Source organism: Neomonachus schauinslandi, chromosome 13 (genome assembly GCF_002201575.2).
Source record: "Neomonachus schauinslandi chromosome 13, ASM220157v2, whole genome shotgun sequence".
Taxonomy (NCBI): Eukaryota; Metazoa; Chordata; class Mammalia; order Carnivora; family Phocidae; genus Neomonachus; species Neomonachus schauinslandi.
The window spans coordinates 74,750,487-74,822,575 of NC_058415.1; the positions used below are offsets into that span (position 1 = coordinate 74,750,487).

At 43.5% G+C, this 72,089-nt stretch overlaps 1 protein-coding gene across 1 annotated transcript; it reads right to left on the reverse strand.

Moving 5' to 3' along the window:
- Positions 1–24,916: 24,916 nt before the first annotated feature.
- TNFSF8 (TNF superfamily member 8) lies at positions 24,917–49,087 on the reverse strand. The gene is made up of 4 exons (XM_021691660.1): positions 48,893–49,087; positions 39,099–39,141; positions 26,860–26,931; positions 24,917–25,401 (listed from the first exon to the last, which is right to left on the reverse strand). The coding sequence occupies exons 1-4, from the start codon at positions 49,085–49,087 to the stop codon at positions 25,007–25,009; spliced, it is 705 nt and encodes a 234-aa protein (XP_021547335.1). The 3' UTR covers positions 24,917–25,006.
- Positions 49,088–72,089: the final 23,002 nt, after the last annotated feature.

Consider the following 72,089-nt stretch of genomic DNA (forward strand, 5'->3'; position numbering starts at 1 on the left):
CATATGACTCCATAATGGTGCCTCACTTAATTGATTTTTTTAGGGTGAGGCTCTTTTAAATGTGAATTCAACCTTACAATTGCTACTACAAACAAATCTTTAAAAGTTACGCTAAATTATGGGGAAGGAGGTTAACCACAGAAATTTACTTTTCTTGTTCTTTTTAAGAAAATTTAAAAGATAGTTAATAACCAATAGTTGCTGACAATTTGCTATTTGTCATGCACTATTCTGAGCACTCTACATGTATTAATTTATTTAATCCTCCTAACACTTCTGAGAGATAGTACCATGATCATTTTCATCTTAGATGGGGGGAAACTGAGGCAAGATAGCTTAAGGAATTTGCTTTAATTCACACAGCTAGTAAGTGGAGAAACCAGGATTTAAATCCAGGCAGTTAGATTTCTGAACTTGCATTCTGTGGTGAGCTCTAAGCTATGTTTTTACTGACTACCAAGGAGACAAGTAGTCAGTTCGAGGCCATTCAATATAAATTACTTTTTCAACAATCTTAGGCTGCAAGGGACAGGAGGACAAAAAGGAGAAGAGCTAGATGGTGAAAACTTTGGGCTCCATCTATAGTTATGGGAATTAAAATTATATTCATTTACCATTTTATGCCATACTTGGTTTCCTTGCTAGAACACCTGTTGATTTGGGAGCCCCAGGAAAAGATGCAGAAAGATGATAAGGTATAAATTAGAAGGGCCATTATAGAATCTGTGGTTTCATGCTGCTGCTATGAATATTCTGTTTCATGAAGATAAGCTTTTTGTGAATTTCACCGTCAATGGTATTTTTGTCGTTTAATGAGAATGTGCATTTGAATCTCTCTGCTATGACATGCTCGTGTATAAGGATTTATCCTAGTGGGATAAACAGATCCTTTGATTAATTTTCCCGCCTGTGTGTAGAACTTGTATTATGAAATGTGTGGAGCAGTGGTTCTCAAAGTATGCTCTAGGGATCCCTGAGGGTCCCTAAGACCCTATCAGAGAGTCCACGAGGCCCAGACTATTTCCATAATGATGTTAAGATGTCATTTTCCTTTGTCACTCTCATATTCTCACGAGTGCACAGTGAAGTTTTCCAGAGGCAACAGGTTGAATGCAGAAACAGACCTGAAAATCCAGTTGACTTCCATTACATGGAACATTAAAGAGATTTGCAAAATGTAAAACAGTGCCACTCTTCTCATTAAATTATTTTTGTTTTGGAAAAATAGCTATCTTTTCATAAAAATATATTATTTGTGTTAATCCATTAACATGTAATGGGTTTATTACTGTTATTTTAAAAGAAATAAATATTCTTAAATGATCGGTTTTAATTTTTAATACAGTCCATATCAACAAGTATAACCCACATAAACAAAAGCTCTTTAAGATCCTCCATAATTTTCATTCTAAACAATGAAACTCTTAAAAAGAGGTTCTGAGACTAAAGAGTGTGAGGAACGCTGGTATAGAGAGACTAGAACAAACACAAGTCATGAGTTGTATCTAGGTTAGCTTCTGAGATCTTAATTTCAACTCTGTATGTGCTGAAGTATTTATAGCTTGAAATATATTCATTTATTTACTCACATATTCAAAGGGCATTTATTGAAGAGTTGTTGTGCACCAGGTGCTGGATGAAGCACTGGGGGGGTAAAATGGGGAGCAAGAGAGCCTTGCCCTCCCAGAGCCTAACCTTGGCATTCATTCCTGCAGATTTCCTTTAGCAGCTATATTCAGGGTCTACTTTAGTCTTTGCACAGTCCGCAAGGAGCTTATAATCCAGGGAGGCAAGACAGCTGTATGGAATCTTTAAGCAAATCAGAGTGAATGGAGTTAAGATGTCACCATTAGCCATTCTCATGAGTAGGAGCTCAGAGAAGGGATCAGTCGTGTAGGATGGTAGGATAAGGGGTTCTGGGACTTGAGTTAAACCCAGAAATACAGGCACTTAAGACAGCAAGTGGAGTGGAAGGGGGCAGGTTGAGTGGGGGAAGAGATGAACAGGCTTGTGGAGTTAAGTCATTCATTGCTCACTGCATAGGATGTAGGGAAGGGCAAGGGCCTGCCTCCATGGAAAAGATGCTTATGGTGGGGTACTCCTGGTCCAAGACTGGGTTTTTTCCTGTACTGATGGAAAGCCCCTATGTCTTCTAAACTATTGGTCAGTGAGTGTCTCTCTTGGGTGTGATTAAAAGTCCATGCCATCATTCTGTGTTTCCCAAACTTGCCAGATCCTAAACTTTCCCAAATAACAAGAATTATCTGGAAATACTTGTTAAGGACACAGATTCCAGGGCTCCATCCAAGGTATACTGATCTGGGGAGGGGCATGAGGTTCTGTAACTTTAAGTCATGTCAGGTGATTTTCTTTTCTTTTTTTGTTATAGGTAAGTTCGGGAATTATAACTCAACCCATTACCGATGGTTTCAATCCTAAAGCTGCATAATGGGAAACTCAAACAAATAAACAAACAAACAAAACAACAACAACAACAACAAAAACCCACTGCTCAAGCTTACTCACAGTGACCTAATTTAATTTAAAAAACGATAAAAATGAAGATAACTAACAATAATCAGAATGAAATTATGAGCGATTTTGGTCCGTAATTGTTCCTTCAATTGTACCATATTCTCCATAGCCCCAGAATCACCTAAGAAAATAATCTCTAGCTCCTTTAACAGTGTTTTTCTTGTTCGAAGATGCTGAGAATATGGCATTGCAAGCTAAGGGTGTGATTGTTGATGGTGGTATAGGTGGGGAGTGATATGACTCGCTTTGGAGAAAAAGAAAAGAACGCTTATGGTTACTCTGGGCTCTCACTACCTGTTCAGGTCACAGAAAATGTTAAGAGCAGCCCACTGGGACCACGTGGGAAATAATCCTCTTGGTTCCACTTAGCTGGAACCTATGGGAGGAAGCAAAGAAACAAAAATCACACTAGAATTCTCATTGTTACTGAGAACTTTCTGAGTAAATGCAAAGCATGTGCGGTTTTTTTTTTTTAATTTTTTTTTTTTTTAAAGATTTTATTTATTTGCGAGAGAGAGAATGAGAGAGAGCATGAGAGGGAGGAGGGTCAGAGGGAGAAGCAGACTCCCTGCTGAGCAGGGAGCCTGACGTGGGACTCGATCCCGGGACTCCGGGATCATGACCTGAGCCGAAGGCAGTCGCTTAACCAACTGAGCCACCCAGGCGCTCCAAGCATGTGCGGTTTTATCCCACAGGAAAATCAATTCTGTTTTTACTGGGGAAAGTGTTTGTGTTTTTCCATTTATGAAATCATGGACTCCAAGTTTTGGGAAGTTGCAGAGCCAGAAGACGTTTCAGAGGCCACTTGGCTCTACTGCTTACATACTCTCTGTCTTTCCTCATGTAGGCTGGACTGGGTACCAGGAGATGTGAACTTTGAGCTGCCTCTGGCACTGGCTTGCTGTGTGATTTTGGGCAAGCCCCTTGCCCTCTCTGGGCCTCAGCTTCCCCATCTGGTCAAAGAAAGATGTGCTTTAGTTTGTTGAGCTCTTCTAGCTGGAACCTTGCAAAAATATAAGACTCTATCATGCCATTGTTTTGGCACCTTCCTAGACAAAGGACACCTAGTTTATAGAGGTTCTACCGCATCTAGAAAGAACTATGTTTGTTATGTGGGCCAAATTGAACAGGATCTGATCAGGGACCTAGAAAGCACTCTTAGCATTCAGGAAACCTTGTTTGATACTCTGAATAAAGAAAGTGTCTGAATCTTGGCCTTCTTGATTCAACACTCTGTTGGGTTGTATTGTCTTGGGCTTGTGAATTATTTTCATGGAATCCATCTTCTTCATGAAATGGGGATAAAGATAATAATAATACCTCTCATGAAGTTGTTCTGACAAGTAGATAACATAATATACTTAAGGTTTCAATAAAAATTAGATATCATTATTTTCCCCTTATAATTTTGGTCCCCATGTGTATTTTCTCCTTTCCTTGGTGTATCCCTTGGTACTGTTCTAGCTTCATTTTGTTAATGCATCTTTATTGCCTTTCTATTTTGTTATTATTTAGGCTTGGTTCATCTAAGGGAAAGAAGAAAGGAAATGTTTTTTAAGGAGTCAATTTTTAAAGAAAAATAACATACCTGATGGTAAGAGTGAAAGCAGGTGACAAACCACCAGTATTTTATTCTGTCAAACAAAGACAGGGGTAGAATCCAAGGTTTGTGCAGGGGAGCAGGTTTCTGGATGACGTGTTACCCCGCCCCCCAGCACTGTACTTTATGACCATCATTTCCTGAGTAGGAACTTCCTGTTTAAACCATTGGCATGAGTTAAAGGACATTCGGGTTTTCTTAGAGGCAGCTTCCTAGAATGAGGCAACATTCAAGGCTTTCCATTCTCTTCCCTCCACCTCTCGCCTGCCCAGCACAGTCCTTTGGAGAGGAGCAGTGGTGGTGAGGAGTCCACAGCTAAAACACAGCTGTAACACAGCTGCCAGGTGTCAGGTCTGGAAGTCCAGACTTGGGATCTAATCCTAGTTCTTCAGCTTCTTATTTGCCATGGGTCCTTGAAGAGGTCTCTTGCCCTATCAGCCTCACTCAGGATCTGCATCTATGAATGGGCAGGTTAGACTGGATGCACAAAAGTACCCAAGGGCATTTTGTTAAAAATATACAGGTCCAGACCTCACTCTCAGAGGTTCTGGTTCAGAAAAGCCAAAGATGAGTTGTTCTTGTGAATCACTGCTTCTGACCCAAGGCACCTGCACATAAAATCCTAGATGTCTTTCATTTGTGGTATGTGGTGTGACTCACCCACCTATTGGAATATGAGAGAACTCAAGCAAGTTTTCTTTTTCATGGGATTGTCACCCAGGCTGTGGCTCTGGAAGTGTGGTCTATAGGTCTCCAGCGAGCCACAAGGATCTGTCTGAAGGTCTCAGACAGAAACAAATGTGAGTCCTTTCTTTACATTTAAGAAGTTAATGACGTACATTTGCATAGGTTGATATCTTTGTACATGATCAAGGGCTACTTGCCAAGAATCTACTATTTGAGTTTGGGCTCCCGCTGAAAGCAAAGCCTAAAGCAAAGACAGGTGAGTTTATCTGGTACTACCATTCCTTCCTTTGGTTTCGTGATGTGTGGGTGGAGAACAAAGATGACAGAACTTGGAGACATGAATTTTAGTTCCAGGCTGAGCTTTGTCATTCATTGGCTGTGGATTTGGAAAACCACTTTTCTTCTCAATTTTCACATTTATAAAGTGAGTATAACCAAGTCCTGACTCACTGTGTTGCTATGAAAATTATATGAAATGGTATAAGCGAAAGTGATGTAGGAAGTGTTAAGTGTGCCAACAGTTTATTATTTTACTTGAATGTCCAGTGTTCTCAACTCCATCTGGGACTGTGGAGCTTTAAAACATACAGATTTCTGGGCTTTAGCCCTATGACTGCTGAGTGTACCTGGAGGGGGACCAAGGGAAGCTGTAATAAAATTCTTGCTAGTCAATTGTGATACTTCACCAAATTTGAGAACCACTAAACTACACTGTGAATGCCATGGAACAGGGATTATGTCTTATTCAACTTTGTATTCTGACTGCTTGACCTAGTTCCTAGTATACAGTGTAGTCAATAAATGCTTTTTGAATGAATAAAAGGCCAAACCTTTATACTTAACAAAAAAAGAGCAAAGGTACAGCTCTCGAGGAGGCACCCTGTTCCCCTGATGTGCAAGTCTGCCTGACCTACTTTCCTCCACTGAATTAGTCTGTTTGTCCCAGTAATACCTGGGCTAATTTATACCCATTACTATAATACTTGAGCAGCTTGCACTACCTGATGCTTAAAGTCACCATGGGTGACAATATCTTCTTTTACTATTTCAAAGGTCATTGTGAAGTATAAGGGGATCATAAATAAAAAGTGATTTTCAGGTTGCAGTGTGCTATAAATATATAGGGAATTAATGTTATTAAGAAGAATATGCTAATTAACTTCATGGCTCTTCAAAGCTCAATAGATAATGTGGCTCTAGAAGAGAAGATTCTTTAATCAGAGTCTCTAGGCCCACAGATTCACTACTGAGCTCACTTTAAAGTGGTTCAGAGAACAAATTTAAAATAAGGAAACATGGAGAATTGAAATTTTGAGACTGAGCAGAGGTATACAGGCTAAGGCAACCCAAAAGAATACAGAAGGATCTCAGTATTAATATCAAGAAAGTGGAATTCAAGGCAAAAGATGTTGAATAGGTCAAAAAAGAACCCTTTATAATGATGGAGTATGTGGTCCATAGGGAATATACTGTAATGAACAGTTATGTACCAAAGAACATAATACTAAAATGTAGGAAGCAAAATCTTCAGAAAATACAAGGAAGAAGAAGAAGAGGAAGAAGGAGGAGGAGGAGGAGAAAAGGAGAAGAAGGGGGAAAGAAGAAGGAGGGGGAAAGGAGAAGGAGGAGGAAAGGGGAAGGAGGGGGAAAGGAGAATGAGAAAGAGTGGGAGATGGAGAAGGAGAGGCAGAAGAAGTTGAAGAAGAAGGAAGGAAGGAAGGAAGGAAGGGAGGGAGGGAAGAAGGAGGGAACCTGACAGAATAAAATTTGTAGTGGGAAAATTGTTACACCTCTTTGGAATTTGGGCAGATCCAGCAGATACAAATGTAAAGATAATGAGAGTGTGAACATAATTTACAAGCTATTTTTAGTACAAATATATTGAACCCTACAAACGAAGAACAAATCTTCATGAAAGCATCTATGGAACAAAACCTCACCATATTTTAAACCTAAAAAGACCTTACTAATTTCTTCAAAGAAAAAGAGTATTGACCTGGGCTGTCCAATATAGTAGCTATGATTCATATCTGGCTATTGAGCACTTATATTGTAGAAAATAAAGAAATGAGAAAAATAAAAAACTATGCTGTCCTCAAGGTCTACAGTCAAGCTGGAGAAACACATTTACCACTGCACAGTGAGTATTTAATCACTCTTAGTATTGAGCACTTACTGTGGGCCCAGCAGCAGGACCTCCCCTACATCACCTGTAACCCTTTCAAACACGCTACAAGGTTGGCATAATTATAACCACTTCTCAGATGACCAAACAAACTCAGCCAGGTTAAGCGGCTTTGTTTAAGGCCTCAAAGCAAAATAGTAAATGTGTGATTGGAGTTCTGGTTCAAATGCCCATGCCGCTTCCAGGTCATCACACTGATCCCATAAAACGTGCAGCTACGTGATTGAAAGTCCACAGGTTATAGGATAGACATTTGGAGGTGAGAGAATTGAAAAGCCCAAATCATTACATTTGCCTTGATTTGGTTGGCATGTCTTGATTGAGTTTTAGGAACTTCAGTCTCCTCCTTTAGAAGACAACAACAATAGGTAATTGTTTAAGGCCTCTTTCAGAAGGTAGCAATGAGAGGCACTTTGGGCAGGTCAGCTTTTCTAGTATGTGATGGGTATCATGGGTTCCTGCTAGAAGAGTCCTCTTGTCATGGTACAGCATGCAGTCGCATGTAGGGGGTAGTCCTGACTATGTGTCCCATTAAGAGTTTCCTGGAGTTTGGGTTGTCCGTCCAAGGAAGACTCTACTAGTGACTTCACATTTGGATACATTGCAGTTAAAGCTTCATTAACTATAAAATAAACTTGGCCAGAATTTATTCCCTCTTTTATTTTAAGAGAAAGGAGAAAATCATGCAAAAATCCAGAATTAATCAATTCCTTGGAGCTTTCTGGTCAGTTGAATTCATTTCAACATATGCTTTCCAGGCTCCTGCTGTGTGTTGGCCCCAGGGACAGAGTTATGAACAAGACAGAACAGTCACTCTGGAAGGGACCATATAGACTCTATCAGTGTGTTATTTTTCCAGTTGTAAGAACAGAGACATTCCCAGGTCAACTCAGGAGATACTCAATATTAGAGTATACTTGGATAGATAACCCAAATTCAGGAAACTCAGGAGATCCCTCAGCCTGCTGTAGGGACATGCATAGGAATCATGAAGAACAGAATCTCAGTTACACAGCTGACTCCTAAAAGATTGGCTCATCACGAAAGTACTGGAAAGGTCAGGACCTTCCCAGAACAGCACTTGCCACTGCTGCTGTTTCAGCTACCATATACAAATTTTTCTTTAATCATAATCATGCCTGTTAAGGGTCAGGCACTATGCCAAACACTTTCTAATTCTATTTTTCATATTGTTTACTACTTCTTGGCTGTGATTTTACCTTCCTTTACATGTGCGCTTTGGTTTCTGGTTCTGTTATAAATTTCTCAGCTCACTGTGCCTGGATTTCAGATGATCACAGAATTCCTTGATAGCTCCACTTCGTTGATTCATCTAACCAGTATTTAAAGTCCTCCTGTTAAGTGCCAGTATTGAGCTAAGTTCTGGAGTTTCCAAATTTAATGAGCTAGTGGTGGGTCCTAAAGTGTGTGTGTGTGTGTGTGTGTGTGAGAGAGAGAGAGAGAGAGAGAGAGAGGGAGAGAGAAAGAGAGAGAGAGAAAGAGACCAATAAGCCAACATGATCCAATTTTTATTTTATTATTATTATTATTATTATTTTTTTTTTAGAGAGGGAAGTGGGGAGGGGTAAAGGGAGAGGGGGAGAGAGAACCTTAAGCAGGCTTCATGCCTAGCATGGAGCCAGAAGCAGGCCTCCATCTCACAACTGAGATCAAAATCAAGAGTTGGATGCTTAACTGACAGCCACTCAGGCATCCCAGATCCAATTTTTATCTTAAAAAGATCCTTTCTCATGGGTGGAGGATGCATCAGAGGTGGGAAGGAGGCAGCAAGGAAGAGGTGAGAACTGGCAGGAGCCTATTCTAGTAATCCAGGTGAGAATGATGGCTTGTATTACAGTGCTGACAGTAGAGATGAAGAAAAACATAAGCACTCACTAGGGGATTAGTGGGTAGCACAAGCCACTTATTGGTTGCTTGGATGTTAGATATTAGTGAAAGGGTGATTTTTTGTTTGAGCAATTGAGTTGATGGGATAACTCTGAAGAAGTCTAGAGAATGGGAGGTGGGTTGCGAAATAGAAGATGTGAAGGAGTTTGGTACATTTTATATTTGAAATATCAGGGAGAATCAGTTAACTAGTCAGTTGAATTTGTAAGAGTGGATCTCAGAGGAGTTACCTGGAGTGGAGATATAAATTTAGTAGTCATAGCATATAGAAGGCACTTCTAGCCATGTCATAGAAGACATAACGGAGGGAAGGACTATAGAAGGAGATGAGAAAGATCTTCTGAAGAATGGTTAAGTTCAGGAAGGTGAGGAGAATCCAACCAGGTGACTGAATAAAATGCTCCAGTGAAGTGGGAGAAAAAACCTAGGTAATTGGTGGTATTATGGAAGCTGAGAGAGGAGCCATAGGATGGACTTCAGAGCCCAAGAGGAGGGCTGGCCTTTAGTAGGCTTGAGAACACCTCCTCCATCATGGTAGGCTAAAAGAAGGAGAAAATGATCATGAATACTGTAGGATTGAGCATGGGTGTGAGAAGTTGAGGGAGTTTGCTTCTGGTAATTTGTATTTTTCTCAACTAAGTATGAGGCAAGGTCATCAGAGGAAACTGTGGATGGAGGAGGAGGTGTGGGAGGCATGAAGAGAGAGAAATTATTCACCTCGGTGAGTGGGAAAGTTAGCATGTGAGAGAAAGATGGTCAGCCCTCTGGGCCATTGTGAAAGCCCACTGATACTGGGACTGTTACATTAATGTGAACCCTGTCAGCTCGGTTTTGTGATTGTTTTCTCTGGCAACATACAGCTGCTTGGGGACACCACAGAGAGAGGGATGGCATGTTTCATTAATACAGTAATATTTCTAGAGTTTAGTTCGTATTAGCATAGATATATCACTAAGCTATTTTTAAATGCCAAATAAAATGTCAGTGAAAGGTCATATAATCCCTCTTAGATTAGCAAAAATAATACAGATTGGTTGTATTCATGGCTTGGTGTGAGGGAGGTCGGCACCACTCTATACTATTGGGTGGAGGTGAATTGGTTTAAAATTTGTGAATGATAATTTATGACATCTTAAAATCTTAAATGCCCATATCCATTGACATTAAATTCCACTTTCAGGAATCTAATCTATATGGGGCGCCTGGGTGGCTCAGTCAGTTAAGCGTCTGCCTTTGGCTCAGGTCATGATCCTGGAGTCCAGGATCAAGCCCCATGGCTGGCTCCCTGCTCAGTGGGGAGTCTGCTTTTCCCTCTGCCCCTTCCCCCACTCATGCTCTCTCTCTCTCTCAAATAACTAACTAAATAAATAAAATCTTCAAAAAATTCTCACTGTATTTTAAGTACATAGTGATGTATTTTTCAGGGATGTTGATGGCAGGTCTGTTGAAACAGCGAAAGCCACAAACAAGGTATTCATCAATGGAGAAACGGTTTGGAAAACTACCTTTTTACAAAGAAATACTAGATGGTCATTTAAAAGAATAGAGAACAATGACAGCAAGAACAGATCTGCAAGCACTTCTGTGAAGGGATGTCTTTGCTATATTCTTAAGCAAAAGAAGTAAATTGCAGACCAATATGTTTGGCATGATTGCATTTTTGTCAAAGAAAATGCGTATGTGTTAGATATATATAAATGTGTTTCTGTATCTATGTGGATATGTATGTTTACATGTATATCACCAATTCGAAGACTTAAATTTTCATATTTTTCATGTCTCTGAAATCAAGAGATTTGAGTGTGATGAAATATGGCAGGTAAATAGATGAGTAGAGAGAAAGAAAGATAAGAATGTATAAGCATAGGAAGAAGAATACACACCAAATAATTACTCGAGTTATCTTTAGGGATGGGGTTGAAATGACAGTAGGTGGGGTTTTTTTCTTTTCCTCTTTTTACAAATATTTCTAAATTTAATTAAAATTTTCCCTTGCGGTAAAATGCCTAAATTTTAATTGAACACTTTGATGAGTTTTCATAGATATATATGACCTGTCTAACCATCACTCAGAACAGATTTAGAATATTTTCATGTCCCCAGAAGTTTCTTTCATACCCAATCAATTAATACTCACCCCTCCTCCCCACAAACTCTATTTTGTCTTCTATCCACACAGATTAGTTCACCAAATCTGAACATTATGTAAATGCAATCATACATGAATGCATTCCATTCATCAAATGCAATCAAATGAAATGTACTCTTTTGTGCCTGGCTTCTTTTTGCTTAATGTAATGTCTTTGAGGTTCATTCATATTATTTGTGTGGCAGTAGCTTTTCTTTCCTTCGTTGATGCCTAGGATCACATTGTATAAGTATACCACTATTTAATTATCCATCAGTCTGTTGAAGGAAATTTGAGTTATTTTTGCTTTGGGACTATTACAAATAAAGCTGATGCACTCATATACCTGTCTTTTTCTGGACATACTATACGACCTTAATTCTCTTAGGACTGACTATGCCTAGGAATAGAATGGTTGGATCATAGGACAAACATATGTTTAGCTTTCATAGATATTGCCCAATAATTTTCCAAAGTGATTTTACCACTTTCACTCCCCCTCTAGAATCAGATTTCCAGTTGCTTCACATCATCACCAATACTTGATATTGTCCATCATCCTAATTTTAGCAATTCTGGTACATGTGTAGTGGTATCTCATGGTGGTTTTAATTTCCATTTCTCTGACTATTAATGATATCAAACACCTTTCATGTCCTTATTGGCCATACAGATATTCTCCTTTCTGAAGTCCTGTTCCATTCTTTTGCCCATTTAAAAAGTAGATTGATTTGTTTTTTTAGTTGACTTATGGAAGTTTTTAGATATTGTGGATGTGAATCCTTTGTCATATATATATAGCAAACATCTTCCCAAATATTTGTGGCTTTTCTATTCAATTTCATAATGGTTTCTTTTCAATAGCAGAAGTTCTTGACTTAGATGAATGCCAATTTATCATTCTTTTATGGTTGTGTCTTTCATATACTATCAAAACATTTTAATAATAACATTTAAAGACATTAAAAAATTTTTTTTCTTCCCTTATTTTATTCTTCCCTTATTGCTCTGGCTAGGACTCCAGTTCAGTTATTGCGGTAGAAGTGGCAGTAATGGGCCTCTTTGCCTTGTTAACAACCAGTGGACAAATGTTCACCATTTCACCACTGAGTATGCACCACTGACTTGTCCTCTTATTGCCCATGGGTGAGGCTCTGCAAAGCCAAATCACAGTTATCACAGGTGTTCCATCCCTTAGTTGGACATTCCAGGACAGGACTTAAGTAAATGAACCTCTCAGGGCTTCGTTTCCATATCTTTAAGTGGGAGCTAGTAATAGGACCACCCTCATTGGATACCCGTGAAGATGAAAGGGGTTATTTGAACGTAAAACGCTAACACTAATGCCTGGTTCAGAGTAAGCTCTTATTATATGTTAGCTCTTATTATTATTAGCTGGTTTTATTGCATTTGTTGGGCTTCTCAATATATCATTTTATACTTTAATCAGGATGTTTTGGGTACATACAGCGTATTTTCCAAATTAGTTTTTAAGCTCTATAAAAGCAAATCTGAGTCTTGTACTTTTCTCGAATTTCCTTTGTGCTAATCAAATTTACTGTCTGCAATAGCACAGCAAAATCATAGTACTGGGTTTTTTTTTTTTTTTTTTTTTTTTTTTTTTTAAATTTTTTTTATTTTATTTTAATTTAAAATTATTTTTTTTTTTTTTTTTTTTTTTTTTTTTTGCTGTATTTCTGAACTATTCTGAAATTGGCCTGATCTTTGTTGAAGTGGTGATATTTTGGGTATCATGGTTGTGTCTCCAATATGCAGAGATTTTACTTTCTTTAAGTATTCAGAGAAAGAGCTGAAGAAAGCTTTCAAGAAATAGAATAAAAACTAATTTGTTTGCTGAAAATCTGGATTGGAGTCCTGGTTTTTCCATTTATTTATTAGCCAGGTGATTTTCATCTCTGAGTCTCAATTTCTCTATATCAGTAAGATGGGCCTAGTAATACTCCTTTTTAGTGCAACATTGAGCTTTCTTCCATATTTCAATATTTAGATTAAAATGCCAAAATAACCATTTTTCTTCAACAAAATATTACTTAAAAGGAGCTGAACCACTAGAATACTATAAATCTGTACTGTAATCGTGTGTGTGTGTGGGGGGGGGGGTATCTGGCATTGTTGAATTAATTGCAGAAAGGGGTATAGACCAATGTTTATCAAATAAGTTTCTCTGGAGATGCTAATAGATGCTCCTGGGTGGGGGAGAGGGTTACAAATAGATGAAAAACTTGCAAAAGTGGTCAATATCCACAGAATCATAATCAGTTACAGTGCATGGGACACAATTTGCATCTTTATGGACAAGAATTATTTGTATTACTATCAATTTTCTACAATTTTAGGGTGGTAAAATATCTCAGAGACAATGAAAGCTTAAAATAATCTGAATTCATGAACTCTCTCTGAAGAGTCAGTACTCTCTCTAAATTTCAGTCTTTTGCAATTTTTCCCTATACCATGTCTTCTCAAACAGAATGTTATTCTTGTTAATCTTTTATTTAAAAGGAGCCTGGAGTTAATTATTTTAAAAATATATGCACATAGAGCTCATTTAATGAGTATTTGGATAGAACACCTTCAGTTGGAAAGATATTGAACTGAAAGGGAAAAATTCAATATAGCAAGTTTTTTTAAAGGTGATTTTAGTTTCTATTCAAATCAACAAATTTTTCGTAAGTACCTGCTTTGTGATTCAAAGAAGAAAAATAATGGTACCTTGTCTTTTGGGGAACTTAACAGTGTTCGGCCATCCACGGTATTAGGTTTCACTCATGTTTGCATAGGATCCCATGCCTGATAGTATACTTCTGGAAGTCTAGATTATTCAGGCTAGAAAATAGCCATAAAGAGGATTCCATAATTCAAGGAGAGTTCACTTAAGTCCCCATTACTAATGTAAATGGAAGACCCTTCAGTTATCATCTTGCCTCTGCTTCCAAGTTCCCCTGGGGGGCTGATGGAAGAAAAACAGACAAATCTAAGAGCAGACAATTGTCTTGGAGCAGTACATTCTGAATCCATAACTTAGAAAGATACATCTTCATTAAAAATATTTTCATTATTATAAAGAAGCTCAGCTCCTCACATCTCAAACCACTTTTATTTAAAACATGATCTTTGTTTTGTGTAAGTGAAAAGTCAATTAATGTTTTCTTTTCATTTATATTCAATTAGCCAACATATCGTACATCATTAGTTTCTGATATAGTGTTCGGTGATTCATCAGTTGTGTATAACACCCAGTGCTCATCACATCATGTGCCCTCCTTAATGCCCATCACCCTGTTACCTCATCTCCCTACCCACCTCCCCTTCTGCAACCCTCAGTTTGTTTCCCAGAGTCAAGAGTCTCTCATGGTTTTTTTTTTCCCTAGAAACAAAACAAAACAAAACAAAACAAAACAAAAACCCTTTTGTTCTCAAAGGTTAATTTAAGCTTCTAATATTAGAAAGCTCCTGGCAGCTTTAATCATCAAGATATAATAATAATAATAATAATAATAATAATAATAATATAATAGTACAAGAACCCTGTTTCAGTGTCAGCTACTGTATTATGTACAACTAGACTGCATTGGGTCATTATAATGGTGTGCAGGAATTTCCTGGAGGTCCAAGTTATGATTTTAAAATTATTCTGTTTTTCATGGTTCTTCTGTCCCTACTTATTGGAAGTGATCCCTTCTCATTGCTTTTGGTGGACTTGACTCTAAGACCTTCTTTTAGCATGTCACTTCTTCATATTGTTAAGATGGATACTACCATGGTCAAAGCCCATGCATTTGTCCATAGAACCTCTTACTTGGCACTTACAGACATGGTCTCTACATGATTCCAAAGCACTTCACATTCCCCTCTCCCCTCTTGAGAGGTTCAGGTAAAGGCAGTGGCCAAATGGTTCTCTTTGTGGGTGAGTTTAAGATGTATGGTATGTAAGTGTATATATCTGAACATATATGGAGCCATCAGTAATATATAGCAGAGTCCACAAACATTTTGTATAAAGGACCAAATAGTAAACATTTTAGGCTTTGCAAGCTATGGGGCTGTCCTGCTTTCTGGCACAATTACTTGTAGTCGTCATAGCACAAAAGCAGCCCTAGACTGTAAGTACATGAATGGACACAGTTGTGTTCCAATAAAACCTTATTTACACAAACATGCAGACGCCCCAGAGGTTATAGTTTGCTGACTCCAAAACATAGTATAGTCTGGACAAGAAGTCATAATGCCAGGGGACCCCAGCTTTGCCCCTTACCAGCTGAGTGCATAGCTTAGTTCTCTCATGTCACTTGAAATAATTGTTTTGTAAACTCTCAAATACTATGCCAACACCTAAGATGGTATTCATTCAATCATTCATTTATTCAACAAATATATATCAAATGCCCGCTGTGTGTCAAGAACTGTCCTAGAACAACAAGGTGGTAGTAGGTAAGAATGAGTCACATAAATTTTGGGAAGGGCACCAGTATCAGGCTGTTGGGTGATTGTCAGGTTGGGGTCATAGGGTAAGATGACAGCCTGGTGGGAGTGGGGGTTCCCCTGAAAGGAATTGATGTTCACACAGTCACTCATTTTGGGAAGTGGTTAATTCTGGGCAGGAAATGAGTTGGCACTTTGGGTTGGGGGTGCTCATACTTCTTTCTCTCTCTGGGGCCAAGAAGAGTTGGGCCAAGATTCTAAGTCACGGAAAGGCTTAAATGAATCTCACTGGGGAGTGAGATGTTTCTTAGCTATGTGGAGTTAGGCCTCTAGTGATTGGTATCATCAAGTTCATGATTTTCTAACTAGTGGGGCCAGTGACCAAGAGGACAAGCAACCAGTATTTCTGGAGCAGCCGGTGTGAAGACTCAGGGTTGGAGAGTCGCTGGCCTCCAAAAAGTAAGATCCTGTCCAGTATCCAGAGTAGGGTGTGAATGGTGCAGGATCAAACTAAAATAATTTGGAAGCAAGAATCACTTTATTTTGTAGATACTGGCAGAAAATGAACTACGTGTAAACACTGTTCTTACAATCAAACAATTTTGGTACAGGGCGGTAAGTGTTTAGATAGGAGAGAGGATGTCAAGGCAGAAATTGGATGCCTAACTTAGTCAGGGAATGATGCTTGGGAAATAAGGTCTGAGTTGAGATTTTATGAATGGGGTCAGGTTAACCAAACAGAGAAGGGAGGGCAAGGACCAGGCAGACAGAGGGATCAGCATGTGCAAAGTCAAGTGGCTTCGGAGGGAGCAGTGCAATGTCGTTAGGGATGTGACTCTGAAGTCAGACCATGGGCATTTACATCCTGGCCTCTGAGCTACTTAGACATGCTTATGCATTTCTCTGAGCCTCTGTTTCCTCATCTAGCATGGGAATGGCAATCTTGATCTCAGAAGACAGTGTTGAGGATGAAATAGACAACAGTATTGAAGGCTTCCAGTATGATGCCTGGAACCCGGTAAGGAAGCCCTCAGTCAGAGTCAGCAATGATATATATTTATGTAATATAAAGCTATTTAAGTAAACACACCAGAATTGATGAAGGAGCAATAATGAAAGGTCAGATTCAGTTGAGGGCTGTGTATTTGAGTGTATGAAAGTAATTTTGGCAGTAGGAATTAAGTTTCCTTAAGCATTTTCTTGCTTTTTCCTCATTTTGATGTGTCAATCCCATGACGGGACATGGCCTTTCTTCCCTTGACTACTTCTGCGCCTGATGCTGAGTGCACCAGGCTAGCTGTTAAAATGAAACTAGTTGCGAGAGCGGAAGGCAAACTCAGAAAGGTCACAGCAGTTATGTTCTCTGTGCCCCCAGCAGTGGGAATGGAATGATGAAATACTTCAGCTGGTTTTCCCTCGGAGCTTTTTGTTGATGAAGGTGGATCAGACTCCAATTCAGCATGTTCTTAACTAGTTTAACAGATACCCTCAGCTGGTAATTCCCTGCCTCGCTGCAAGGGAATCCACACATTTCCTGAATGCTGACTCTGTGCCAGACTCTGATCTGGGTGCTGGGGCTCAGACAGGATTCTTGTTTCCAGACACTCCACTCTAAGTGGAAAAAAAGACACCCAACCCCCAACACTCCAATGCATCAATAGTGTTGCTGTGAGGGAGACGCAGGGAGGAGACCCCCAGTACTCCATTTCTCCCAAATATTTAGTAGGCTTATCCAGGCTAATTTTCCCTAAAGTATGAAAGCATTCATTGGGCATTTGTCTCATGAACACCTTTGTTTGTCCAATGGCTGGTTTTTCCAGATGCAGATGGTGCTGGCTTCAGTGAGTTTGAGGAAACATCATTCTTCTCGTATTTGCCCTTGAGCTTTTCCCTGCTCCTTTCCCACAGTGAAAAGCCTTTGGAGAGACGGAACGTAGTAAAAGCCTTCACATTTGTATACTTTTCAAGCTTATTGTATATACTTCCCACAGCTTTGGAAAGGATTATGCTTATTTTACAGTTGAGGAAATTTAGAGAGTGTCTGTGACTCATCAAGATCCTCATGTTAATCAGTGCCTGAGCTAGGATTCAAACTCAAGTTTTCAAACCATCCGTTTCCATCCGCCGCCCCCAGACTTGATTCTCTCTTTCCTTGGCCATGGGGAAAGTACATCCCCTACTCTGGACTACATCTCAAGCTTTCAACATACTGGTTACAGTCTTGCTCCAGCTCTTGCCCAAGATACCCAAGGGAAAGAACTGGACCAAAAGCAATTTTTAAAAATGCAGCGATAATTACAAAAGAATACCATCATGGTGACTTAATGACGCTTTTGGTAGTGTCTAGACCCTTATATTTGCATAAAAAGCAGAAAGGGAGGGAGAATCCATTTCCCAAAGCTAGCTGGGAGGAAACAGGGAAGCATAATGGATTCAGAGAAATCTACACTTACCAGGGAAAATCATCTGAACCAGCAGCCCTCAAACTGTTAGGTGTCCATGAATCTCCATCTTGTCGATCTTATCAAAATGCCGATTTTGTTTCAGTAGGTCTGGGTAGATGTGAGATTCTGCATTTTTAGCAAGCTCTCTGGTGATGCCAGGGCTGCTGGGTTCAGGACACAGTACAGATAATGAGGACATAAGCCACTGACTCTTGAACTTAAAGTTGGGGAGCTTAAAATAATTCTGATGCCTGGGCTCTATCCCCAGAGATTCTAATTTAATTGGTCTGGGTGGTGCGCTGAGGACCAGGCATTAAAAAGTCTTTCAGTTGATTCTAAGGTGTATCAAAATTGAATTTAAACTCTAGGGAGAGTATACCCACCTACAAAATGATTAGAACTGCAAAGAGCTGTCTCAGAGGGACAAGAGGGAGATGGATTATATAGTAAATATACTACACCGAGCTCATAGAGGGGGTTCAATAACCAAGTGAGGGTTTGGGTTTTTTTCCCTTCCAAATTCTCAGATGGCACAGATGGGTTCTGGCATCTGGAAATTTCTCCTTTCTTTAATAGCTCTCTTATTCTCCTGAATGCTGAAAAACATTTCTAAGAAAAAAGGTGGCTATCAATTCACATTTCCATACTTTTTAAAGATTTCATAGTCCTTTTTTTTCTCTTTTGGATGGCTTATTTGGTATCTTTGCTCTAGAGTGTGGCCTGTGTTTAAAGAGATTTTTTTTTATTATTCATTTAGGAAATAGTTATTGAACAGCTATTATGTCCCAGGAGCTGTGTTGGGCTGTGAGGACCCAGTGCTGAGTAAGATTGATAGGATTCCTGCCTTCCAGGAGTTTGAATGCTGGTGAGGAAGTATAGAGAGAGCCAGAGTGAAGAGCATCATGCACTAAAGGATGGGACAAATGGGGAAGAAGACAGCAGGGAATTAGGTGAGGCCAGAAGAGTCAGGAAGACTTCTTTAAGGAAATCAAAGCAATGACAGGAGGTAGCCAGGCAAAGAGAGTGAAATGAATATTCCAGGCAGAAGGAAGAACACCTTCAAACACCAGGTGGCAAGGCTGAGCATGGAAGGTTTGAGGAACTGGGAGGAGTTCAATGTTATTTGAGTATCAAGCACAAGGTGGGAAGTGGCATGAAGCGAGAGAAGAAGGAAAGATCTTGATGGGGAGGGAGAGAGCTTAGATTTTAGGGAGGCTGGGTCAATAGTGGTTGGAGAGGGCGCCTGAGTGGCTCAGTTGGTTAAGCAACTGCCTTTGGCTCAGGTCATGATCCTGGAGTCCCGGGATCGAGTCCCGCATCGGGCTTCCTGCTCAGCAGGGAGTCTGCTTCTCCTTCTGACCCTCATGATCTCTCTATCTCATTCTCTCTCAAATAAATAAAAATAAAATCTTTAAAAAAAATAGTGGTTGGAGAATGGAATGCTGGAGTGGGGATGTTCACATACCGAGGGCTTGAATTCCAGCTCTACTACCCACGGGCTGTGTGATGTTGGCCCTGCTACTCAATGTCTAGGAGTCGCAATGGCACGGTCTGCAATGTGGGGAGTACAATACTTGCCTCCCAGGGCTGTTTAAGTTTAAATGACTGAGTAAGTACATGAGAAGTGCAGAACATGTAAGAGCTTGATAAGTGGCCATTATTGTTATCAGTACCCAGAATAATGGTGCCATCTAGGGATGGGATTTGTAAGGGGTAAGACAGGAGCCAGGATGTGAGTTAGGAGGTGACAAGGGTAATGCAGGTGACATGGTGCTGGTGGGCACAAGAGAATTGGATGAACTGGACAGATGATGACTGGATGGGAATTAAGAAATAAGGGTCATGAAGACTCAGATTGTCCTTGAGATTTAGAACATAGGAATAGTGACAAGTTTGGGATGAGTCCTGTGAAGTCAGTTTTACATGTTAAGATTGTATTCATCAGGGATCATTTGCAGAGAACAGATGTCACTCAAGCTTGTTAGCAGGAAGGCACTTATCACAGTATTTTAGGTGGCTTATGAACTTGCCTAGAGGGCTGAGAAAACAGAATCCAGGTTGCGCTTTCAGGAGCAACCTCTAATGCTACCCCTCACAATGGGGGTACTAGAGTAGCTGCTCTCTCTTCAATGATCTTGCAATCAGGAAGCTGCTCTTTTAGAGCCCACGACACCACTGTTTCAAACAGGAAACCATCATAATCAGGAAGCTGAAACTGCTGTCAGATCTAGAACCATTGTGAATCTGCAACAGATCATGTCAGCAGAATGGATGCCCCCGTCCTTAACCAGACTCACCGCACCTACCAACCTAGTATCTGAACACTGAAGCTTCTGCAAATGCACCTGCAGAAAAATCAAACACCTCCATAGCTGGGCTTGCCAGCAGAGTGGACAACAGGGTAAAATCTTGTCCATCTTGGACTACACGCTTCTAGAACTCAAGCTGCCAGAGAATTAGGAAAGTATATTTTGAGCCTTCCAACTTCTGGAGCAGGGAAAGTCAAGCTAGAACAGTACTTTGCAGACTGTGGGTTGTGACTCATGACAACATCATAAAAATCAATTCAGGTGGTCACGACAAGATTTTTTTCTTAGTCATAAATAGTAAGTATTACTTAATGTAACCTTTGTCTTAGGGTTTTTGTGTGTGTGTTTGTGTGTGTGTGTGTATACATGTCTTTGTTTGCAAAGTAAAGCATTTCTTCCTCTGAGCCATGGTAAAAAAACAAAAACAAAAACAACAAACTTGAAAATCACTACCTTAGGTGTGGAGTGCCAATCTTCCATTGCAAGATCTCAGAAAGAACTCGTGTGTAGAGCCCAGTGGCTACTGAAAATATGGGGTTGAATTTCAGAAGCAATCAAAGCTGGAGATAAAGATTATGTAGTCATTGGCAAGAAGATGCCATTGAAGCCAAGAGGAAGTTGAGTAAGCCATCCAGGGAGACAGCATGGATTGTGAAGAGAAGGGTGGGGGATAGACACCAAGAAATACAGACATTTGATCTTCGGGGAAAATTTTCTGTCTGGGGTTGTGCTCATCCTTCCTGCACTCTGGTATTTTCCATTTGCTCTCCAGGGAGAGAACTGGATCCAGGGAAGCCCCAGAGTGCTTTGGAAAAACCAGTGCTTTGGCATGGGGGCCTGGCACCGCACTGGCCCTCAGGACTTGTGTGTGGAATGGATGTACAGAGCACAGAAGTTCTAGGAAAGATGGAAGGAGCTTTTTAGATTCCAAAGCTCCAGCTCATGAGCTGTGACCACAGAGGGGTCTAGCCTCACCTGCAGAGGATGACTCAGTAGAGTTAGAGTACTAGTTATAATTTTCAAAGAGTATTTATGCTACATAGAAAAATGGCAATAAGGAGTGGGAGCAGTATAGGAAGATATGCTCATTGCAGCAAAATCAGGAGACAAGCTAAATATTCATCCATAGGAGCCTGGCCAATCCAATGTATTCAAACAATGGAATAGGATATCGCAGTTAAACGAGTGAGCTAGATATATACAGGTGTAGTCTGTATAAATCTCAAAAAATTTACGTTACCTGAAAAATTTCAAGTCACAAAATGTGATATGAAGTATGATATCATTTATTGAAAAAAAATTCATTTACTGAAATTGTTAAAGCCACACAAAATTGTACTATATATTCTTATGGGAAAACAAGTATAAAATTATGTAAATGAAGGGGCTGGGCACACTTCCAGGCAGTGGCTATCTCTGGGGAGGGTGGAGGGAAATGGATGGAGGAGTGAAGCTTTGTTCCATCTGCAGTGTTTTATTTTTAAAAAGAAGCAGAAGCAAACATGGCAAAATATTAATAGTTATTAAATAAGCAGTGAGGCATGGGAGAAATACTATTTTCTGTTGTTCTCATAATTAAAAATAAATACAATTGTACATATATTTTGCAATGCCCAGAGCAAGAATAAAGCTTCCTCCCCTAACTGCAGGTTAAGCAGATGACCTGAAAACAATTACTAGGGGAAAGCGGGGACACACACACACACACACCCACACGTACATATATGTGTATACACATAGTACACATATGTATATATATAACACACATGTATGTACATACATATACAGATATATACATACACAGATATTCATACATATACACATATATGTATAAATTCAGATTAAAACAATAAGCTTTTAATTTTTAAGTTATTTCTTCAGTTTCTGAGAGATTGAACTTTTATATATGGCATGCTGGCCTCTTCTGTGATTTGACTGTGTACTGAATCTAGAGACTATCTGTGTGTCACATTTGAATGATAATCCTGGAGGATCTGATTCGGGACAAAGAAGAACAGAGGAAGTCCCTGAATGCTGGGGACCACCCCAGTGCAGGGCTGGAAAGATGTGACCCGAGGAATTCCAGAAAGGCTACAGGATGAGACCAGTAGAACCTGGTGGGAAATAGTGGAGAGGGGAGTCAGCGGGCTGGGCTCCACTGCTAGCTCAAATCCCAGCCCTGCTACTAACCACACGTGAGGACTTGACAAGGCTCTGCCTGCTCTTGGGCATACAACCAACCACTGGCTTAGCTCATCAATCAGCTTCTTTCCAGAGACGACACCGACTGAATTCTCAAGCCTCTTAATGTAAGTGCCAGAATAATCAGTGGTATTCCAGGGATTCCAGAAGGCTCTCCTGTTTGGTAGATTCTGCCCAACTTCCTTCAGCCTTTCCTCCCTTTAGAGCCTGTTCCTATCCACCCTCCTGGGGGTGCAAGGACCTCCTCTGAGCCAACCTTTGTGTGACAGGGGAATTCTGAGGGGGAATAGGGTAGGTTAAGGAGGCAGCAGTGGGTGATAGACAGATGCGATGAACAAAAAGTTACTAAATGTGGAGAAAGAATGTCTTATGAATTCCCCAAGGGCAGGAACACACTTAGTCTACACTGACTTGTTTCTTATCAACTTACGCATTGCCCTTCTCTACACTTTCTGCAAGTATACTGTGGTGTGTGTGTGTGTGTGTGTGTGTGTGTGTGTGTGTGTGTGTGTGAGCTCTGGGTCTTTCCTCAGGGGGCATATGTTTCGAGTAGCCTGAGTTTCCAGTTAGAAAAATTATTTATTTTATTTACATAGATGCTATCACATTCCCGGGGAGGAGGGGCTGGTTAAACCTCAAGGAGTAACAGAATCTGGTTTTAAACTTTCCAGCTTATCCACACCCTATTATTTTCAGTTGAGTTACTAACGATTATTCTCTTTTACTTTTTTGTCTTGCTACAGGACTCCTTCAGATGCTGAGCTCCCTGTGTCTTCAGCTGTTGGCTCTCAGAGTATTGCTTGACAGAGACTGAGAGTAGGAACCACTCAAGTATAAAAGTCAGGTGTCTCTGCTCAGAGAGATGGAATCTTTCTCAACTTTGAGTATGAGACAGTAGAAAATTTGCTTAGTGTACACAAGCTTAGATTGCAGATACCTTCTCAAGAATGCATGAGTTGGCTTAAGCAAGGTTCATTTGTCCTCCAGGGTTTGGGTATAACTCAAATGCCAGGTGCTGTCTTACTTGCTAGTTTTGGGTCCCCAAAACCTGTCTCTTTGTTTACTATATACTTGGCTTGCTGAATTCAACAACTCTTCCAATGCCTGCTCCTCCCAAAGAATCTACTCATAGAAAGTGTTAGGAGAAATGTAGACTTTACTGAATATTTCATAGAGGAGGCCTAGGAGGAGGTTGACATAGCACGCTGCTCAGCAAATGATTTCAATTTTTCCCTTAGCTATTTTGTGTTCCCAAGTCCTTCTCATCCATACCAACACTGCAGGCTTTATTTTTTTTCTTTTCTTCTTTTAAATTTTTTCTAGTCTTTCTCTGACAAACTTCCCTGATTTCCTACATTTTTGTTTTCCTTCCACCTTTTTTGAGAAAATGCAAATTTTGCTCCATTCTTTTGCATGGCAGTGAAGAGTCCCTTTTGCTTCTGAAGCATAAAATCTGGGTCTTTATACTTCAAGCTCAGTGGTCCTTTTCAACAGATAAGGTGCTCCTTCGGAAATGATGGACGGATGTAAAGGTAAGTTGGTGTAGCTAGAGGAATCTCACAGTTACCCCAATCAGGAGAGGAGGTTGCCATTGCTCAGAAGTCCTCACCATGTGCACGGTCATCATCATTATCAACAACATTTGGGGGCCTTAATGGCCCTCCACAGAAATGGCTTCCTGAGAGGCGTTTGAAGCAGGGAGCAGAGAGAGATCATGTGAGAAATGGCAGCACCTGGTCCCTGACCAAATGGCCACATCACCATGACCACTGCATGCTGATGGAGTGCCTGCTGAACACAAAGCCCTTCCCTACAGGAAACGAAAGCGGTCTGTTGTTGATGTGTTGTCAATCTTAACTCGAATGGAGTCAAGCCCAGCCAGATGGCTTTCCAAATACCAGGAGGCCTTTTAGATTTGGGATGGTCAGTTGGGCAGTCCTTTCTTTTACACATTTTAGATCCCCCAGTTCACATCATTTGTCAAGGGACCCTGAACCTCATCCCCAAATTCTGACTCTGTTGAGGGACATGCGGCCAGATCCTATATACGTACCATCAGATTTATACTGGTGTGAGGTGAGGGCCTTCCCTTTGGTTGGGGGCTTCTAGAACACTGCCTGGAATCTTAGTTCACAGGTCTGGGATGAGACATCCTGGTCTTTTGAGATGGAAGAGATTTTGGAGAGATTCAAGTCCAGCCCCTTCATTTTTCAGACATGGATCCAGAGTTCCAGGGAGGGGAAAGGAATAGCTCCACGTCATACAGTGAGTGAGTTAGTGGTTGGGCCAGGGCATAAATTCATCCCTTCTGATACCCATGTGGGGCTTTTCCCACCATACTGTCTTGCTTCCCTGCCTTCTATTTGAAAGACACTTCACTCAAAACTGTTTTTTTTTTTTTTAACCCTGGAGCTGTATCTTCCCAAGAGACAGAAGGAGAAGCATATTATTTAATACACTTTATGGTTTCAGTCTTGATCTAGAGTTTTCTTTTTGCCCAAGTGTTTGGATGGATGAAGTACTGTATGGTAGAGAGTGGCTTTCTTCCTGAAGACCAGAAGAAATGGTTCAGTCTGAACTACTATATAAGAAGATAGACAACACATTCTCAAGAGGAAAGGTGTTTGTATCCACATACTGGAATTTATCCACCTTGACTGATATGGTGGTGTTGACCTGGAGGTGCTCCAGCAAGAATTGAGAGAGATTTTGGTATATGTTTTTGGTTTGTGCTCCAGACTCACACACTGTCACCAGCGTCTGCTTTTTGACGTCTTTGTTGATGAGAAGCTCCAACTTCAGGTCAACAGAATGTTCTGGGCATCTCACGAGAAATTGCAGTTGGCAAATGATGACATACCAACCTGGGAACTGGATTACCAGATTCCCGTCCTGATATCTGACTCCATGGACAATGCCATCTTTGTTCCAAGACAACTTGGATTTGTTTATATGCTTTGACACTGGAAAGGGAAGGACAAAAAAGAATTACCGAGCATATTTCAGATGCAGATCGGAAAATGTGAAGTTTTTACTCAAGGTTTCCCATTCGAGACCTGTGTTTTCTATAGCGTTGCCTGCTGTTCTGACCATCTGGAATATCTTTCATGTTACTCATTCCAGGTGCTGCTTAATATTCAAGGCACAGGTGCAAAACCACCCCTCCTCCTTTTCTCTAATGCTTCAAGCTGGAGGGTCAGAAGACACATGGTAATGGACTACTGTAACCTCCTATAGAATCACTCTCCGCTTATTTATTATATTATTCTGTTATTATTATAATTAATAACTTTCCCTTTTCAGATCGTGAGTTCCTGGACTATATTCCCCACAAGTTCTGGACTATCATGTTCAATCAATCAATCAATCAATGCTCCATCACTAAGGGACTACTATTTGGTAGGCATTGCATCAAGTATCCGAGATAGGAGATCCAGTTTTGTTCAGTTAGTAACCAATTTAAGCATCAAGATGTCCAGGAGAATCTCAGTCTGTTGATTGCATCCTTTAACAATTCATTGTCTCAATTTTTTTATATGTCTTCCTCTCTTTGAAAGGGCAGCCAAACATAATTGTGTAGACCCCGCCAGTGTACAGTCAGGGGCTCTTCCCAGCTGGGATTTTTAGAGAAGCAGAGGATTGGCAGACCCTGTGAGCCAACATGTTCATGTGGAAAGCCAAGTCTCTCTGAGTCCTGACAAGTGAAAATTAGCACTGATTAGTCAGGGTGCCTTTCAAAATTGGAAGGCTGGCCTTCGTTCTAATTGCCTCCATGCCTTCCCTTTCAACCTCGTTGCAATTCAGCTGAAGAGTGAGAACTAATCTAACTGCAAAATGGAATTTTTAAAATGGGCAGAATGGCTATTGAGCGGATCTCGGCCATCCCCTCCATATCTCGGCTTTCCCAGCCTAAGTGCCTCGCATTGTGTCCTTTAGAGGGGCCTCTGAGCTGGGGCACACTGCAGTATGCAAATAGGCTGGGCTCCTGCAAGTTCATTAAGTTGTCAATCAGGGGACAAGGCAAGTTTGTGGTTCCCTTGTGAGTAACCCGACAGAGGCAGAGACTAAGAGCCTGCTTCTGTTTCGTGAGGAAAAGTACTGTGCACTTGGCCCCAGACTTGGCCCCCCCCAATCTGAATAGAGAGGGGCCCTTAGGGTCAGACACAAATGCCTTCGGAGGCCAGGTTGGCAGCACAGAAAGGTGAAGGGGGCTGGGGAAGGAGGAGTCTTGTGGCTCTCTCCCCTTCGCCCCTAAGGTCTTTAAACTCAAATTACAAAAAATAGCATGCAGGCTAGATGCCACATCTGCAGGTCGTACTTGGCCATGGCCTTCTCCTTGTGCCCTCTCTGGTTTAGAGGTTTCAGAAAGGCCACAGGAAGTGGCCCTCAGGTAGCTAGAGTTCCTGGATTCAGTTACTGACCTTGCAGGTAGGCCCATGACTTCTTGAATGGAGCCTTTTCCAGTATACATGAGATGTCCTCTGAGCAATTTCCTAAAAATAAGGTGATCACACATTAAATGTCTTTCTCTGCTCTGGGGACTGGAGACACCAGATCCTTTTCCATGACCCTTGGATGGAGACAATTAGTATTCTGTTTCCATTTGGGGACCTAAAAGGAAACCTGTTTATTTCTCATTTTGCCATCAGGTACTTTAGGATTCTTTGGAATTAGTTGATTCCACAAAGACTGGAAGTAGGGGGAAGGAAAGCAAAGAGGACCTGAGCTCCCCTAGGTACCAGGTACCATTCCTGTCCCTTTACCTACTTCACTTCACCCTTGCAGCAACTCAATGAGAGTGGTATTATTAAGTCCCTTTTACAGATGGGAAAAAGCCTGGGCACCAGACAGACTACGTATACTCTCCCACGTCACTCAGCCTGGCAGTGATGGTCAGAACCATAGTTCCAATAGTAATTACTGCTATCCTCCCTTTGAGAGCGCACCAGATACTAATCTGTGCACTTTTACATATATCTGCTGATCGAATTCTCCGAATAACTCTGCCAAGTGGATGTCCTGATGCCTAGACAGAGTCAATGACACGAGGTCAAGCAAGTTGGTGGTAATGTTGAGACTCATCCCCATGTCTATCCGATTCTAGAGGCCAGTTTTCCTCCTCCAAGCCATTTGCTGGACAGTGGAGATAAACACATTCTTGTGCTCGATTTTAAGAGGATATAAGATTAAAGAGATCTAAGCAGGAAGCCTGCTACCAGGAAATTCCTTGGCAGGGGAAAAAGACAGTGTTTATGTCATTATGGTATTTAAGAAACAAAAATATTTTTAATATATTCACCGGTGATGCTGGCTTAGCAGCTTCTTATTATAGAAACTATTTTATATGCAAAGAGCCAAGTTATACATTTCCTGCGGTGACTCATGAATTCAACTTACTGTGGGTAGATTCCTTCTTCTCTTTGGATGTTGGTTTCCTGTCTATAAAACTGGGAGATCTAAGACCTGACATTGACATCTTTTTGATGATGTCATCAGGGTGACCATTCATTCCATCTACCAGAGATGAGGCAGCCATGGGCCTGTTTGGTTGAAGCAGCCACGCCCTGATGAGTTTGCTCGCTGGATCTCTGAGTGGTATCTGTTGGGCTCACAATATTCCCCATTTGCCTCTCTGCCCCAGGCTTGAGGAAACCTCTCCTGGCCTTCCTCACTTCCCCATGGAGCCTTGGAGAGGTTGGAAGTTAAGCGAACAGTTCCCTCTGCTGTCTGAACAAGCTCATTGCTAGCAGCCACCCCGGCAGAAGCAGGGGGCAGCTTTGATCCTTGTCTGCCCTCAACCCATAGGTGCTCTGGCCCAAAGGTCTCCTTGGTGATGAGCGCTGGTAGACCAGCTGCCATTTTTTTTTTTTTTTGGATCCCATCTCTTTACCTGGCATTCTTGTCCTGCCTGTTTCAGCCACAGCCACTCTTGAGGTTTTAGAATCAGAGTTACAACATGAGGGCCGCTCATTTTCTAATGCACTGTGAGCGCTGTTAAGAGAGTCCCCCTGGCCAGCCTTCCCTTTTTGGGAGTGTGGAATATCGAGTCAGAAAACACTGCAGCGAGGTATATCTGGCCATGTCTCTTCTCTGCTGGGAGTCCCTTTCGGACTTTGCTGTGCCTGCTGGATCAGGGCCCTGATCCTCCACAGGCGTTCATGGTCCCTAGTGATCTGTCCCTCCTGCATTCTCTAGTCTCACCCCCACCTTCCCTCCTTCCCTTGTACTCTCGATCCTGAGAGTAGTAGCAATAGGGCAGACTATAATAATAGCTAATATAGTGATGGCGATTTTCCGGGTCCTCTGCTGAGCATGCTACATTCGGTCTTCCACTTAATTCTTACAACCACCCCATGAGAAGGCTACTACAGTGATTTCTGTCTTGTACATAAGGAAACTGAGGCTTTAAAAGGTTAATGACTTGTTCACATTTGCACAGCGCATCAGTGGGAGAGTGAGGTTCAAACCCAGGCTGTCTGACTCGAATGCCTTGGGTTGCTTGCTGACCACGATACCGCTCAGCCCCCAAACATGCATGTTAATTTGCCTCTCCACCTGGAAACCTCCCTTCACCGGGGAAGTTATTACTTATTTAAAGCATGGCCTGGAAGTCATCTCTGACCTTCCCTCTGTTTGCCTATTTGCCTCCTCCATTAGACTGTGAACCCTCAGGGCAGAGACAACTATTTATATATCCCCACTGTTCAGCCCAGAAGATACTCTGTAAATGTTTGTTGAATTGAATCATCTTGTCTCTCCCTCTTACTTCCCACCGTGGATGTCAGCTGAGTTCTGGCATGAGTGAGGTGAATGGGGGTGCTTGGCTTGTCTTTCCCCTTAAGGCTGGTAGAACACCGAGCCTCATTCCCACATAGTTCTTCAGGTTAGCATAGATTAAATGGGAGGAGAGGACTCATGCCCTAGGCTGAGGCCAACACAGCATGCCAAGAACAGGTTCTGCTCATTGGCTGGAGGCCCCCTCACAGCGTATCACTTGTGGCATCTGTCAGGTGAGCTTCCGTAAACAGGTAGGTGGCTGGACAAGTACAAGCCTGGGCTTGCCTCTCACACATGCACGTTTTGTTGTTCCTTTCCCCTTTGGTCTTCGTATGTTTGCTTGGTTGACCTCAGCTGTAATTCTGAGAAACCCAAGGATGGAAAAAACAACACACAAAAAACCAAAAAAAACCAACCCTCATTCGGAAGCATTTGCATTTCCTGAAGTCAAATGGCAAGGTGTATTTTAGTTTTTCTTTAAGAACCTTTTAGATGGTTTCAAGCAAAAGGAAAAACACGGGCAACCATCTCCAAGAATGGCATTGCTGGAGCTGCCTGAGGGAAGGGGGCTGGGAATGGGACACTGGAGAAGCTATTGGCGGAAGGGGGCAGTTGAATGTGGAGAGGAGCCCAGAGGAGGACACGATTGTTAGCCTTTCACATCTGACAGGCTGTCAGCAGGAAGGTGGAGCAGCCTGCTCCGTGGGGCCCAGACACCAAGGCTTTACGTGGAGGTTTGAAGAGATGACGCGCTCAGCTCATAACTAACATTGCCCTTGTCCCTATTTTTCAGATGAGGTGATGGGAAGACCTTCTCTAAGGATACACATCACACTGTAAATCACAGGGCTGGCAGCTCAAATATTTGACCAGTTAGTGCTATTCAAAGATGTGTTGGGCTGTCATGAGGCTCTTGCCAAGAGGCAGTGGGGCATTTCGCCAGCCATGTGTCACCCTGTGAGTCCACGATACGACTTTCTTTTTTGGTTATGAAGACAGGAAGGGGTGATTTACAAATAGGTGGTGTGACCTGCAGCTGGAAGCCTGTGATGTCTCTGGAATTTTGGATGCTGGGAGCATGGGGAGAAAAACACCCCTGTTTCATTAATTTCCCAGCTGAATATGATGTCTGGAGGGGTTCAGTTTGAAAAACTGACCATTCGGGTGGGGGAAATGAGAACTGTTTGCAAGTCATGACTGAGTTGATGTCCTGGGAGTTAGAATGTAGGAATTTCCCCTCTCTGGGCCCTAGTGTCCTTAGCTAGATGAAGAGCAGTGTGGCCCTTCTAGTTTATTCTAGCAGGCTGTGTAGACTCAGCTATATACAGCCAGGCTTGCTGCAGCAGGGGGAAAGTCAGTCCCAGTTCCAACTGTCTGTCTTTGTGGGCATGTTGCTCTACCCCATCTAGGAGACTCTCTTCACACATTTAGATTTCCAGACACCTGCAGTGGTAGAATAGAACATTTTAGGTATGGGGTCATCTAAGTTATGAACAGCCTGATTCTGTAAGGATTTGCATGGTTTGTAGAAATGGAAGTTCCTGGAGAGGTTACCTGGTCCAGGCTTTGGCAAATATATAACAAAACACATATGCTCCACAATGTTACCCCCATGGCAGACTTGTCCTAGGTCACCCCATGAATTAGTGACAGAGGTAGGACCAGAGCCTGGACACCTTACCCCTTCTATGGGGCATTCCATCTTTCAAACAACTTAAGCACTCTGTGAATTTTTCTGAAGACCAAGGTCTTTAGATGGGCAAGATTTATAAGCCCAAACTTGGCCTCCTCTAGGATCATGGAACTTTTCTGGGCATTGTTTGGAAGCCTGGAGAGAAGTATGTGCCAATGAAACCTTCTTGGCCAGTTTCACAGAAGAGAGAGCTAGGGAGAGAGAGGTGTTGCTTAAGGTGTTTAAAAAGACCATGTTCTAGGGGTGCCTGGGTGGCTCAGTCTGTTAAGCAGCTGCCTTCACCTCAGGTCATGATCCCAGGGTCCTGAGACGGAGCCCTGCATTGGGCTCCCTGCTCAGTGGGGAGTCTGCTTCTCCCTCTGCAACCCCCACCCCCTGCTCGTGCTCTCTCTCTCAAATAAATAAAATCCTAAAAAAGAAAAGAACATGTTCTAGAAACCAGCATAATGACAACCTGAAGACTGGACCCTGCCTTGGGATCTCAAAATGTTAGACTTGAAAGGGCCATTTGATGCCCACTTAACCAAGACCCTGTTCTATGAGTGGGGAAGGACATTGAGCCCAGAGGAACTGAGGGTCTGGCCCAAGATGTCACTGTAGATAGTGGCAGAGCTGGGTCCAGAGAACATGTCTCCTGACTCCTAGTCCAGGGCTCTGTCCTCTGTTAGTCTTTCCATGGAGGAGGAAGTGTTAAATGTAGGAAGAAGTGGGTTTGCAGCCACCATGCACACTGGGCTGAAAACTGATGAGACAGCTGGAGGTGCTGGGAAAAGGGCACTAATGAGCCTTCTGGACTCCCTCTCACAGAAGAATGCCAGCAGGTGACTTCAGGACCATGTGCTGAACCTGCCAAGTCATAAGTCATAAGCCTTGATTGGGCTTCCATCAAGATGCAGCAATGCCCAAGCTGGCAAAACAAACCACGCCAATCATTCTGGCCAGATGGTATGTGGTCAGAGTGCCAGGCACCTTCCAGGCTGATATTCGGACAAGAGAGACACAGTGCATCTGGGCTCTGGTCAAGGCTTTTAGTTGTCACTTCCCCTTACGGACCCTCAGTTACTGTATCTGTAAGGTCGGTTGATAATAATAAACCCAAATGAATGGTTGTTGCAAAGACCCAATGGATGTAAAGTGGCCAGTGTAGCATTTGGCTTAGAGGAGACATTCAGAAAACGGTAGTCCCTTCCTCCCCTACTCCTCTTGTCCTTGTTACAGTAAACAGCTTAGCCATGCAACTCAACAGAGTGAGCTGGCTGATGAAATGCTCATTAAAGCAAAGCTCATGGCATTATCTGATGGATTGAAGTTTCTCAATTATGTGCATAAATGTTTGAGGCCATCTGATGGCTTCCAGAAGAATGTGTAGAATGCTCCTTCCATCTGTTGCCAATATTTTGAGCCTTCTAAGAAGGAAAGGAATTATCTTAATGACGGCATCTACCGAGGTTCTGGCAGTCCCTTCCTCTGGTGGAATATCCAGGAGAGTCCCAACAGTGACATCTAGGGGAGAGTCTCTCCATTATCAGTAGAATCTGGAATCAAAGTGAATCCTTAACCTAAGGGTCATTTCAGTTGGCTTCAACTTGACCATTTCCTTGATGCCACAAAGCCAACTAGTGGTGAAAGGACTCCAAGATGGGTTATTTGTTAAGCAAAAGACAATGAGGTGACTCTGGATTTACAAACAGCACTTGGGGAGTACTCATCCCACATGCTCAGTGTTAAGCACATAGAAAGTGACCAGTAGATACAAATTGTGGTCAAGCTGGAATTCATTTGAATTTCTTGACAGTTTTTTAGAATTTTCGAGTCTTTTTGATCCTGAGCTGTTATAGTATGTAAGATCAACCTATCTGACTTAATCTAAATGCAGGTGGAATTAATATTATTGGGGGCAGTTAAGAAGCATACAAAGTGTATAATTCAAAAGGCAAAGTGAAACTGAAGTCGCATGGTGAAATCTGGTAACATTTAAATAATTTTTTAAAAACATCTCCTAGCTATTCTAGATGCAGAGGTATAACAGCATACTTGGGAAATTAGGCTTAGGATCAAACAAACTTAGGTTCACATTCCACCTCTGCCATTTTACTAAGTTGTGTGGCTTTGCATAAGTCACTCAGCCTCTTTGAATCCTCCCCCAAAGGGAGGATAGTAACAATCTCCCTTGAAGAATTGCTGGAAGGTCAGATGAGATCATGCATAGCAATGAGCCTGGTGTCCACCACCCAAAGGATGCTAGCTGATGAATTATACCAATTCACTAGGTATAATGAAGAGCCAACCTATTCCCTGGTCCAGGGCTTGTGCGGCTGGGCTGGTAGAGACTCAAGCCAACATAGGTGGCGACCAGAGAGCTTGAGTGAAATACATCATCCAAGTCCTGCTTTCCCTCTATCCTTCCTTTTCTCTCTTTCCATCCCTCCTTCTTTCCCCTACCTCTTTTTCTTTCCTTTTTCCTTCCCCGAAGTATTGGAAAGATGGGGATTTCTTCAGATTTAGAGACTTGTAATTTGTATGTGCTAAATTCAAGTATAAATTTTAATATGTTTCCCAGTGATCTGAATATTTTTTCCTCTCCTCTCCTCTCGTCTGGACCCCTCTCCTCTTCTCCCTCATCTCTCCTCTCTCTTTCCCCCCCTCTCTTTCCTTGGCAGCAGGGGCTGGGGATTACATATAGGTTGCTTTAGCACTCTGGATGGCCTCTGCAGGACTCCATTCCACTTTATTCTGAGCAGCCTATTTTCTAGTTTATTTCTTGTGGAGAGATTCCCAACTCCTGTTAGCTCTGCCTTAAGAAAAAGTCAGTGTAAGAGTGGGCTTTGCGTGTGTTTAAAGTAAATGGAGAAGCAAATAGGCTCTTTAAGCCCTGTGACTATCTGAAAAGCAATTTGCCCCCTGAGCAGAAGTACCCCCTCTTGCTGTGAAAAGTTACCAAAAAAAAGGCCCACCACAACGGGTGAATTGGGCAATCGGGAACCAGATCAATCTATCTGATAGAAGTGAGGTCTCTGCTGTTTTCAGTATTTCCAGGGGGTGGGGGAGGCTGCTTCTTCTCTACCTGCTGCTTCTGCTGCCCGTGAGGCGTCCTGGTGGGGCTGTGACCACCTGGATCGTAGATAGCCATATGACAGCTGGGATAGCTGGGGATCCCTGAGTAGCTCGCCTCCATGGTTTAGTTTCATTGCCTTCGAAGGGCAGTTTTTATTATGTCTGCAGGTGGGTTCACTAGGTATAATGAAGAGCCAACGTTACTTGATGTTTTTTAACGCCCACATTTTCTTTTTAACAGAGGGAGTGGGGAGGAGGGTAGTCTGCCAAGCCACGTAAAAATTGCCAATTGTAAGAATGGTAAAATAGTCCACTTGTCTAAATCCGGGAATGTTAGAGTCAAAGCAAAATCCATGCCAGGGTCAGGTCATCTGGCTCGCTCCCCTCACTCTTGATATTTTTAGACAACAGGACTTTCCAGCCCCTGAGAGGGAAAATGCATGCTTCAAGTCCCAGGACTGGAATGTAGGTATTCCAAAATCCAACCCGGTTCTCTGTCTTTGCCCCTGTCTCCAGCTGGGTACTGGATTCAGGAGAAGGTATTCAGAAGAGGGCAGGGATTGTGTTATAAAGGGGCTTTCAGGACCCATACATGGTCTATCCACTGCTTCCCCTTCCTCAGGGCCTCCAGGAACCTGTGGAGCGGGGTGGAGGGGGCGGGTTGTTCGTGACATAGGAAAGGCCAACCTCTTGTAACAGGAGGCTGTGCGGAGGGAAGGAATCTTCCAGCCTCATGACGCCTCAGCCGCAAAGCTAGGGCTTAAATTTGGCTTCCAAATTCCCTGCCATGGGCTGTTTATTCCCCTCACTGCTGCGGAACTCCACAACAAGAAAACAAACAGCTGTGGGAGCAGGTGCTGAGAAAGCCATAGGGTTGGAAGGGTGCCCAGCCCTGGAGAACCAACCGGTAGGGGCGCTGGAAGGAAGCGCAGTGTCATCTGGCAACGTAATCCTGGATAAGCAAAACCAAGGCGAGCCAGCCCGCATTTTGAGGTCCCGCCCTCTTCCCTACTAGCTGTGCACTCTTAGGCAAGTCAGTAAACCCCTCTGTGCTCCAAATTCCGTCCCTATACAACAGGGATATCCCAGTAATATCCCTGGGACATGTTGTGAGGACTGCCGGCTGAGTCTCGAAGCCCTCGGCCCGGTGCCTGGCACAAGGTGGGTGCCCACCAGTGCCCACCATTTTCACTCCTCCAGAGCCTCATACACATGTAGTGAGGAAATAAAAGAAAAACTGATTGAAAAGTTGTCTGCGGAATTCGTCTGGTGCGGGAAGGACTGTCATTTAGTCGCTGGGATGTTGGGAAGGCTGGGGGCTGGCACCAAGGTGGTCAAAACCGTTCTATAAAATAAAGGCCGAGTTTATGAGGAAGGGGGGAGGATGGGGAGTGAAAACGGGGAAGAAGAAAAGAGGTAGAAGGAGAGTGGGTTAGTATGCAGGGCGGAGCGCTGCGCCCCAGTGGGGAAAGCTGTCCTTTGAGAAATTCCAGCAGCTGGAGGGGCAGAGGCCTTAAAAGAACAGGGGGTTCTAGTGCTCAATTTACATCGTCCCTGGGATGAAATGTACGGCCCTACCAACTCTGCTACGTACCCTAAATCCTACGGCAAGTTTGGCTTTACACAAAGGTGGGGTGCTGTTGGAGCTCTGGGGGAGTCAGGGCAAAGGGGCCTGTGTTCTGTGGTTTGGTCAAATATGCCACACAACGTGAGCATGTGTGAGATTCAAAATGTGGCAGAAGTGGAAAATTGGAATAAGAAGTGAGGAGAAGAAGCCCAGAGGCCCGGGGCTCTCCCCAGAGCCCAATCTTGGTTACCCTGTGTGGGATGGGACGGAGTCATTTTACTTGGGGATGAAAGAACAGAGTGGACTCTGTGTCCAAGGGATGTAGGCTCAGCCAGGTGGCAGACCAAGAGTCATGTTTGCTGTCCCTTGTCACCCTTATCAACTCCATCTTCTAGATGAGAGGAGAAGGACATGGGGCAAGGTTCTCTTCCCTGTGGTCTTCCCGGCCCAAGGTCCCTGCTAAACCCCCAGAATGGTCCACTGTGTCCTAAGCACCGTGGAATGAGTGTGAGGTGGCAGTCTGCTAATGACCAGTCTCCTGGCTGGTATGGGAAGCTTGTGTTGGGACTAAGAAATCCTTTCATGACAAAACAGGCTTGTTTTTCTGTGGTTATCCTGCAGCAAAGTGTCATCCTGTGTTAAGGTACCTTAGTGTGTGTACATGGGCCTGTTTCCCGGGGCTCTGGGCCGCTGCTGGCTCCTGCTGATGGTGTGTGATTTGCATTCGCCAGTGGTGGAGGGCTCCCTAGAAAGTGCCTCCCAGAAAGATCCGGAATGCTTGTCTGTTTGCGGCTTTTGCTTCTACTGGCTAAACGTTTGTGTGATAGATAGTAGCTCTTGTTCACCCAGTGACAAACCACATGCTACCTCTGGAACCTCTTCCCAGGGTTTTCTGGGACACGGCACCCCTCGGCCAGGTGTCTCGCAATGGCTTTTTAAAAGGGGCAATGTGCTGCTTGTATCTGTTCAAGAGGGGCTTACTGGGGAAGGAGGCTGTGGCTGGAGATTCCCTCAAGATTATTGTTAGACTTTTTTTCTTCTCTATTTACATATAGAGCAAAAGAATCAGAGTGTCATAGTGTCATTTCATTTTAGTACATTGTTATTACGTTATAGAGAGGCCCAGAGAGGAGGAAGACTTGCCCAGAGAGACACAGCCTGCTAGCATGAAAATCCGTTCTGGAGCCCAGGTCTTGCTCCTTGGTAATATTCTTTCCACCTCGCCCTAGAACTGTGTCTACAGGTGGCCAAGGTAGGAGACAGGTGGGTGTACATTACAAAGAGGAGACAGCCAGGGAGCACATCACGGCTGGCCATTAACATTTCATGGCTCAGGTACATCACGCAGGGAACAGAGAGGAGGCCTGGATTCTGGCAAGTCACCTTGAGGGCTTGGACCTCAGCTTCTCATCAGCAGTAGGGAAATACTAACCCCCACGATGCTCGCTCACAGGATTAAGGCGAAGATCAGCCCAGGAGAGGCAAGGGGAGATCCTTAAACAAAATTTCAGAGCCCTGGTGGGGATTACTATTAGCATTTCTAAAATCTGGTTGCAGAAATGTTGAATTGCCAGCTGAAGTTGGTTTGGGATTCGTGCACATTCTGATACAGGGATAGCCAAGATAAGAAGGGACTTGATAAGGGACCTAGTCCATGGCTCCCACCATTGTGGGTTTCATGGATCAAAGAAATTTACCCCCAAATGAAAATTTAGTGGCCAATATAGAGAGGGCAGCCTTTGATTTTGTCTCTTGTGTCCATTAAAACAAAACAGAGTAACTCAGACAAAACGCAAGTGAACTTAACTTGCACCCATATCAGCTTCACGTTGTAAAAGAAAGGACAGTTTTATGCTCTCGGGAGGGATGTACTCTCGGAGGAAAGGAGTGCCCCTTACATTAAAAATAGTTGGCTATGGGAAGAAGGGGCTACCTTGTCCTTCACGCTGGGCTGGTGAACACCAGCATAGGGCCAGACCCGGCAGTGAGAGCGACCTGTGAAGGACGGACTCTGCAGGTACAGGAACTGTGATCCGGGATGGCTGGGGTCACATCGCCTCACGCAAACTACCCTTGTTGTTGAATCGCGTTTCTGTTCAAGACTGCCTCTCTCTCCCACAAGAAATGAAAAGTTCTGGTCTTGACTTGGAAGACCCGGAGGCGGGGAGGGGGTGGGGTGGTGGTGGTGGAACGATGGGAGAGGAGAAGTGAGAGTGACTCAGTGTGCCTGGGTGCTTTGCAAGGCTCCGCGAGGGCGTGTGTTACACGTTCTGACTCCTGAGAACCTGTGCCTTTTCCATAATGGGGGCTCTCGGACTCTGCTCTGTGCGTCACAGCGAGCCTCTCACCTCATTCTAGAAAGAAAGTTGTATGGACCCACAGCTGTGCCTGCTGGTTTTCAGAGTCTACAGCTGCACCTGCACCACAGAAGCATTGTGGGAATTGAGGTCCCTTGTGAAGTAATTCCAGCCAAGGTTAACATATTGTTACAAGGCTGTAGTTAGTAGTCTTCCCTCAAAGATCCAGAATGCTTGTCTGTTTGCGGCTTTTGCTTCTACTGGCTACACGTTCGTGTGATAGATAGCAGGAAAGGCGTCCTGAAGGAAACTCCCAGTAGGATGCTGTTGGTAGGCAGGGCTGTGTTCAGACACTGTGTAGACACCGTGTCCCGCAGATGCCCTGGGGTCTCTAGCTGGGTGCCCAATACCCCACCCTTTCTTTTTGACTTTTTTTTTCTCTGAGCTATCTTGTTATCCAGCTGTGATGCTATCTAGGTTCTAAAGTTTATAGGACAGGGATGGGTCCATGTTCTGGGGTGGAAAAAAAAAAAACATTGGATAGGAGATGAGGACATCTGGATTCTGGGTTTGGCTCCATATGACCTTGGACATGACACTTCACTGGCTCTTACTTTTCCTCTTCTGTGCGAGGAAAACATTCACCAGATGATCTCAAAGTTTTTCATCCTCAGTGTTAAGCTAAGTCTGCATATCCCCTCTGGGGCTCGTAGAGACGATGCGTTAACCAGTGATGGCAGTGATATGAAATGTAGGGGGTGAGGAGAACGTCTGTTTTTACAATCCTACCTTCATTATGCATTTTGGCTACTACCAGTTATTTCATGATTACTACAGGCCAGTGGCCACGCCAAGCAATTTATGGATGAGATCTGATTGACTTCTCCGATTCCTTCATGAGGTAGGTAGTATTATTCCCATTTTATAGATTAAAAAATACTGAGGCTCCCGGGTGGGATGTAGAGCCAAGATTCATACCCACATTTGCCTGACTCCAGATTTCAAGCTCTTAACACTATGCTGCTTTGCATTGCTGTCCGTGTCCATGTGATGGCCTATGTCATAGGTGGGATTTTCATTAATGGCAGAGCTGTGGGCACCAGGGTGCCGAACGGAGGCTGCTCGGATGAATCCATATGTACTAGCTCAGCTCTGAGCAGCCTCCACCTTCGCCTCCACCCACTTTTCTGTTGGGATGCTTCCGGTGGTTAATCTACTATGATGTCATATGGATGATTTAATATACATTTACTCCCAATTCCAAGGTCTTACCTCCTTTAAGGGGGAATTTTCCCGGTGGGTTAGGAATGGAGTCCTGGAAGAGAAGAAAGAAAAAAAAGAGGCAGCGTGAAATCATCATCCAATGGAAAGAACTCATCTTTTTCTTTTCCATTTTGGTTGCCCTCCAAGTGCTGTGCAATTTAGAATTCGTGTTCCATTTGACTCTTAAAGTTAAAAAAAAAATTAATTCACTGACCCAGCCTACATTGGGCTTTCTCATCCATTTGCTCGATAACTTGCCTATATCAGGAACGCAGTTTGAGGGTTACTATCCACATTTCACAGGTGAGGAACTGGGGGCCGAGCAGGGTAAAAGGAAAAGTTTATGGCAGCTTCGGGGACCAGAATCTGCAACTCATCGCCCTGTCCAGGGCTTTTGTTTTCACTTCTGCATTTGATATTTTCCCCCCTCTGGTCAACAAAAGACCAAGCGAGTGTAATATATAAATACATGTGGGTTTTTTTCCGTATTTGATTCATCAAACAGTGAAAGTATGCTGTAAACATACCTGGGAAGGTACATCTCTCTCTTTCCTGTGGTTGGAAATTCTGAATTAATTGAATGTTTATATGCCAAGCTTTGTGACGATACGGTAAATAAAGAAATCGGGTCCCCGCCCTCATGACTTTATTACAAATTTATATATGATTATAATATCCAAATACTTATAACTATATAACATAAATAAACACAAAGGGATCTTATGTATTTATAAATTCACATTGTATTTCATATTATCTGTTCTATCATGAACATGAATATATATATAAATATTTATACAGATAAATAAGAGGTTGATAGAAGTGGATTGTCTTCTGAAGGGGGGTCTCCTGGGTTGGGGGGTTGGAGGGACTGATAGGGAGGCCTTCTTGGGGTACTCTGAGCACGGAGGCAACAGAAGCAGCTAGGCACAGCTCTTTACCCCTCACAAAGCCCTCAGAGACTGACGTCCTCACGCCTCACCTCCCTCCCTTTCTCCCCGCCTCAGCCATGGAGCCACACGTCAGGAGTCTTGCCAATAAGGAATCGAGTATCTTATTTCTCCTGTGACTTGTCTAGGTTGGGGTCTCCTGTAGCGCACTGGATTGAGATACTAATAAAGTCCTAGAGAGGGTGTCCCTGATGTGGCTGAAAATAACTCCCCGACCTCTTCGAGAGCAAGAAGTTAGCATCTGTGCACATCTCCTTCCTTAGTGTTCTGTCTGAACACCTAGGACCCTCTGGAGTTTCCCTTTTCTCTGGGGGCTCTGTCCTTGGCCTTCCACTGATGGCTCATTTTCTGATAAACGGATCTCTTCTCTAGCCCAAGTGTGCTGTAAGGAATTGAGGAAGTCTCCTGAAGGCAAAGCCGGGGCATATAGCTCTGCTCTGGAGATGGCAGAAGTCAGTATCAACTTTTGGCCTTCAGCTTTTCAGGGCAAAGGCAGTGAACTTGGCTTGGAAGTTCCTTCCCTCTCGGCTCTAATAGTCTATGATTGTATTGCTTTAGTTGAAAGCTCTTAACCTAAGTAACAATGCTGTGCATTTGTGGTCGCTCAATTATGCATGCAGTTCATAGGAAAACCTGACATCACCAAATTCCCCTCCGTGTTGCCTCTGCTGGACTGCAAAGAGCATTTCGAAATCTAATGAATGGCTAATTTGCTTCCAAGTATGATCATCAATTAGTGTGATGTGGAAATGCATAAAGAAAAACATCTATGTTTAAACGTGGTGCTAAGATGGTTGAATTCGTCGGCCGCCCAGGAAAGTGTCCAGGGAGAGCGAGAGAAGGTTGGTACAGTAGAACCACCAGGGCCGTCCCAGCCTCCACAAACCATCTGGGAAATAACAGAAAGTCATACATTCAGCATCTGTTCAATGAGCCCCTGATCTGGTGTGTGCCAGGAACTACGTTAGTCACTGGAAGACATCCTGTGGATTTTATGGCTTAGTCATCAAAGCTGTCATTTAAAACAGACAAATAAATATATAATTGAATTGCAAGCTGAGGCAAGGACTATGAAGGAGGGGGCCCTTCAAGATAAAAACTTCTCAAACTTTAACGCGTATGCGAATCACCTGGGGAGCCGGTTAAAATGCAAATTCTGATTCAGCTGGTTTGGCTGAAGCCTGAGAGTCTGTATTTCTGACAAGCTCCCAGGTGTCACTGAGGCTCCTGGCCCACAGAACACACTTTGCATACGTGGCAAGGTTGTAAGAGATAATACCTGGGAGGAGGACCTCATTTATATGGGGGTCAGAGGAGGCCTCTGTTATTTGAGGGCTTTCAGGTTTCCTAACTCTAGTACAGGAAAGAATCCTGTTGCTCAAACCTTCACCCAGGGCCCAGGACATCCAAGATGGAAGTGTGATTATTCCTATTTTGGAGAGCTCCTGGGACAAGGTTGCCATAATTCCCCTGCTGCCCATGGTAGAGAAGATCAGGGAAGCAGAGCCAGAGAGGAACCTCGGCATCTTTCAGTCCATCAGGCTAATTTAATAGAAGAGGAAATCGAGACACTCATGAGTCAGGGGCAGATCCTGGATTGAAATTCTCTCGTGTTCTTTCCACTGCCCCAAGAGAGATGCTAGCTTCGGAAGTCAAGGTTGGAGATGCTCATTCTCCTCTCCCTTTAGCAATCCTTGCATTTGGAGGTAGAAAGGCAGGGTGTAAAGAGATGGTGACTTTTACAATTTGCTGGGAGTTGTTTATGCCCTAGGCACTATCTAGTGCAGTCCATCAGCTCCTCTTTGGCAAGTGCCTCCGAGTCCTTGCATTTTCTCCCAGATCTTGCCTGGGTATCTGGGTCTTGGCTGGGGAAATGTAGACCATCTTGCTCAGTGACTTGGCTTTGTGGTCAGTCCCACATAAGCTGGACACAGACCCGAGCTAATGGACCTGCCCAGGCTGTCATTCTCAGCTCCATTGAGTAGCTCAGGGAACTTCATCTCCATGGTTAACAACCAGCTACACTTCCTTCATTGTACTTCTTTTGTTTCAGACTACAGGTGTCTGATGGGTATTTCCAACAATGTTTCTGTGGATGGAGGGAGGAACCGTCACATTTAACCTACTTGCCCCCAGGTGGAATGACTCAATCGCAATCTTGTTCCCTGTCCAGGACTCTGTTTCCCTGTTTCTTTCTGTCACTGTGATTAGAGGGTTAATCATCCTTCGCTCCACTGGCTTGTTGCCGACACAATAAGATATTGTATATAAAGTACTGAAAAGTGCTCAAAATGATAACTATTTTGGTTACTCTCTTGATCCTGATGATGTGCTTACTTTGCCCCAATACCTTGAAAGGCTCATTTCTTTCACAGAGCGATGCTGTGCAGAAGCAATCAGATACCAAATGTGCTTTTGATCAAAATGTCCTTTCTGATTGAAAATGGCCAAAGGCAACTAATGTTTAGAATATGCCAGGGAGATTCCATATCCCCTTCTTTGCTGACCTCACATTGTCTTGTAAGGTTGGCCATGGAGATTTTGGGCCAGGAATGTTTCCCTTACTTTCAAGCTAGCATGAGGAAGCACTTCATGAGGGTGCTTAGTCCTCCAAGGCTAAATGCTTTCCATGCATTATTTCATTTGGTCTTTACCCCAAGAGTTAGTGATTGATGAAGCCCTAGAGATTTCAGAAGGTCCTACAAATGATGACTAGCAGGGAAAAGATTCAAATCAAGTGTGTCACCCTGGAAGACAATGCTCTTCAATGCCATGCTACACTGCCTTTCTAGAGTAGGGCAGGATGAAGCTGGGGCAGAAAATTCTCCTGTGACTCAATGAGAAAGTGGATGGAGGTCACAGAAAATCCTCAGGAGAAAGACAATTTTTTTTTTTTTTTTGGCAGCCTTTGTTTTGGTATGGTTAGTGTAAGTGGGAACTGGACCAGAGTGGCTTAAAGCAGTGCTTTTCCCACTAAGGATCTTGTTAAGATGCTGACTCTGGCTCAGTAGGTCTGGGATGGACCCTTAGGTTTTTCATTTCTAATAAGCTTTTAGATGATGCCAATGCTGCCAAGCCATGGACTACACTTTGAGTAGCAAGGGCTTAAAGACATTGCTCATTAGGCAATCAGAACACCTGAGGTCTTCCTTCCCCAAGGAATGGGGGGTGGGGAATAGCTACAGGAGGCTGGGCTCATACATGAGTTTAGGAAATCTTCTTCCTACTCTGCTGATGGACATAGCGTCCTACTCTCTTATCTACCTCTATCAGTGCTTCTTGCCAGCTACCCATGCTTCCTGCTGTTCCCCTGGGCTGACTTCTGTTCTGGCCCCTGCCGCTCCTCTCCTGACACCTGGGCTTGCCTGCTTCTGGGCTGTGCCTCTGCTCCCTCTTCTGCCTCACCTGGAAAGTCCTGCCCCAGCTCCACCTGCCACCATCCTTCCAATGGAGAGCTCTACTCCACTGAAGAATACAGTTAATAAATGCAGGAAGAATGATAGGATTAGGCAATCATCATTCTTCAACCCTCAGTGCATGCCCCAACAGGCGAGGATCATTGAGGAATGCCCAAACAGCTGAATGAAAGATATTTATATGTCTTTGAAGTATTACCCCATAGATTACTTATTAGTAAGAAAGCAAAAAGTGTTCACCGGGGGTTACCACCTTAATCAAGTAACCAAACATCATCACCAATAATGGGACAAACTGACGTATGCCTCTAGGTTGTGCTGCAATAAGATGTAACATTACTTATGTACTACTCTTGCCAAAAAAGCTTCATCTGAATATAGTCACAACAAACACGAAGCCAAATCCAAAACTTGGCCAATTCTATAAGCGTACTAGCCTGGACCCTTTGAAAAAGTCAATGTCCTGAGAAACAAACAACAAAGGGCAGAGGAAATTGCTAGGTGATTGCTTCTCAAACTTTAGGGTGCATAAGAGTCACCCAGGGAGCTTATTAAAAAACAGATTTTTATTCAGTCGGTCTAGAACAGGGCCTGGGTTTCTGCATTTCCAGCAAGCTCCCAGGACCACCCTTTAAATAGCAACATTCTAGATTGAAACAGACATAACCAAATGTGGTGTATGACCTGAGTGTGGATTCAGGATCCCCCATCAAAAGAAGGCACGACAGCTGTAGAAGACATTTTTGGACAAGGGGCGGGCATTGATATATGGACAGTGCACTATTATTAGATGGTATCACTGAATTGACACTGATTCTCTTGGCCGTGATAATGGCCTTGCAGTGAGGAGGAGATGGGTGCTGAGACAGGTGCAGGTAAAAGACCACGCCGTCTGCACCTTACTGTCATTCACATAAAAAGAGCACAAATAGGGCAAAATGTTAACACAGCCGATTTAGGTGAAAGGTTATATGGGTGTTTACCATCCTACTTTTCTGTAGGTTTCAAAATTTTCAAAATAAAACTTTAGGTGTAAGACATCCTTCTGATTCTTGGAGGAGGCTCAGCTTCTGTTCTAGCTCTTCTGCAAGCCCTGCCCTCATCCCAAGCAGAAATTCTTCTTCCCCTCCCATCGATGGCATTCTGTGCCATTCTGCCCTGGACTCAAGCTCTTGGGTGTTTGGGCCTTCCTTTGAGAATCCTCAGAAAACAGGGGTCCTGCCCTGTTCACGTGGGTCCTACCCTAGCATAGGGCTTGCCCCTGAGAAGACTTTCTGTGTTTTCTTTTTCTTTTTTTTAAGTGATAAATTGAATGCATTGGAGAGAGTAGTGTGGGTAGAGAGAAGCATCATGGGGCATTTCAACTCACCCCTATATTGTGTCTGAACGTAAAAGCAAACCAAAAATCCATACCACCCCCACCAACAATCTCTACACCTAACCGGATGCTCAGTCCATTCTTGGTGAGGAGGTAGAGTGGTACTGGAAGGATACTGTTTATTTTTTTAAGGCATTTTATTTACTTATAAAGGGAAAGGAGGCAGCTTCTTTCTCTTTCTAGAAAGGGTCTTCTTGAAAACCTAATGATCCTGAGCCCTTGCTCTAACCTTTTGGAATATAAATAAATCTCTTCAGGGACTGGATAAGCCCAGTTCCTAGGTTTATAGAACTGGCCCTTAGATTGAAGACTTTAGAGCCTTTTGAAATGACACCTCTATAGTCCACCTTGTAGCCTATCTCCTTATATAACCCTTTGTTTCTGGAAGAGATAAGATACATTTAACTGTTTTTCATTTGCTTTGCTGTACAAATTGTGCCAAGTTTCATCCTGACACATATGCATGCACTCTGTTGTGCTTACTTAATCCTAAATCAGCTTTCTGTCTTTCCATATGGATGTGAAGAGGTGTCTGTTGGTAGGACTTTTACTGACTTGAGAATATATTGGTACAATCTCTTCTGAGGCTGAATGATATTTACTGAGGTGAAAAATACACATTCTATTCCCATCACTAGAAATTTATCCCACAGATATACTTGCAGACGTGGACAGTGGGTAAAAACTTCTAGAGAAAAACAGAAGTGCCCTTCACTAGGCACAGACAAAATAAACTATGAAGCAGTGACACAGTAGAATACTAGTGACTCTTCCAAAGAATGAGACAGACTTTCATGCATTGCCATGGAAGGGTCTCCAAGATATACTGTCAACTCAATAAAGCAAGGTGCAAAATTATGAGTCTACTATAACGACATGTTATACTATGTATTTGCAGATGCACGTATTTTTGGAAGGACATGGAAGAGTCTGTCCATGGTGGTTATGTCAGGGAAGAGGGATTGGTGGTTGGGTGGGCAGGGTGTGAGTGAGTTTTAATTTCTTTTCCCATGTTTACTGTTTACTTTTCTTAAACCATATGGATATGGTATGTTATAATAAATATACTGGCTTAAATGTAAATTAAGAAAAACTACCACAGGGACTCTAAAGACATTACTAGACAATCAGTTCTATAAGCAACACAAAAGCAGGAATCTTGTTGGCTTTGTTCAAGCTATATCACTGTTGCTTAGAACGATGTCCCACACACAGAAATTGCCCAATAAATATTCGAGATTGAAAGCTAAGCTCCTTCTTTGACTCTCCCTAGGAGTTTGACCTGGGAGTTTTTTGATCTTCAGGCCAAATCTCAAGGTAATCTTTGTTGGTTTTCCTACATAACCTGTCTCTTCCGTTCTCCATCACTTTGTTCATGCTGATTCATTGGCCAGGAGTTCCCTCTCCTCTGATTCCCCTTTCCCACCTGCTTTAAGTTTCTCAAGCCAGTCTGGAACTCCAGTCTCCAGTGAAATGTTTCTTAAACCTGGGAAAACACTCTGTCTCTGTAACTTGTGGTGTCATGGAAACCCTATGTGGCTACCTTCCATCCATTATATATCATGACTGATCTTGTTTTAAATTTTGTCTGTTCATGTGCTTCTTACCTACAATTGTGACTTCTTAGGCCAGTAAAACCATTCTCATGGTACTCCATCCCTGCCCCCCTCCAACCTCACACAGAGTGCTATGTAGCCATCGACCATTCCAGTTTTTGATAATTGGGATGTGAATTTAAGTTTCTTGGGTCTCTCCCATTGATTTCTTTAGCAGAGGTCCTTTTAGAGTCTCTCTGTTTATCTAAGTTCTATCTTTCCTGGAGTCAGCCTGCATTCCCTCTTCCTGCAGGAAGCCTTCCTTCATAACTCAAAGGGATAACTCTTCTTAGCTCTTGCAATTGTTAACATCCGAATAATTTATTGGAAATGATATATGTGCAAAACACTGAACACTTAATATCGCAATTAGTATTAAAGCCTTAGCTTTTAAACAAGTAACTGATATCTGCCAGACTAAAGAAACCACAGCCCACCAAACCATACAATCAGATTGTGAAGTGAATCTTTTCATACCCTAACATGAGGAGTAAGTGAAGGAAATGGATGTGCAAGAAGATAAACCTCCTGAGAGAGAGGAGCAGGAACGAAGTTTGTAAGTGCTTCTGTGGCTGGCTGTATTGGCAAAGGGAGTGCTGTTCTCATTAAACAATCAAGCACAGTCTTGATTCTATCACTTTCTCAGGATGACTTAGTTCAAGCCCCTTCTCTTTTCTGTTCCTGATTTTCCACATATACAAAAATGGGGGAAGAGGATCTACTCTATTTCTTTCCTGGAAAGAATGGATTTGAATAAGGACCCTTCTAGAGCTCTCTCCAGCTTTATATTTCATCGTCACCCCCCAATACCTTTCCTTTCTTTCTCCCTTCCTTCCTTCCCTCCCTCCTTCTTAGCAGTTCTAGCTACAACATTTAACTAAAAAACTTCTTAAAGACCACTTCAATTTCTTTTCTTTGGCCATTTCTTTGGCCTTGCTGCCGCCTTTCGCCTCACGCCCCCAGAGAAGAGTTTCTTCGTGTGGCAGCCGGTGAAGGTTTTTTTCCACGTCACATGATTCAGGATGCAGGGGGAGAATCCTTCTTGGAACAGAGATGGGCCCAGAAGTGAATCAGATGAGGACAGATAAGGTGTGCTGTGGGAAGACTATATAAGAATGGACCCAGGGCTGCAGCAAGCACTCACCCGAGTGCTTCTGATTTATTCAAATTAGAATTACAGAAGTTATCTAACATCTACCAAAAAAAAATGTCCTAGAATATTTTCAAGAGTATTATTCTTAGTAGATGTAGATGAACCCATTCAAGGATGCATTTCAACTAAATCAAATATTAGTAATTCTTTTTTCTTTAATTTTTATGGAGATATGAGCCTCAAAGCTTCATTTAAATTTCAAAGCTGATGACAGTTGAGAAACAGATAGCAAAATCTTTTAAAGCCTAGTTCTTTTCAGCAATCCATCAAGTATAGAACATTTAGCCTAAGACAACTGAAGGGAAACCGGGACACATTCTGCAGGATTGTAATGAAAAATGGGAGCTCTGAAGGAATAAACAGAAATATTCTCACTTTGGCAGGGCGTGTTGAGAGAGTGAGTTCTCAAATTACCAAAGTTAACAAAAACTTTACTTCATTAAAAAATTTGTGAGCAACATATACCATCAATACGGTATTTTCTACAACATGCACTCTGGCCGGATTCTCTGTAAACACCAATTTCCTAAAATATGAAGAAGTGTCCTCCTTCGTCTCTTCTGTTTTTGCAACAAATCGTACCATTTCCTCCAAACAAAGTAAATTTCCTGAGACAGTTTGCTTCTACGGTGGGTGCCCGTGATTGCTTGTCGTTTTAGTATTTGGACCAGTCTCAGAGGGAAAAACATTTCTACGTTCTGCCCCCATGCTCTAGGTTTCTCCTGACATCCTAAGCTCTTCCAAGCAGTGGCTCAGGAGGAAGTTTTCAACTTGCACTCTAAGGAGCTAAGCCTGGGCTCCTGTCTTGCTTCCTTCCCTTATCCACCTTGGCCAATGAAACTTAACTCCTTGTTGAGAAAACTCTTGGCAACTGAGGAGACCCCAGAGATCTCAGCAACGTTTGGACTGAGAATAGAGAACCTTGGAATCTGGTCGGAAGACCTTGAAGACACAGTCAGGAGTCGTGCAAATCCGTTATCAGATTTCCTTATCACTTCCTTCTTTGATACGCATCTCTGGCCCAGCAAAATTTAAATCTTAATTTCTTAATACTAATCGCTCTTCTCTCTTCTTCTGGCCCATGCAAGTCTGGAAAGGTTTGACATGATGGCTGAACCCATTTTTCTCTTAAAAGCCAAATTATTGCAGAGAGTTGAGCTCCTGTTTCTTTTCTCCCTCTTCCTACATGATATATGTACCTTCTCCCCCCTCCCCTTCTCAACTACTTTATTAGTTTATTCTCAAGGCTCTCTCTCTCTGGGGAAAACTGAATAGAAATCGGAAAGGAAAGGCGATGAGAAGTCCACTTACCGTCTTCTGAACTACCAACATCATAATGGTTGCCACAGCAAAGACGAGACACAGAGCCAGCGCGGTGGTGGTGAAGTAGAAATAGCCACGGCTCGTGGTTCCCAAGTGGCTGGTGACGGGGCCTGCTGGCACATGCATGGCTGTGTCTTGAGAAGGGGCCACTTGGGTGAGTGCTTGCTGCAGCCCTGGGTCCATTCTTATATAGTCTTCCCACAGCACACCTTATCTGTCCTCATCTGATTCACTTCTGGGCCCATCTCTGTTCCAAGAAGGATTCTCCCCCTGCATCCTGAATCATGTGACGTGGAAAAAAACCTTCACCGGCTGCCACACGAAGAAACTCTTCTCTGGGGGCGTGAGGCGAAAGGCGGCAGCAAGGGTGGGGGAGAGGCTCATTTTTCATTGCCAGCCAGGGATGAATCTGAGTACAGAGCAACTGCAGCTCCAGAGAAGGTGATTAATGTCAGAGGGCGAGTAAGAAAATGACGGTTTCCCTACTCCGGGGTGTGTGTGTGTGTGTGTGTGTGTGTGCACAAAGCGACTTCTGTTTCATTTAGACTCAGCCACAAAACGCCTTCCTGCTCGAGAAGCCGCAAATTCTCTTTAGCGAGGCCTGCAGCTCAGAAGACCTCGGCAGAAAATGTCTCTTTGCGGGGCCTCGGAGAAGCTGGGGTCCTGGGACTGGGCTATAAGGACTCAAAAGGGTTCAGTCTGATCCTATCAGCTTCTGCTGAAAACTGCACGTGCTACCAGCTACCTGGGAAGAAAGAGCCCGCAAATGGGGAGTTTTATCCGGACAGGGCAAGCCACGGGCAGGATGAAATGTGGGGGCGGATTCAAAGAGAGCAGGGATCTGGAAACACTGATCTTCTCAACAAAAATTCCTGCTGCCTGCAGACAAACCTGGGTTCACCAGCACACTCCCAGAAAGGGGAAGGGCCTGGCGGTGGCGGTGGCGCGGGGGTGGGGAAGCGGGTGGTGCAGAACGTGGGAGGCGTGTTCTGTGCGGGGAGCAGGTGCAGCGTGGGGGGCGGTGGGCGTGTGGTATGCACGTGTGGCGCGTGTGTGCTGCGCGTCCACGATGTGGGGTGCATGTTGTGTGTGTCTTATGTGTGGTGTGAGGTGGGCGTGTGTGTGAGTGTGACTGTTGCAGCTGAAGCTCGACCATCTCAGGCGCAATGCTGGTGTTAACGGGCTTTGCACCTTGCCTCACTCCGGTCTCACTTCTGCCCTCTGACGCAGCGAACATTTCCTTTCCACGGTTGGCAAAACTGAGGATCAGAGAGCACGAAAGCTGTTTCGATCAAAGTGGCAGTTGTCGATCAATGACATCACCCAGGTGCGTAGCCATACCGGTCGGCCCATGTTAAATCGTTCAGTCATCACGGCGCTTGAAGGCTGAAAACCTGAGTTCTGCTCTCAGCCCTGTCTGCTATTGGCCTTGGGACCTTGTGCAGGTCCTTACGTCCCTCCCTTCCCCCCCACGCATGGACACACGCTGTGCATTTCACACGAGAGAGTCAAGCGAGGGCGCTCTGTGAATGGGGATAGGCTGGGCAAAGGTGTTGGCCCATCCCCGTCAACCATTCCCAGTGGTGCCCTGGGCCGAGTCTTAGAATTTGGACAGCTATAATAGATTCTCTAGGGGACAGAGATGTCACATCCGCAGTTACCAACAATCTCCATTTCAACACCCCTTTTAAAATATGAATCACTGCAGAGCTCGTGCCTGCAGATGTGGGTCTTTGAAAACTTCATTCGGAAGTACCCAATTCTCTGTAAGCGCCTGCCCTCCCCTGCCTTTCTGCGCATTTTTGGTTGCACTGTATCTCAGAGAGCCAGCAGAAATCCCAGCTCCTCCTAAGGAAATACCCTGTATCCAAAGCCAAGCTTGGATGATTCCTCCTGCTGCAATTGCAGTGAACCCGGACTGCCGAGCATCGCCTGAGCTGGGTCAGACTCTAGGGATTGGTCTGAGTATTCCTTCCCAGTGAATCCGTAAAATCACAGATCCTGGAGATGGAGGAGCCGTCAAGAGGTAAATTGTTTTCTTGGGCTACCTAGAGTGGTATAAAGTATACCTACGTCACAGTCAAGGAAGCAGACACCCCCTGGACCCCAAGTCGGGCTCAGTTTTGGAAGGAGTGGGTGCACGTGTTCCTTTGGCCTGGGAACTGAGGTGGGAATGAAGCAAGCCAGGGTCCTAGCTGATCTGGCAAGAAGGCTGTGTCCGGAGGTGAGCATGGACAGTGAGTGGGTAGTGGGGGGCGCCGTAACCTGCCCAGCACTGCTGAGAACACAGTGCTCCCTTAGCCTCTGTCTTCAGTCTCTTTGATGAAAGTGGAAAACTTCTGATTGTGGAATGGAAGCTGTGGGTGTTGAAAATAAAAAGGCTTTGCTTGAAGTGCAGGTCTTCCTGAAGGCCCGTGGGGCTGAGAAGGGCAGTGGAAAAAAATGTTTGTCTTACAGTTACACATTTTGCATATAGTACAATGTCCTGAGAGGGAAGGCTGACAAGGGGGAAAAATCACCCTTTGTTTTTACTCAGAACCTTCTGAGCAGTTGAGATTTTCAGATCCGTTTGCTTCTCCAGCAGCCTGTGCGCCCGATCTCATGGCTGTCCCCGTGCCTCTCCTCCACACGCAAGCTTCCCCGTGTCCCACCCCAATGGTCTGAGCCCTCTTGCTGCCCAGCTGCTCCGGGATCCAGCCTGGCCAACATGGTGGTCCCATCCTTTGTGCTACCTGGCTGCTTTCTCTTTTCCAGTCGGTCATCCGAGATACAAACGGAAAGAGCTTTTACAGAGTTTCTCGTTGAGTGACTTTCAAATCCCTTCTGGAAGCGAAACTCTGCAGTGAGTGTAGAAACGTAAGAAAGCGGAGCTCTTCTGGCTGAAGCAGAGGCAGGACGACGAAGAGGAAGGCTGGGCCCAGCACGTTCATATACCTTTTAGTGGCCTGGGGTCTCTCCAGGCTGGAACAGAACTTGCAAGCTTGCGAGTTAGGTCAAAACCCTTATTCCTCAAGTCAGGAAACCGAGGCAGAGAAATGGAGATGAGTCGAGGGGGTGAAGTCGTGCTTACGAGTCCCCTGTGCTCCTTCTTATCCCCTCTCTGTTAATATTCCAGGCACAGCCTCTTCCTGCCAGGCCGTCCTCACCCTTCCACTGCTTCAGAGCCTTCCTGCCCTGCCGCCTGCTTCCATCTCCCAGGGAAGCCTGCCCAGGGCTCTCAAGCCCACCAATATCCTCTCTCCAGAACACTCCGTGGTCATGGCCACACAATACTGTATCCAATTAACTACTTGTTTTGACCTCTGTCAAGTGTGTGAACACGTGTGACTCTTGCCTTCCCCATAAGACTGAGAGTTCCTGAGGGCAGTCTTGCTTGACTCCCACCCTGCACTACTGGGGGCTGGACCTATGTACAATCAACCCCCAGTCAATGCTTGTGTTGACTTTGTGTTTATGGAAAGAGAAGGTTCTAGAAGGTTGGTTTATACAAAGGAATTGTGTGATGGTGTATTTGTCTCTCATTTCTCAGTGGGTCCCCAGTTTCCCTGTCCTTCTCTAGGGCTTACCTGGCTGCCCATGGGCCTTTATGTTCCAGCATGGCCCCCACAAAAGTCACCACCAGCCTCCTTTCTGCCTGTAGTTAGTTGCTGAGCTGTGGCTGCAGCATCTGAGACTCAGTGAGCAAACATATCTAATCTCTCATCCCTTCGGGAAGGAACGGCATTTTGGAAAAATGAAGAGGAACCAGCTGTAGGACTGCCCCCCCAAACTGCCCTGCCATTGTTTCCCTGTGTAAAGGACTGTGAGATCTCTATCATACAGACCCAAAAGGTGGTCCCTCAGCTAACACTAGCAGAATTTGGTGGCACTGCAAAATTTCCGGCTCCTCCCTAGAAACTCAGGCTGGGGTCTAGCCATCTGTGTTTTAGCAAGTACCCCAGGGACTTGCAATTCCTGAAACCTTTTGGAAATCATTGGTTTAGGAAAATAATCTGTCTAAATTCCAGAAAGAGTCTGTAAGGGATCATCTGGTCCAGACTCTGGCCTTTGGGCAGGTGAAGTCCTATCCCCATTGTGTAGATGAGAAAACTGAGGCATAGAAAAGTTACGATCAGGGTCATGTAGCTGGAGATTGTAGGCATGAAGCCTCGTTTTTCTGTCTCTTATTTGGGCCCACTTTCTAAACTCAAATATGGCTGTAGGCTGTAAAAATACTATTGCAGATAGAGATATGTTTATAATATTTACCTAAAGTTCTCTTGTGGTGAACACTGTATGTGGTAAAAACAAATATTTTTTTAAAAATCTTTGCTATAGGTGAAAGAAGGGCAAACTCCTCCAGGGTATTTTCAAGCAATAAAACAGGCAGGACAGATCTTGTCCCATTAACTGGAGAACCCTCTGTTTTGCACACTCTAACTTGAGTAGGTGGGACATTGGAGTTGGCCAGACTGACATTACACTGAGGATCTAGTGACCACAGATACAGTGGATGTGGAAGGTTTAGGGTCACAGCAAACTATGGTCGTGGGCCAAACCAGCCCACCACCTACTTTATAAATAAAGTTTTATTGGGACGCCTGGGTGGCTCAGTCGGTTAAGCGTCTGCCTTTGGCTCAGGTCGTGATCCCAGGGTCCTGGGATCGAGTCCCGCATCAGGCTCCCTGCTCAGCGGGGAGTCTGCTTCTCCCGCTCCCACTCCCCCTGCTTGTGTTCCCTTTCCCGCTGTGTCTCTCTCTGTCAAATAAAAAAATAATAGTAATAATAAAGTTTTATTGAAACAAGGTCATGCTCATTTGTTTATGCATCATTATGGCTGTCTTTGCATTACAGTGCAGAGATGAATAGTTGCAACCTAGACTGACCTCACAGCCCACAAAATCTAAAATATTACCAGTTAGCCCTTTACTGAAAAATTTATCTAACCCCTGATTTAGGGTATTAAAATAAACTCAGCTCAAGGCGGATTACAAAAGAAGGGATTTGGAGAAAAGAACAGAAACGTGTTTCCTCAGACTCCTCCATAAAATCTGCACTTATATTTTCATCGCTAACTCATGTTTTCACATGAGAAGTTCCTTTCCTGGGATTCACTAACCGTAAAGGAGCTAGATACCCTCATTTGTGCGTGACCAAATAGACTACTGGAGAGGCCCCAGAAGCTGAGAGAGAGGCCGGCAGAAGAGATCTGGGAAATATGTAGATAGATAGACTCTCGGCATTGGGAATATATGTGTGTGTGTGTTCATAAATAATATGCAATATACATATATATGAATCTATACATCACATGCACGTGCACACACACACACGTTATTCCTGCCTACTTTAAAAAGGTTTTGAGGCCACTTAAAATAAATGCACACATATATAGGAACTGAAGCTCTTAAAACAAGGCACAAGGTAGGAGCCATGATGTAAAGGGAGAGATTAAGGATCAAGAGGTGCACACGCCCTGGCAGATGTCAGTGTTCAGCGGTTGAGTGTGCAGCATGTATACTTCTGAGCTTCTTGGTAACCAGGGCAAAGAAGAAAACATATTGGGTTGCATAACTCTCTTTGATCGTAAAAAGCAGATGAGTTCAAAAGGAGAAATGGACCCTTTGCTGCTTGTACAAGTGCTTTGAAATACATAGCATATCATGAAATGGCTGATGGTAATCTATGAATTTAAAGCTTGGCATCACAATGAATCAGGTTAAGAGCCAATCTGAACAAGTGAAAATACTGGAATATTTAAAAAGAATGTATAGTCTTATGATTTTCAGTGATGCAGAACTGAAGATAAACAGACACTAGGGCAGTGGAAGATTCAAGACAAAAAAAAAAAAAAAAAAAAAGAGCATGACTTTCTTGGTGTCTAGGAGCTTCCAAAAGAGCCGAAGGACTAGAAAACTCTTAAGCTAGATGGTCCTTAAGAACTCCGTTGTCATTCAAAGAAGAGAGGCGGATCTGCATTTTTTTTTTTTTTTTTTGCAAAGCTGGGGAAACATCCTTCCATATCAATAAAAGATAGAGGAGAAGAGACAGGATGACACGTTCTATGATATGCCACCCATTGGGCGTCTGAGGGCGCTGCTGTGTGTGGCTAGGCGCTGTTGCTATAGCAACGAACACCCCACAGACATCATCCCTGACTTCGTGAAGCTTACAATCGGGGAAGCCAGATGGACAATTAAATATGTAATTACAATATAATGTAATGGATATTCATAGCAGATGATTCAGGGCATTATATGTGCAAGGTGAGAAAACCCAATCTCCTCTATCATTCTCCCGGGGGCTTCCTTGTGGTGACATCTTTGATTGTACACTGGTTTAATAAGTAAAAACACCCAAATTCTACTAGGTCCCTTCACTCCCTTCCTCTTCCAATTTAAAATCTTCCAGCATCTGTCCTTGCCTGTGGAGTCCAGGTCACATGTCCTTGTACGGCCTCCCTGGCCCCTAAGCTTCGTTTTCAGCCTCTGATCCCGCTAAAAACCTAGCTCCACTCCAGGTGCCCTGTTTATTCTGATCCCCTAGCCGGCTAATCCCTCCCCTGACTCCGTTTTCCTGTAGGCAGCATCCTCACCGTAACATCGAATGCCCTATCTTACATCTCTCGCTCTGGCAATCCAACGTTTGTTTAAGTTGCTGTTCAAATATTGTCTCTGCTCTGAGCGTCCACCCCCGACTTTCAGAAGAAATATATCCCTCCGTAGGGTTTCAGAGCACACTTCTACCTCTAGTCAATAATGGCGAGAGTAATAGTTTTATGATTACAACCACCATACCTACATTTAAAGCGAGCATTGGCTCATTGTGTGCCAAGCACATTACATTCATAATTTCACTTAATTTGTCCATTACCCTGTGAGTGCTCTTACTCCCCTCTGGCAGATAAAGAAAACTAAAGCTCGGAGCTGCCAAATGGCTGTTCCAAGGTCGTTCTGGTATTGAGCAATGGAGCTGGCGTTCTGAATCAGGGCTGCCTGACTGCAGAGCAGGTTGCTGTAAACACCATGAGATTCAATTACCTGTATTCTAGGTAGCTACCTATGGCTCTGTCTCCCCATCGGTGCTGTAATCACCCTGAGAACACAGCATGTCCATGGAGTAAATAAATGGCTTGCACATGTCCACACCTAGCAGGTTCCCAATAAATGTTTAAATGGTACATTTACCTATTAAATCCACTTGAAGTACATAATGTTGGAGGAAACACTATTTGTTTTAAGACACCGTGCCATTTTCATAAATGAGATCTAAATATGAGCCCGTTACAGAGGAAAGATCCAAGACCTGATCCTCTCTCCGGCCTCCCCTCTTGCTGCCTTCCATTCTCCAAATTCCCGTCTCTCTTCTGACTCCAGTTCCCTGCCCCTAAGTATATGCGCACACACATGTCCCCAAATAGAAGCAGACAGAAACCGTGACATGTTAAGGAAATCTGTGTCTTCTTGGAACATAATTGGTGGGCAAAGAATTCAATGAACAAATGTTATTTGGAGAAAAGGAGAAATAGAAAAAGAGGGGGGCGGGAGGGAGAAAGAGAAATTTAGAAACTTTTCAGAAGTTTAGGGTCTGTTTTGTTTGAGGAGAAGAATGGCTCATTTCTCAGTTACTCAGACTTCTTTCGAGTGGAGTACAGCCTCCATCCTCTGGGCGTGATAGATTTATGGACTTTGCTGGGGGTGGTGGTTGACATTGAAAGATATCCTAAAGTTTTTTTTCCTGATGTTAGCAAAATCAGGAAATGACCTTTTCTTTTCTCTTTAAAGTGGGCTAGGTTTTTTTTTTTTTTAAATTTCTATGAAATTTGAAGTTCAGCGGGTCCTGCTTTTGAAGTAAAAATCAATTTATCCCCAGAGTAAATGATCTCAAATTGAATGGGTGCTTTAGCTGTGCCATGTTACATATTTTCAGTTGTGAGGCAACAAGCCAAGGAGAAAACATGTCAACCACAAGAGAATGAACCAATTCACTTTTTGTGGTTGTTATTTTTACTGGGAAGAAGAACAAAAAAGTCCCAACCTAACCTTGCCTTCTGAAAGGCAAACTTTTCAAACTTAGCCATGCGAAGAAAGGGGGTTATTGGCAGATGGAGAGACCGAAATGTGAGCGTCTGTAGAGGGGTCATCCATGAGAGGGAACACAAAGGGTGTTAACGAACGGAAGAATGTGTAGTGGAGCACCTGGCCGGGAAGCGAAGCCATAGAAGAGTGTGCACAGGTGGAGAGGGGTTCAGAGCAGTGTTCTGGATACACAGGCCTGACTTCACATCCCTCCCCCTTCCTTCTACTCAAGCAAACATCTGCTGAGCACTCGCTGTGAGGTAAATGCTCGAAACCTTTGGGAGGGGGTCTGCTTGGCCACAGGTCTCACTTGCCGTTGGCAATGGGACAGCAATCATTTATTTTCACTTTTAGAGTGGTTATAAGATTGCTACTGTGTTTAAAACAGCTTAGAACACCTCCTGGTGCATGGTGAACACTTGGCTTACATTTGTCGAAGGGATCGGATCCTTCCTTTTGTTGACTTGAAGTGTTGGACACTAATCTAGCTACATAAACCACTGAGTACTGATCTAGGCGACCAAATTCCTCCTCTGTCATCCCTGATCAAACCACCGAAGACATCATTCCCCCTTTCTGTTCTCCCTCTGTCTCTCCTCCAAAGTCTTTCCCGCCATCTTTGCTCATTTGTCCTTATCCCACCTTCGTTCTGCTGTTCCTTCCTGCTGACTTCCCAGTTACAATTTTACTAAGTATATTTAGCTCTTCTCTTTTCATGTTATATATGTTTTTGTTTGTACATTGTTTGTCCAATTTGTCCCAAATTGTTTACAATGAATACGTATTGCTTTTTATACAGAATGTACTAGAAACAACCCAGAATCTGTACCCAGAGGGGAGACCACAGGTAGTATCTTGGGATCATACTGGACATCTAATGTTGTTTTCTTTTTTTAAATATATGTAGTTTCCTATAGGTCATAGGAACATCTATTATTTCCTTGTCTGAATAGCATGTACTACCTTTCACTACCTCTTTCCAGGGAATGTGGAATATATAAGAATTTAAATTTCTCCCTCTGAAACCAGCCCACAGAATGGTTTGCACAGCCCTGTGTGCCCTTTTCTCCTTCCTCTGTGAAGTTGCTTTCTGGGGTATCCCATTCTGTACTTCACATCACAAAATGTGAGCGTAGCTGATGAAAAGCTGGACAAGCTGGAAACCCTCTATGGGAACTGAGAGAGCATCAGGTATCAGTCCAAGGGGCTCATCTGCCTATTTGGTAAAACCTTAGGAGAGGAGTCCCCTGACCTTAGGGGACTGGTACTCAGGTGGGGCTTGGCAAAGTACTCTTGGCGTTGAGCTTCTCTTTTGAGGTCCTGCCTTTGGTTTCCCTGTGAATGCCCCTTGAAGGAGTGGGCTGAACAAAACTGGTCCAGCCCTGCTGACCTCCATGGGTTCTACCCCTGAGACCACATGGTTTTGCCTTTCTTTCCTCTTTCCCTTGCTTTGATGTGATGGAGACTGATAAGCATTTTTGGAGAGAGGAAGTAATCCTTCAAACTTAATGCATTTAGAACATTGTGGAATCTGGTGCTTCTCTGCTGCATTGGAACTGAAGGCTAATTGATTAATTGTAAATTAAAATAAAAAGACCTAATTGCTCTTACTGAGCCCTCTGGAGAACATCAGTAATTTTGTGATTATAAGTGAAAACTAGAAACAACAAGAGGAAAATATACACGAATATTGATTTGACCTGGGAATGAGTAAGAGTGGCAGAGATTGGCTTGCGTCCGCTGTTAACGCCCATTCTGAGTGACCAGGGTTCTGGTCCTGGGTTCATCTATACCACCGCCTCTCGAACTTCATGCAGAAGAATTGCCTGCGGGTCTTGTGAAAATGTGGATTCTGATTCAGTAGGTCTGAGGTGGGACTGATTGCATTTCTAAAAAGTTCCAAGTAATGCTGATGTTGTCTCTCTAAGGGCCATACTTTGCATAGAGAGAGTAGATAATCAAACCCACATGACTGCAGTGGTCCATTCCACTTGGAAAGACACAGCAGAGGAAACATGACAGGCCAAGACCACAGTGACAAATGAGTCTCCTCAATGGGCATCCTTGGGGCAGTCTAGGGTCTATATGCCTTTCCCCCCCCATAACACAGGTGTTGTCCTCGTATTGATACTACACAATTGGGTATAGGGGCCACTCTGGTTTAAAAGCCCAAAGTGCCATTGGAACCAATATCTATTTTTACAGCTTCCAAGTCCCCTATCTATGGCTTTCCACTGGTATTCATAGTTCATGTACAGTTTGCCCCATCTAGAGGCTGTTTATCAATCATTTTCCCCATTAGCCTTTATTAGGGAATAGTGTTTTGAGGTTAGGCCATAGTCATTTTCCCACAGAGAAGGTGATGGCATTTTGTTAAACCTTTACTCATACTTACCTATTTGTTTTGTTTCTGAGCACTTAAGATCACCATGAAGTCTACAACAATCTGTCTCCCTGGTAGTTTGGGTGGAGCCATGTGACTAGTTTGAAGCAATGAGATATGATGAGGAGTTATGAGTTGGTATATTTCTCTGAGCTCCTTCTCAGCTAATGAGCTAGGTGCAGAAGATCCAGTAAAGGACTCCAGGGATGATGTGTGGGGGATGGTGGAGTCTCAGGATGGAGGGAAAACAATAGAGAGATGTTGGGTAAGAGTTGCTATATGTTGTGGGTAATATAACTAGCTTAACTTATAATTTTATTGTTTAAGCCAGGATGCCCTAGAGGGCAAGAATTCTCTTATATTAATAATTACATGGAATTACACTGGGACAACGGGTCTAAATGGGCACTGTCTTAGCATAGCACATATGGTCACTCTGGATATAATCCATTTTATCACCCAACAAATTCTTTAGTAAAACAATGTGTTTTGCCATCACTTTCAGAGTTGTATATATGTGTGGGAGAGAGGGATATATGAAGTACTGAGTCCAGTTTCCAGGTAATATGCAAAATCAAGGACCACCCATGGTGATCTATTCATGTCTGAGTATCATGGATGAAAATTCAGATCCAGGAAGACAACTTTCCAATGTCATATTCTAAGCTGATGCCAGAGTTGGGCCTCAAACTCTTGGTTTCTTCATTTGTCTTTTTAGTTTTCCACTCTGCCTCTTTGTATTAGTCAGGATACTACTACGATATGTAGCAGTAACAAGTTAGTCTTAAAATATCAGGGACTTAATAAAATAAAAATGTTTTTCTCACTTACATGAAGTCTAGCAGGTGATAGGTAGCCTTTGTGACCTCCAAGTTGGCTAGGGAGACGGAAGACAGTGTGAAAGATGGAACATGGAATATTTAATGGATCAGGCCTGGGAGTGCCTTATACCACTGCTGCCTAAATTCTATTGGCCAGAACTAGTCATATGACCCCAATCCAAGAACAGGGGAGGCTGGGAAATGCAGCTTTTCTATGTGTCCAGGAAGAAGGAATAGTGTAGTGAACGTAAGCATTTTCTCCACACACTCTCTCAGAACTATGCTTTAACAGTTGGCTCTAACAATATAGGAAACTATATAAAGAAGACTGAGGGCTCCTTGAGTACAGCAGGTTACCCCCTGACTCCTGTCCTCCACAGAAGGACTATATTAGTCTGCTTAGGCTGCTATAACAAAATGCCATAGACAAGGGGGCTTAAACAGCAGACGGTTATTTCTTATAGCTCTGGAGGCTAGGAAGTTCAAGATCATGGTGCCACCATAGCTGGGTTCTGGTGAGAGTTCCCTTCCTGTGTTGCAGATGGCTGCCTCCCTGCTGTATCTCACATGGCCCAAGAGAAGGAGAGCAAGTTCTCTGGTCTCTTCTTATAAGAGCCTTAATCCCATTATGAGGACCCCCACCCCGCCTGCCCAGCCCATGACCTCATGTAAACCTAATTACCTTTCCAAATACCTTCACATTCGGGATTAGGGGCATCAACATATGAATTTGGGGAGGAGACAAGCATTCAGTCCATAACAGAAATCTTCTGCCATCTTCCACTTGTACTCAGGATGCTATATGATTGGAAATATAGATACTTGGCTTCTGGTCTACCTGTGACTCTGGGAACTAGAATCTCTGGTCATGTGGTTTCTTGATGCATCTGTTTCCTCTAATATTTACCTTTATAGCTCTTAAAATAATGAATATGAAGGAAATGTATGGAAAGAGGTGGTGATTATTGTGTCACAGAGAAGGAGATGATGTCTGTTCATCTTGTTTCACGCATTTTGACCACTAAGTATGGAAACATTTTCCTACAAACTAGAGACATAGTGGTGACCAATAAATTCACTTGCTGTATAAATTCTCACAGTTGTTTGTTTGTTTGTTTGTTTTGGCCTAGTCAGGGACATATATATTATTCTTATGATAATTTGAATTACACCTAATTATGGATTATAATTAGTGCTATGAAGGAAAAGTACCCAGTCACATGAATGGGCATGATTGGGATACCCAATCTAATCTGGGAGACATAAAATCTTCCTGAGCAAGTAATGTTTGATAGATCTGAAGATTAATTTGGAAGTAATCATTAATGATGATGATGATTACATTTATTAAGATCATGGGGTACCTGGCTGGCTCATTCGGAGGAACGCGTGGCTCTTGACCTTGGAGTTCTGAGTTTGAGCCCCACGTTGAGTGTAGAGATTACTCAAACAAACAAACAAACAAGATGGTACTATGTGCCAGGAGTTGTTTTGCTTGTCTTAAGTGTACTACCTTAATTATATTATTATCTCAATGATTCCTCACAACCACGCTGTGACCTAGGTCCAAATATTAGCCCATTTTTGCAGAATTAGTTGGAGAAAAGAGGGATGAGTCTTCCAGTGAAAGGGAGTGGCAAACAGGAAAACATGCCCAAGACACATTTGAGGAAGTGAGAGAAAGATGAAGTATTTGAAATCATACTGTGCAACATGCTGTAAGGAAACCCTCCTCATCAAAGTGTGAATGTGTTGGGGGACAGAGGAGAAAAGCAAATGTGGACATTTGTGGTTGGGTATCAAATTCAACTGCCTATAAAATACACTTACCACGTAAACAAACTTATGTTGAATTTGATTTAAAAGTTTTGTATCTGTATTCCTCATAATGTTACCACAAGGACTCAGAGAAATCAAGGCTTTGGGGAGACACATTAAAACCCAAGACCAGGAGGAGGGGATGGAGGGTTTGCTAGCACTTTCCTTCTCTTGCAACTGTAAATCCAGTGTGGGAGCTGCCGAGGTGTTGCTGGAAGTAGAGTTCAAGAAAGAATACCACTTGCACTTGACCTTATTTAAATCTGCAGTGTGGATTGGGGAAGAGGACAATTTTGTATACTACAGCAATAGCTTATCTAGTCTGGTTCAGAGTGTTTTCACAGCAGGTTAATAGGAAAGACTTTTTTCTTCTCTTCTTAGAAAATGATCAGCTTTTTTTGAAGTTAGAGTTTGATTCTCTATGCTAGGCAGCATTTTGTTTTCATTGAATTGACTTTGATGTGAAATTTCCTGGCATTTCTTAATTCTGTAGAGGAGGTTTCTCCCTTTGAAACTGAGATGTGTACGTGTATAATTACATGTGTTACTATGTCTGACTGATCTACATGTTCGTGTGTTCATTAGCAAGTATTTATCCAGCACCGATGATAGGATAGATTCTGGGGATGCTGCACTGAGCACATGAAACAAGACTCATGCCTTCACAGCCATGGTACTTATAATTTGAAGGTGCTTACTGACAGTCAGCAAAAAGATACAAGAGTGAACATTTTATTGAATACTAAGAAGAAAAAGAGCAGGTTGCTAGGAGACGGGATAACAGGAGGGTCTACCTGAGAATGGAGGGTGTGCTGGGTAGCTCCTGTCATCCTTCTTGCCATCCTTCTCCACCCTCCTGGGAGGCTGGCCTGGCTGGGCTGACTTCAGGGGCTCCTCTGCTTCCAGTAGGGGGTTGGCCGTTGGGGCAGTGGGAGAAACGGGAGGCTGGGGTGTTTCTTTCTTCTACAGATCTTACTGTTCAGTTGTGACCCTCTGGTGAAGTCAGGTGGCCTTCTTCTTGCACCTGCTGTCTCCAGGTTCCAATACATGTTCCCTCCGCTTGTGCTTCAGGCACCTGCTGGTGCTGGCCATGGCGGATGGGGCTGTTGGTGCCCCTCAACCCTGGCCGTACCTTCGGAGATAGGCTCTTTATTAAAATAGTACCCTCCTTGGTAGGTGACATTTGTTTCCTGCCATGCCCCTGACTAAAATACACTCAAGAGGGTCTTTTTGAGGATGTGGCTTTTAGGTTGAAACCTGAAATATCAGAAATTATGGGGCTAGAAAATTAATGGGAGGAAGCAGGTTTTAGAAAGAGGGAAGAGCATGTGTGAAGGCCCCAAGGCCAGCAAGAATTTTATGTGTTCAAGAGACATATGGGAGAGAGATACATATGTAGGCACAGAGCAGAGGCGGTACCAGATGAGGCTGGAAGAGTGAACAGAGGCAATCATACCTGGCTTTATAGCTGCTTCCAGGGAGTCTGGATTTAATCTGAGTGGAAGCCATTGACGGAGGGTAGGCAGGAGAGTGTCGTGATCAGATCCGACCTCTTTATCTTTTAATTTGCTTAAGGCCATTAATTGACACTTACTGTATGCCAGGACCTGTACAGATTATGGGGGAGAGGGAGACAGAAATAGAAGCATATAAGACTGGCCCTGCCACCAGGTAGCCTATTGGAGGAAGTAGGATATCGGTATATAGAATGTTAATATAAGACATGATGGTAAGTAGTGCAAGAGGGAGTGCCAGTGACGGACTGTTTTCAGTGGAGATGAATAGGGAAGACTTCCTGGAGGTGGCAGCATGTGAGTAGGGCTTTAAAGGATAGATAGATCTTACCTTTGATGGTGGAAGGCATTCCAGGGAAAGACAACCATGCTAAGCAATGCTATTCAAACTAGCTGGTCTGTGTACCAACGAAATAAGAAACTTGTGCTTGAATGTATATCAGTGCATTGCTCCCTTCATCAAGTCAGCCTTGCATTGGGCCACCTGGCATTCGTAGGTAGGAGGTGGAGTCGCAGAGAGAGAAAGAGAAATTTGGTGAAGTGGAATGCAGCCGGAGGATGCAGATTATCAGCGTAAGGAGTTGAGATTTTAGGCTGTGGGCAGTGATGGGACATTAGACATTTTTGAGAAGAATGGCAAGATTAGAGCTGCAGGTTTTTTAATGATTTATTTATTTATTTGAGAGAGAGAGAGCATGAGCAAGCAGGGGGAGGGGCAGAGGGAGAGGGAGAGAATCTCAAGCAGACTGCCACCAAGTGCAGAGCCCGATGCGGGGCTCGATCTCTCGAAGCTGAGATCACGACCTGAGCCAAAACCAAGAGCTGGATGCTTAACTGACTGAGTCACCCAGGTGCCCCTAGAGCTGTGTTTAAAAACACAATCTAGGGCGCCTGGGTGGCTCAGTTGGTTAAGCGACTGCCTTCGGCTCAGGTCATGATCCCGGAGTCCTGGGATCGAGTCCCACATCGGGCTCCCGGCTCAGCGGGGAGCCTGCTTCTCCCTCTGACCCTATCCCCTCTCATGCTGTTTCTCTCTCTCTCTCTCAAATAAATAAATAAAATCTTTAAAAAAATAAAAATAAAAATAAAAAAAATAAAAACACAATCTAGCGGGACAGGGCTGGACAATCTGAGGGGGAAAGTGAGGCAGCGATGAGAAAGTCACTGTGGGAGCCACTGTGGAGATTCAGTTCTCTCTCTTGTGGTTTCATTAGTGTAACAAGAGCTGTTTTATTTTTGAAATGATGGCTGTGGTCTAAATGTGCTACTGTTCACCTGTTCCCTTTCCATGCTAATTCTCAATGTGCTGGAATAAAGCCAGGAGTCTTCCATGAACTAAAACAGAAATCTTGAGAACAAAAGTGAATTGCAGGGTGCTAATTGTTAGCTTGCTGATGGGGGGTGGAGAGGAGGAGGGCTTACCATCTGCTCTGTGACCCATGGGAACTGGGGGCAAATCACGGAGTCTCACTATGGCTCATCACCTTCAGAGTAATGTCCAAGAATTATGCGGAGAAACTTGGCGAATTATCAGCACGGTCTTTATTTGTAGGCACAAGAGATCGGTCATTTTAATTAACAGAGGTCCCAAACAAGATTTACAGAAGAAAAACGGCGGGGGGGGGGGGCGGGGGGAAGGGAAACCAAACCCGAACCATGGGGGGCTGTCTGGGAAGAGAGGCTCTCGTGCACATTTTCTGGGTAAACCGGTTAGCTGATATCAAGCAGATCATTCAGGGTGGACTGTGTCCTTGAGGAGACTGGGTAGGAGTGTGAAGGAAAAGCTTTCTGGTTGCTTACGGATTCTCTGGAAAACCTGGAGAGTTTTGCTGTGGAACACACATGGCAGACTGGGGAACTGAGGGTGGAGGGGCTCGGGTGCTCCCAGGCAGAGGGAATAGCATTCAGGAAAATGCTTGAGGCAGTAGGAGCCTGGCATAATTGAGGATCTGTGAGATGGCTCTTGCAGCTAGAACATGGAAGGGAAGGGAGGCTGGGGCTTCTGCATCGAAGCCCCTCTATGGGTCCTTGAGTCAACCGGCTGTGCCAACATCGGGGTGTTGCTGCATCCTCCTTCCCACCATCCACATCACCTCAGCTCTCATTTATGGAGCCCTCGATGGGCATCAGGCTCAGCGGTAGGTACTCTCCATGTGTCACCCCATAGGAACTTACCAGCCACCCTGGGAATTGTCATCCCCATTTTACCGACAGAGATACTGAGGCTCACAGAATCCTCTGACTTGCCCAAGTCACAGTAAGTGACAGAAAGGGATTGGCAACCAGCTCCGTTTCAGGGCATAACCTCAGTCCCGATACCATACATATCCCTTCTTGCAGTAGTCCTCTTTGCCCTCAACTCCGGCACTCAGCGAAGTGCACATTGATATTTGCTCCGCTGACTGTTGTTAGGATTATTGTTTTGCTTGGCAGATGCCAGGTATAGGGCATTGCCTTCCCCTCAAAATTGGCACAAACGAGAAAATGGGAGGCACCAAAATAAGAAACCCTGCTTTCTGGGATAGGAATCTACACTTCATGCAGATGACATAGAATTGGGATAAGCTATTGAATGAATGAATGAAATGGATCCAAATGAATTGCCCACAATGAATATTCAAGAACTACTTACTAAGGTAAGTCCATCACCTTTGAGTGACATCACTTTGGCCATTGGGTGTCCACCCAGAGAGTCCTACAGACCCTGAATCATGGCTTGTGCATCCAAATGTTTAAAAACAAATTCACCAATATCTTTACTAACAAACACTTTCTTATGTGTAGTAGGATAGAAACATATCTCCTCCCTGTTTGGTTGGGAAGATTTAGTGAAACCTATCACGTGGGTGAAAACACAAATGTTTGAATAAATACATTTTGTTTTTTTTATTTTAATTAAACCAGCAGTTCTTTTCTTTTCTTTTTTTTAAGATTTTATTTATTTATTTGACACAGAGAGAAAGCACAAGCAGGGACAGCGGCAGAGAGAGAGGGGAAAGCAGGCTCCCAGCTGAGCAGGGAGCCTGACTCGGGGCTCAATCCCAGGACCCTGGGATCAAGATCTGAGCCGAAGGCAGACGCTTAACCGACTGAGCCACCCAGGCACCCCTAAACCAGCAGTTCTAAAAATGTGGTCCAGGGACCCCTGAGGATCCCTGGTACCTTTTTAGGGTGTCCATAAAGTGAGGTCAAAGCTATTTTCACAACAATACCCAGATGTTTTTGGCCTTTTTCAAGTTCATTCACTTGTGAGTATAAGTGGCGTTTTCCAGGGGCTGCATGATGTGGGATACCTGCAAAAGACTGAATGAAGAAGCAGATGTAATTTTCTAGCTGTTTCTTACTAAGCCAGGCATGAAAGAGATTTGCAAAAAAGTAAAACCAATGCCACTCTTCTATTTTTTGAAAGCATAATGTTTTTTGGGGCACCTGGGTGGCTCAGTCGTTAAGCATCTGCCTTCGGCTCAGGTCATGATCCCAGGGTCCTGGGATCGAGCCCTGCATTGGGCTCCCTGCTCGGCAGGAGGCCTGCTTCTCCCTCTCCCACTCCCCCTGCTTGTGTTCCCTCTCTCGCGGTCTCTCTGTGTGAAATAAATAAATAAAAATCTTAAAAAAAAAGTATAGTGTTTTTTAAAAACAAAAATATCCTTTATGTCAACATGTAATTTATTATTGATATTTTTAAATGAATGAATAAGTCAAGTTTCTCAGTTTTTATTTTGAATAATATTTATTGATAAGCACATACAAACACAAATTTTGGGGTCCTCAATTTCTAAAAGGCTAAGGAGCTTTGAAACCAAAATGACTGAGAGTCATTGACTAAATTAATGTTTAAGACACATTATTAATTCAGTGCTGCCTCATCCCAGCACAATAAAGATGATTTGTAATTAATTCTTAAGAATTCCTACAAGAAAATGTCAGCAACAATAACATAGAGGCTTCCTGCTACTTCTAAAGGAAGAAGGAGTTAATATGCAGAGTCTTAACTGCTATTTCACAAAAATAATTACATCTGGGTACACCTTAACCCAAGCGCATGAATTGTAAAATATAACTAGAACATATTTCCCCAAATATTAATTGCTATTTATATAATAGAGGAAAAATTCTCTGTTATAGAGGGGGAAAAAAGAGGAAATTCATCTTTGAGAATTTCCCAATCTCAGGTTCTTGCTTACTGGTGTGTAGGAACTTCTTTCCCCGAAGTCTTTTCTTTATTTAAAATTTATATTCAATTTAATTAACATATAGTGTATTATTAGTTTCAGTGCTGGAATTTAGTGATTCATCAGTTGCATATAATACCCAGTGCTGATTCCATTAAGTGCCCTCCTTAATGCCCATCACCCAGTTACCCCATCCCCCTCCCCCCTCCCCTCCAGCAACCCTCAGTTTGTTCCCTAGAATTAAGGGTCTCTTATGGTTTATCTCCCTTTCTGTTTTGAACTTATTTTATTTTTCCCTCCCGTCCCCTATGTTCATTGGTTTTGTTTCTTAAATTCCGCATGTGAGTGAAGTCCTATGATATCTGTCTGTCTCTGACTGACTTATTTTGCTTAGCATAATACCCTCTAGTTCCATCCATGTCATTGCAAATGGCAAGATTTCATTCATTTTGATGGCTGAGTAATATTCTATCGTATATATATACCACATCTTCTTTATCCATTCATCTGTCGATGGACATCTGGGCTCTTTCCATAGTTTGGCTATTGTGGTCATTGCTGCTATAAACATTGGGGTGCATTGCCCCTTCGAATCACTATGTTTGTATCCTTTGGGTAAATACCCAGTAGTGCAATTGCTGGGTCGTAGGGTAGCTCTATTTTTAATTTTAATTTTTTTGAGGAACCTCCATACTGTCTTCCTGAAGTCTTGAAGGGAGGCCCTCACAAACCAAAAGTGATGCAATCCTCATTGTGATCCTGATTCTGCCTTCAATTTGCTGCCTGATGTTGGGGAACATAATTTCTTTCCCTGGGGTCCATTTGCCTCAGGAAGGTAGGGAGAGAGCATCTCTTGGGTCCTTCCTTGAAAGATCCAAGTCTGTTTTGAGACATCTGGGACAGACTGATAAGTCAGTGGTGAACAGGGCACTTAGGTAGTCAGTCAAGTGATGGCAGAGACCAAGATTTTGGATTTGGTGCAAGAATGGCAAGTGGGAGCTCAAGAAGATATTGAAGGGAATTCTGCATCCAGAATTCTACCAATGATTAAGGGGATGGAGTAGGCAGGTGTGGGAGCAAGAGTGTACTTGAGAAAGGCGGGTCATTTCCAAAGCCGGCAGGGACATTGGGAGGTCCCCTCGATGCTTTTAGAAGAATTTGACATGGCATCTTGAAGGAAACAGATACCATCTGGCTCAACTTTCTGATTGTACAGTAACTTCTTTTGTTAGGTTATGGATTTGAGTCTGTTTCTTATGCAAAAATCTTCCTTATGAAAGGAAGAAATGTGCTCCAAATATTGGTCACAGTCTTGTGAATTCATTGATGATATTATCAGCCAGTGATTGAGCAATGCCTTTGAGATGCTTCATGGTGACATCGTGGTCTCTTTCTTGCTGTCTTTGATACTTTGGTTCTTAACCCTTCCATACCCACACTCTCCCCTTCAGCCAGTCCCATCCAGTTCCAGTCCTTTAAATCATCATACTTGATGTTACCCCTGGTCCTTTGCACATGCTAGTCCTTCTGTCTGGGAAATCCTTTCACTTAAACTGGCTAGCTGGCTAGCTTTCAACCTATACTGTCTTTTGTAATTTTTGAGGTAGTGTATTTTTGAAAAATTGTTACTTCTTCAAATAATATGCATACACAGTTTAAAAAAAAAAGGTTTTAGAACATTTATGATGAAAACAGCAGTGCCCTGCTTACCAACCCCTACCACACTTGGCCCTGTTCATCAGACAAACTACTTTTAACTCTTTCACTATTTCTTATGGCATATGCCTCTGTATTTTCAGCAAATATGCTTATATTGTTAATCTCTTGATTTATGAATATCAGACTTCTGTTGACTTCCTGCTATAAGAGATGACAATTTAGGCCTTTTGTACATCTCATTTCTCCTCTCCTTTTCCCTTAATATTTATATCATAATTTTTGGATGAATCAGAATCAGTGTGTATGTTTTTTACAATCATGCAAATATTATTCACTGCAGAATCCAAGTAGCATCCTAGGATCATTTCTTTTCTTGTACAACTTTGTATTTCCTGAGTTTACAATGGCCTCTTTACTCCCAATTTTTGTGGGTTTTTTTTTTTTTATACCTATTCTTATCTTTTTTTTTTTTTTTTTTACCCATTCTATCAGATCAGTAATTTTTTTTCCCCCTTTTAAACAGGGGCTGACAAAATCTTTCTGCAAAGGATCACATAGTAAAAATTTTATACTTTTCAGTCTAGACAGTCTGTTGCAATTACTGAGCTCAGCTGTTGCAGAGGGAACTCAGTCAAGGACACTATGTAACAGAGCTACTGACAGGACTTAAATGAATGGGTGTGGCCATGTTCCAATAAAATCTTAATGAGGAAAGCAAGTGGCAAAGCAGGATTTTGTCCATGCGCGGGAGTTTGCTGACCCCGGTTCTCAATGATAAAATATTTCAGATATTAATGCGTGCTTTTCATTCCCCTCCTGTCCTGGAAGCCTCCACGCCGAGGCTGTGTGTACTGCTTGTTCTCTGTATGTCCTGCCTGCTAGCGTCCTGGAATTCCCCTTCGCTGCTTTCCTGTTTTGGACCCCTTATTTCTTGGGTCCCTGCAACTTCCTCTTTCTGGCTTTATTCCTTTGCTTAGCTGGAGGATATTCTCAAGTAACTTCCCAAAAAGGAGGGTGTGTATGGGAGGCAAATTTTCTGAGTCTTCCTATGTCTGAAAATGTCTATCTGCACCCCTTGTTTGTTGGTAGTGTTGTGAAGTCGTGGATTTGAGATTAAAAATTTCCCCAGGACTTGGGAGGCTTTCTCCAGTTATTTCCCAGCTTCTAGAAGTTCCAGTAGGTGCTTGATTGCAGTTCTGTTTCTTTGTATATGTGTGCATGTGATCTTCTTCTCTCTCCCGGCCCTGCATCTAGGAACTTTTAGGATCATTTTTTTATCAGGGCAGTCCTGAAATGTCATGGTGACGCCCCTCGGTGGGATCATTTTCAGTCCCATGCCTCATCTATGTTCTGCTCTGTGTTTGATGTACTTGAGTCTGGAGCTGCTTCTGACAATTTCTCCAGACACTGGCTCTTTAGTCTTCTACCTGCAGGGTGGCCATCAGGCTCTTTGGGACCAAGGGGACAATCCACGGGTCTTACTCTTCCTGTGTCCAGATAGGCAGCCTCACCTCTTACCCCTTGTTTCTGTGGAGATTCAGTTCTCTGAGAGCCTTGCCTTGCAGGCGTTCAGGAAGGTGCATGATGGAATTTGGTCAGCATACGTGGCCTTTGGTCAGCATATCTCTAGGCCTTTATGTTGAAGTTTTCTCCATTCTGCTGAGTTGATCATTGCTCATCTGTCTATATTCTGTCTTCCAAAATTTCATTATAATTTGTTGTCCACTTATATCTTACACTTGTTTTTTTGTTTTCTTTTTTTTTTTTTTTCATTTCATAGTGGGGAAGGAAAATATGTAAATGCTGTGGTCAGTCTATCAAGTTGAACCAGGAGTTCACAATTTGTCATTTGTCTGTCTGCTCCGCTACAAAGAGTCTGTGTCTGCTTATTCACCCACTGTGTTCCTAACGTCTGGCTCAAAGTGGGCATTCGGCAGATACTTAGTGAATTGAGTGAATGCATGCATGTTGAGTGAGTGGTCTGATAGGAGCGGAAGCCTTAGGTGGGGGAGCCCTGGGAGATGGTGCTAGAGGAAGAAGCTGAGCCCAGATTATGAAGAGCCTTAAGTGCCAGGCCAAGGAGTGTGTACTCTTTTCTTGGTTGGAAGGCCATTGATGGTTTCTCAGTGGTGGTGGAGGTGGTGTTTTGGTCAAGCTGGTTTTTCTGGCTGTGGTTTAAGGGCTTGTTTGAAAGGAGTACACAGGCAGGGGAATAAAATGCCATGAATTGACGAGAACCCACGAGGAAGGAAGGGGTGCACTGCAGAGCTCTGGAGGAAGAACCAGCAGGATTTATGTTCTGAGCCAGAGGGAGGGCTGGCAGCTTCAGCCAACTTGGCCTTGGCCAGAGCGGAGGTCTCCCGCAGACCCCACCTGCTTTCACTCTGATGGCTTCCCCGAGAACACTTTCTTCTCTAGCACTTTCTACCTTTCCTGCTGCTTTGGTTCAAACCAGAGAAAACTATGGCCAAGTAGCAGTTCTCAGAACCCAAGCGGGGCTAACATCCTGCCTGGTTTCCTCCTTGCTTGCTCAGCCCAGAGCAGCCTGAGAGAATCACGGGAAGGTGGCCTCTGGAGATTTTCAGGAGTGCCCCATGCAGGGCAGGATTCCTGGGCTCCTCTCCACCAAGCCCCCTCCCGTAGCATTCCTTTGGGTTCACCGCATGGGTTGAGGGAGGAAGAGAAAGCAGACGCCGTGAGAGTGGGGGTGTGGGGCATGTAGGTTGTGAAACAGCATGAGAAACCTCCAGAGCCAGCAAAG

Excerpts from the sequence above, each read along its gene's own strand:
- TNFSF8 (XM_021691660.1), bottom strand. The coding sequence starts at position 49,087 with ATGGACCCAGGGCTGCAGCAAGCACTCACCCAAGTGGCCCCTTCTCAA. Across the intron at positions 39,142-48,892 it reads TGTTGGTAGTTCAGAAGACG|GACTCCATTCCTAACCCACC; the intron begins GTAAGTGGACTT and ends CTTCTCTTCCAG. Across the intron at positions 26,932-39,098 it reads AAAATTCCCCCTTAAAGGAG|GAAATTGCTCAGAGGACATC; the intron begins GTAAGACCTTGG and ends CCTTATTTTTAG.